The 71,477-nt window shown below is 45.6% G+C and overlaps 1 protein-coding gene across 3 annotated transcripts; it reads left to right on the forward strand.

Moving 5' to 3' along the window:
- The first annotated feature begins 8,770 nt into the window (after positions 1-8,770).
- Positions 8,771-35,840, forward strand: Sv2b (synaptic vesicle glycoprotein 2B). Of its 3 annotated transcripts, XM_048369427.1 has the most exons (12): positions 8,771-9,388; positions 20,518-20,698; positions 21,237-21,388; positions 24,966-25,099; positions 26,328-26,417; positions 26,673-26,783; positions 27,538-27,626; positions 29,411-29,575; positions 31,791-31,924; positions 32,738-32,938; positions 33,105-33,264; positions 35,657-35,840. In XM_048369427.1, the coding sequence occupies exons 1-12, from the start codon at positions 8,845-8,847 to the stop codon at positions 35,838-35,840; spliced, it is 2,145 nt and encodes a 714-aa protein (XP_048225384.1). In that variant the 5' UTR covers positions 8,771-8,844. The 3 variants fall into 3 exon arrangements, with proteins under 3 accessions (XP_048225384.1, XP_048225385.1, XP_048225386.1); XM_048369428.1 differs by lacking the exon at positions 32,738-32,938 and having other exon boundaries at positions 8,935-9,388; XM_048369429.1 differs by lacking the exons at positions 20,518-20,698; positions 21,237-21,388 and having other exon boundaries at positions 8,935-9,388.
- The last annotated feature ends 35,637 nt before the right edge of the window (positions 35,841-71,477 follow it).

Here is a 71,477-nt window from a genome sequence, read left to right on the forward strand (position 1 = left end):
AGGAAGGGACCCAAAGTACAGCTGTACAAATGAAGAGTTGTCTTCTTGTCCCCCAGCTTGGTGACTCTATCAGCCTCTGCCTTCTCCCTCTCTGTCCCCTGAGGAATTGCCACTGGCAGTTGTTTTTATATCTGGGTGTCTGGCTTATAGGATGTTGTGATGACCTGAGTAGGTTTCTGCTATTCTGGGCTTAGTTTGGGATGTCTTCTTTTTCCTTTTCTTTGGTTGAAAACATTTTTTATGGCTGGTGCCGGTGGCTCATGCCTGCAATCCTAGCTACTCAGGAGGCTGAGATCTGAAGATCACAGTTCAAAGGCAGACTGAGCAAGAAAGTCTGTGAGACTCTTATCGCCAATGAATCACCAGAAAACTGGAAGTGGCGCTGTGGCTCAAGTGGTAGAGCGCTAACCTTGAGCTGAGGAGGTGAGGGACAGCACCCAGGCCCAGAGTTCAAGCCCTACCACCACCGACAAAACAAAACATGTTTGTGCTGTGCTGGTTTGTGCCAACAACCTGCCACGTGGGTGACAAAGATGAGTTGGATAGACTCTGTTCTCATAGTGGTTATAGTCTTACAATCACCCCAAGAACCACCACCCATCATTGAAAACCTTTTTCTTGCCCTGTGGGTCAGAGTTACTTGAATAGGAAAACCAAGCAGTGCAACTGGCACACAGATAACCGCCCTCCCCGCCCCCACCCCCTGGTTTCGGGTAGCCCAGCCACACTGAGATCCTCTGTGGTCATGGGGCGAGGAGGACCCTAAGAAACCCAACTACTGACCCCTGTCAGTGAGCGCAGAGGCAGCAATACAGAGAGCCGCGCTTGAATGTGCTCTGTCTCTCTCAGTTTCGTGACCTTGCTCGCATCACTCAGCTCTCTGAGCTCCTATTACCTTACCACCTTCCTCTCTACCCCTAGACTCCAGGAGGATTAAATGAGATGGCGTATTAGAAAGCCCTCAGTATACAGACTACAGTCTCATCAAAGGCTTTCTTCCCCCCTCCTCCCCCCCCCCATCTTTCCCCAGTCCTCTCCTATTTGGAATGAAGCCCAGAATGGCACCGAATGCTAGGCTCTAGCACTAAATACGTCTGAGTTCCTGGCAACATTGGAGCCCCTTCTAATTACAAAGTTTATGCATTGCCAAGTCTGAATTAGGGGTGAAGACTTGGAGGAGGCAGGCCTAATTACCGGCGGGATTGCACGGGGGCAGAGCCTGTGTCAGGACGGAGGGAACCCATAGGCCAGTGGTACTGGAGGAGAATCAGGTGATAGAGACAAGGATGGGGATACACTAGAGGGACTTAAAAAAAAAAAAGATTCTTCCATGGAAATTCATGGGCCTTCAGGATAAGCTTATGAATACTCTTATAGTTTTCCCCATTGAGATAGATGGAGGAGATTTCTAGAAACTGGGAGAGCTGTAGGCTGAGGGTGTGTGGTCTGCGCTGGGCAGGGCAGAGGGTAGTAGCCCACCCAGGTAGGAGGTTGGTAAGTCTGGGGGCCTGCACCACAGTGGGCCAAACATGAAGATGGTGGTTTCCACAGCTCAACAATGGCAGAACCAGGCTGTGGCTAAGAGCAGGTGAGTTTCCACAACAAAAAAAGCATGTGAAGGTTAGGACTCTGTGTGTGTGTGTGTGTGTGTGTGTGTGTGTGTGTGTGGCAAATGAAGATAGGGATGGTCCTCGTGGCCTCCTGCTGTTCCTTGACTTGTCTGGGTGTCAGCAATCCCATTTGACACCTCGAAGTGTCTCCCAGGCTCCCCTTCTCCTCAAAAATGCATACATCTGTAACCACAGAGTAGTTCTCATGTCTCTAAAGAGATGACAAGCCTGGCATGGTAGAACCCTACTATAATCCCAGCACCAAGGCAAGAGGGTTTCAGGTTTGAAGACAGTCTGGGTTATACAAACAAATAGCCCTTCCCCTAATTTTCTGTGGGTGCCTCCTATTGGAACCACAAAGATTCCAAGGTTAATGCCAGCTCTATATTTCTATTTTCTGACTATATATATGCTCTAAAGGTTTCAACAATTGAGATGGTAGAGAACATGCAATTTGCAAAGAGCGCTGTCTCCTTACAGAAAAAGCTACTGGGTTTAGTTAGGTTCAGTAAAATTTCTATCCACTGTGCCACAAAGAGACTTGACACCAAGCTCTCATTGTATTCTCCTGGGTATCCCTAGCACCTGACACAATGCCTGCAGCTCCCCCCCCCCCCCCCCCGCAAAAAAAAAATAAAAGTACTGATAGAATAGTTAGATCCGTGTAATGAGGGAAATTGAACGAGCTACTGCCAGACAGGAGAAAATGCAGCTAAGAGCTAGAGTGAGAATTGTTCAGACAGGGCCTTCAGAGATACGATTTTTCTTTTTATTTATTTTTGTTGCAAAGGTGATGTACAGGGGGTAACAGTTACATACGTTAGGTAGTGAACAGAGTCGTCTCTTCCCTTGTTTTCTCCCAGATTCTTTTCCTCTCCTTACCCTCCCTCCCAGATAAGTTGTACAGCTCATTTTCAACATAGCATCTAGTAAGTATCACTGGTGTATTGGTTCACCCTTTGTCCCACCGTTTCTGTGTTTCCCTTTCCCCTCCCCAAAAGAGATAAACTTACATACAAGACAAAAAGTACAGAAGTTAAAAACAGCAACAAAGTGGGGGACAAACCCACAAAAAAGTAAAATAACAATAAACTTCTTGTTTCCATTTCTTGGAGTTTATTTTGATCAACATCATTTTATATGATCCTATGCACGTAGCTATTGAGCTTTTGTGATCCTCTCCTAAGATTTTCCTCCTTTGGTCTCATTGCATGGATGTTTAGAGTCCTGTTTAACTTATCATGTCCAAGTGTAATTTTTTTTGTCTTTTACTATCCATTGTGTTTATTTGTAGATTTATAGGCACATTGTAATTACTACAAATGAAGGAAACCTGTGTTTCTTTGGGTCTGGCTTACTTGGCTTAATAAATCTTTCCATTTTAATATTGTTTTTCTGATGGAAGCATACAATTCCATTGTGTATATATACCACATTTTCTTGGTCTGTTCATCCACTTAGACATCTTGGTTGATTCCATAAAAGATACAATTTTCAAAGATTTAATTTTATATCTGATATTACTATGTCAAGATTTATTTACTGAGCTCCTCTTGTTAAACAGATGTTTCTTCTCATAATGAATCTATGATTAACATACTTCTCCACAAATTGTTGTCCTAGTTTATTTATTTTTAAAATTCAAAAGTCCCCCAAAGTCTAACTAGGACATATTATTTTAAAGGATTTGGTGTTATTTTAAAGGAGTTGTTCTTTTCTTCAGAAACAAAAGTGTCATGCAGTTTAGTTCTTAAGAAACAATAGTTTCCTACACCTCAGAAGTTATCTTTCGGTTTTAAGATGGTAGATTTTGGGTGCCGGTAGCTCACGCCTGTAATACTAGCTACTCAGGAGGCTGAGATCTGGGGATTGAAGTTCAAGGTCAGCCTGGGCAAAAAGTCCATGGGATTCTTCTTTCCAATTAATCACCAAAAACACATTCACATACAAAAATAGACCGTGATTCAGGTTAGCTGGGATTCATGTGCCAATGATACTGCTGATGAAGCTCTGTGGTGAGTGGGGCAGGTCTAGATGGATAGCAGAAGCTCAGAGAATCCCATCTCCCATTGCCAGTCAGTTTTCAGCCCAGGGCTGATGTAAGTGACCTTCGAAACATCAAGCAGTGTATTTCAGGAAGCCTCGCAGGTGGCTGGAACATATTTTATGTTCAGAGAGTTGGTAACAAACAACTAAAACCATCTTAGAACACTTCGCCCCCAGCATCTCAGCTGGGAACTTGCTGGCATCAGAAGGCAGAGAGTGAATGTTCTCTCTGTGGTATGTGTGTGCGTGTGTGTGTGTGTGTGTGTGTGATTTCTTTTGGAGGTTAGCTGATGTGACCTTCTTATTTTATATTTATTTATTTACTTCCTTCTCTCCTTACATACTCAGTTGCCAGTCCTGGGGCTTGAACTCTGGGTCTGGGCACTGTCCCTGAGCCCTTTTGTGCTCAAGGCTAGTAGTGCTCTACCACTTGAGACATTTGGCTTTTTCTGAGTAGTTTATTGGAGATAGGACTCTTAGGGACTTTGCTGTCCTGGCTGGCTTCGAACCACACTCCTGAGATCTCATTCTCCTGAGTGGCTAGGATGATAGGTGTTGAGCCACCAGTGCCCGACTTTTATTTATTTATTTTTAAACAAAATAAAGCACCATATTAAATGCATTTGTCTGTGCATAGCAAGCTTGAGTTGCTCTGGCTCCTGAGTTAGGTTTTTTTTTTTTTTTTTGGCCAGTCCTGGGCCTTGGACTCAGGGCCCCAGCACCGTCCCTGGCTTCTTCCCGCTCAAGGCTAGCACTCTGCCACTTGAGCCACAGCGCCGCTTCTGGCCGTTTTCTGTATATGTGGTGCTGGGGAATCGAACCTAGGGCCTCGTGTATCCGAGGCAGGCACTCTTGCCACTAGGCTATATCCCCAGCCCTCCTGAGTTAGTTTTGATAGAAGAGTTATTAACCTCCTTTGTTGGGCAAATGTTTTCAAGTGTCTTCTATGTCTGAGACTGCATTTGGTTCAGGGGACCAAAGGATAAGTAAAAATCAGTGCTTATCTATGTTAAGCTTGCTTACATATCTCCTTGTAAGCAGAGAGGGGGAGGAGGGAAGGAGAGACATAAACAAAGAGACATCAACGCTTACCACATAATATAATACAGAAACACAGCACCAGGGGACCTTTGAGAATAACCCTACATGTTTTAAGAATGAAGAGCTATCAGATTGCCTAAGATGGGTTACTTCATTTGTAAATGGTGCTCCGAATCCCAAAGAGACACAATTGTAGACATGAAAACAAGAATACTTGTGTTCTTATTATATACAAGTGTTATCCTGTACTTCTCAGAGGGCTCAAAACATTTTCACAGACACACAGGAAGATGTTGAGTCATATGACCGGCTTCGGACCTTGTCCAGTCCTTCTTTGGGAGGTTGGCACCATGGATAGCGAGTGGCTGACCCAAGTCCCATTGTGACTCACTGGCGGGGTTTGACTACAGGTGTGGTTCTCTTATCTAGGGGTGCAGTAACCTTTTTCCTGGCCCCAAGCTCAGTATTTCTGAACACTCATTCCTGGCCTGAGTTCTCCATTAGTCGTAACTGAGGTGTATGGAGAGGTTTGTACACCCATTGCTGGGTGCATGGATGCCACCCTTCTATAACAAAAGATAGATTCCACAACAAAACCACGCAACTGCACACCATGGATGCCTTCACAGACGGAGACCCAAAGAATCATCAGTCTGTAGTAAGAATGGAGGACAAGGTGGGGCTAGCTAATGACCATGAATTGAGGGGAGCATTTGTGCCCTCATGTCTCTCCTCCGGGCATAGTGTGGGCTCCATGGAGAGAAGACTTTATGACCTACTCTAGAGGTTGGTCAGAGAATTCTCTTATGGCTTGTTTCAGGGGAGGCAGAACAGAGAGAAGATCAACGAGAACTTGACTCTGTTGTTGTTATTGTTTTCAACCATTGAGGTGCTGTATTTGGGGGACAGTGTGTCCTAAATGCTCTTAGTGACTCCCACCCTGGCTGGCCTACATGGGTATCTCTTTAGTACCCATCTGCATTTGTTCATTCACTGCCTCTTTCTTGCTCATGGAAATTGGATTGCCATAAGATTCTCAAAGATCACTTTCTCCCACTTCACCCCTGTAAGCCTCAACCCCTACCAGTTCCGGCCACACAGGTTCAGGACTGCTGAGGGTATCCAGTACTAAGCAGAGGGAATGTAGGAATGTTCTTCTAGCCTGACTGGCATCATGCCAATTGCTTCTGATGGCAGGGAAGCGATTGGCTCCTGTGGAGAGGTCACTCGGTGCTTTGCTCTTCAGAGAAGTGTCAGACGCTGGCTGTCTTTGCTCAGGGGACCATCTGACTAGACCAGGCAAGTGGGATTCAAGTTTTGACAATGATCTGCTTTCAGAGAAAATCCCAGACTCTTTGCTCAGAGTGGTATTTCCCATGTGTGCTTTTTGGAATTGCAAATCTATTGTTTCTGGCTCATGACATTTTTGCAGGGCCCCCGAGTGGATACAGCCCAGCAGATCTCAAGCAGTTGGCATTCTGTTTCCATTTTCACAGCCCTGTGCAAACTCTCATGCTTTTTTTTTTTTTTTTTTTGGCCTGTCATTTATATTCCTCCGGTAGTTCCTAAACGCACATAATAAAAACAGATTTAGAATATTAAGCTGACGTGGTCCAGGCCAGCAAGGTCTAATATGAATTTATTTATTGGGGATGGTGAAAATTATAAGAGGATAAGGTGAGATTTACTCTTGGTAAATAGTTCTTGCTGGCTCGTACAGCAGGTTCTCAAAGTGTAGACACCTGGATTCTCTGTGGTATTGTTAGAAAAAATGCAGATTCCCAGGCCCTATTCACATTGTAGGTTCAGTGTCTTGGGGGAGGGTCCAATGACTGCATTATAAAATTCTTTTTTGTGTGTACAGGTATTGGGACTTGAACTCAGGGCCTTGAGTTTTTGTTGTTGTTGTTCGAGGTCTGCTTCTCTACCACTTAAGCCATAGCTCTACTGATAGCTCTTTGCTAGTTAAGTGGAGATAAAAGTCTCTTGGATTTGTCTTTGCAGGCTGGCTTTGAACTGAGATCCTCAGGTCTCAGCCTCCTGAGTAGCTAGGCGTGAGCCACTGGTTCCTGGCAGGGATTTGTATGTATAATGAATCTCTCTCTCCATACCTACCTCAGTGGTTCTGACCCACTCTGGCATCCTTCCAGAAGGAAATGGATTTTGCTCTTGAGATCAGGTGACTCGCAGAGCTGGATTTTATCCAAGCTTGAAGTCAAGGAGCACCAGATGCAGGCACGGGGCAGAGGGCCCAGGGATGGGCTGTGGAGGGGAATCTTGCCGCCATGATGGTGATTCAACTGCCCAGGCCACTTTGAGTGTGGGGGAGGAACAGCAATTGGGGTGTGACAGAGGACTTCTAAAGTTGATGGCTTCTGAACTTGTTGGCAAATGGTGGGTAGATTTCTGGCAGCCCCAAATTGTCATCCCTCTTGGTCACTGCTCTGGCATCTGGGCATAGTTGGAGAGGAATAGCAGGTAAGAGAGGGTCCTGGCCTCTACACTCGAAGGGCTTTAGGGCCAGATAAGAAGCTGTGTGAAAACTCAGATTTCTGAGCTCCAAACAGCCCTTCTGGGTACCTGTAATTTTAGAGCCCTCAGGGGTGATCTAAGGTGACAGCCCCTCTGGAGAGCATTTAGGAAGTGTGGGCCATGTGTTCAGAAAGTGGAGCTTGTAGCGAATCCTAACTGTGATCATGTTGATCACGTCATCCACACATCCAGAGCCATGTTAAAGGAGAGCCCCAAATGTTGTGAGACTCACAATGCTTGGGGGGAAGTTGAGTGTTGGACTCAAGAGTTAGTACCCAGCTGGGTGCTGGTGGTGGCTCATACCTGTCATCGTAGCTACTCAGGAGGCTGAGATTGTGGTTTGAAGCCAGCCCAGGCAGGAAAGTCCATGAAACTCTTATCTCCAATAAACTACTCAGAAAAAGCCAGAAGTGGCTCTGTGGCTCAAGTGGTAGAGCACTAGCCTTCAGCACAAAGAGATTCCAGGACAGCGCTCAGGCCCTGAGTTCAAGTCCCAGGACTGGCAAAACAAACAAATTAGAGTTGGGACCCAAATATAGGAGCTGGGATATAGGGCAAGACTTTGACTCTAGACAGTATTGGCTCTTGCTTTCCAGAGTTAGAACTACAGAGAACAGAGAAAGCAACAATCACGTCACGGTTTAAGTGATGTTTTCAGGCGGCTTGGCCTATGTGTAACCACATTGAGTTAAGCACTATTGTTATCCCCACCTGACAGACAGAAAACTGGAGCTCAGAAAGACAGGTGCATGTCCCCCATGCATGACGCTGTAGAACCATGTTTCAAATTGGAGTGACTGGGCTCTGTTCCTCCTCACTGAAGTCCAGAACAAGGTCAAATGTTTCTTGAACCACAATGCTGAGTCTCAAAACAACCTGGGCCCTAGGGAAAGCCATCCTGTCTGTGCTCCATGTTTCAAAATGCAAAGCATGGCATTTATATAATAGAAGTCAAACTGTAATAAACCTTCCTGGTTGCTAAAGGTTTGATCAATTCTAAAAGTATATCCGTAGTGCAAAGATTGGCTTTGTGTACTGAAAATTCCTTGACTGCTTCACACTTCATCTGTGCATCTACCCTGAACTCTTTTGTGGTCTAAACAGAGCTTAAAGGGCTCTTTGGCCACAGGTTTGAGGCTTTCAATGGATATGAATTCTAATGTCTAATTGAGATCATCTCCATCATGTACATGAAACATGGGCATCACTGAATATACCAGTGTAATTCAGAGAATATCTTGTCAGAATTTCAGCCTTTTGTAACACTCTACTCCTCCCCGCCCCCTTTCTCTCTGTTTCTCCTCTCAGGACATAACCTTCAGTAGCAGAACAGATCTGTCCAGCAAGCAAGCTGCCAAGTGCTGCTTGTACCTTGTCAAAGAACGCAGCTGGACCCATTTTTAATCAGCACTTCTCCCCAAACAACACTTCTGGGTCACTGAAGGAGACCTAGGCCAGAGTCTGAAACTTTCCAAAGACATCTAGAAGACAGTCAGTGCAAAAGGACACAATCTTGGCACAAATCTGGTTGATTTTTGAGAAACAAAGGGAGAAGACAGGTGTGGCTTTCTTCACTGGAGAAGTTACATGACCCGTTCCTCACTTCAACCATAGAATGGATGATGGTTACCGGAACAGCCCAAACCTCTACCACGGGGCAAGAGATATAGCTCGAGAGGCAGCCCGGCAACCGTGGAACCAAGGAATGGATGACTACAAGTATCAGGATAACTATGAGGGCTATGCCCCTAGTGATGGCTATTATCGGGGAGGCAATGAGTCCAACCAGGAAGAGGATGCACAGAGTGATGCTACAGAAGGCCACGACGAGGAGGATGAAATCTACGAGGGCGAGTACCAGGGCATCCCCCACCCAGATGATGTCAAGGGCAAGCAGGCCAAGATGGCGCCCTCCGGAGCAGATGGTTTCCGGGGCCAGACAGACCTGATGGCTGAGCGGATGGAAGATGAAGAGCAGTTGGCCCACCAGTATGAGACGATCATTGAGGAGTGTGGTCACGGGCGTTTCCAGTGGGCTCTCTTTTTTGTCTTGGGGTTAGCCCTGATGGCCGATGGGGTGGAGATATTTGTGGTGAGTTTTGCCCTGCCCAGTGCCGAGAAGGACATGTGTCTTTCTAGTTCCAAGAAAGGAATGCTTGGTAAGTGGAAATTTCCAAAGATCATTCTCCTTGTGGTGTTAAAAATGTGAAATGATATATATATGTATACATATATATACACACAATATGTATATATAGTATATATGAAGTATATATGATATAAAGTATATATATTTATGATATATAAGTATATATAGAATATATATACTTTATATATAATATTTAATGATATATATGTGAAGTATATATAAAGCATATATAATGATATATAAAGTATACATATATTCTCTCATATATATAAAGTATACATACTTATATAACATGTACTTATGTACATATACAATTTTATATATAAAATTTATTATGATATATAATGTATATATGTAAAGTATATTATTTCTAGATACTCTATACCACAGTGTTCATGCAAAAGTTACCATTTTATACTCATTTTATCACGAGGAATCTTTGTGTCAGAGCCACCAGTGACTTAGCTCACATGCACACAGCTAACAGGTATGAGAGCATGGTTTCCTACCAAAGTCCACGTGCCTCTTGACTGCTTAGTTTGTCTCCTAAGTCTCATGGCTTCCTCGAGAGGCTGATTCCTCTCCATACATCAAACCATCTTCCGTGTCCAAATGACAAGTGCATTTGGAGAGCAGCGGATCAGAGGTCTCTGCCATTCAATCTGAGTTTCTGTGTCCTTCCAGAATCCAGTGGCAGCTGCTCCTGGTTTCTCCTGTGGCTCAGTGCTGGTGGCGGAGTGCCTGTGAGCCTTAAGGATGAGTGCTGGGCTCGAGTCCACCAGCAGGGCCCCCTGTGGGCTGCTGGGAGACGTGGCTGTGAAGCACAGATGGGTTCCACAGGAGCGAGGGCCAGCTTGGCAAGCCAATTAGGAGATCAGCACGGTGTGAGCCAAGCTTAGGACAATCAGGGCTTGAGGGAGAGAGGGTTTTGTGACATCAGAGAGAAGGATGGGCACGTGTGGTGTGGTAGAGAAGAGATTCATCATCACGTAGCCACATGTGCTCTAAAACAGACTCTGCAAGCATGGGGTTATTGAGATTTTGGTATATTATTAGGTTTTCATTCAAGACCAAAGATACTTGAGGCCCTCAGAGCTCCAAATCTATGCAGCAACTTAGCTTACTTATTCAGCAAATTATATTTCTGGTCTATACTGTGCTAGTCTCTGCCCATGCACATATCACAGGCCAAGAAGGCCTTGGGTACCATGAATTATTTAATTCTCGTAGGGAAAGTGCTATGAAATGCCTTGTGTGAGTCTGGTTCTTAAGACTTGCTTGAGAGCAGGAGTTGGCAAACATTTCTGTAAAGTCTCGAGTAGTAAATATTTTAGGTTTTGCATGCCCAGATGGCCTCTGTCAGAACCACTCCAGTCTGCTGCTGTAGCATAAAAGCATCCTTAGACACTGTGGATGGGATTGTTTTCCAATAAAACTTTATTTACAAAAGTAGGCAGTGGGCCAGATACAACAAGCCCCTAACTAAAGCTACTATAATGTAAGACTGGAATATAAAAGAATCAAGAAAGCATTTGCATAGAGGATTGTCACTGGGAATTTTCCAGTTGTTTCATGCATAACTACCATGCCATTTAAGATGATTAGAAAGAACCATGCTAGACCTGACTGTTAGAAAACTAGACTGATGAGATATACAAACAGAAGCAATGATTTGAGAAACAAGAATATCACTCAGTTTTTTAATTTATTTATTTATTTTTTTGGCCAGTCCTAGGCCATGAACTCCAGGGCCTGAGCACTGTCCCTGGCTTCTTTTTTGCTCAAGGCTAGCACTCTGCCACTTGAGCCACAGCGCCACTTCTGGCCATTTTCTGTATATGTGGTGCTGAAGAATTGAACCCAGGGCCTCATGTATACGAGGCAAGCACTCTTGCCACTAGGCCATATTCCTAGCCCTTGTTGTTTTTTTTAATCAGTGGAGTGTGTGTGTGTGTGTGCGTGCGTGTGTGTGTGTGTTCTGTTAGCTGTGTTTGAAGTTGATTAGCAGATTTTGTTTTTTTACAAAAGGCAAACAAAACAAAAAAATCCCAAAAGCAAACCAACCCATCCCTGGCTGATCTAATTTGCTTTGTGGTACAACTGAAATCTGATGGCCGTTAGCCCACATTGGCAATGTCAGTAATGATTTCATGCTCTGCCGATCTCTCTGGCACCATGGTGCCTGGCCACCTCATTAAGAGAACCTCAGTATGGAGCTAGCTTCTGCCAGCTTCCAGGGCACATGGGGTGTGTGTGTGTGTGTGTGTGTGTGTGTGTGTGTGTGTGTGTCTGTGTGTGTGTGTCTGTGTGTCTGTGTGTCTGTGTGTCTGTGTGTCTGTGTGTTGAAATAGGGTCTTGAAGAGCTCACCTTTGGGCACTTTTGCCCTCTGCTTACTGAGCTCCTGCGCTGAGATGAGCATGCTGGGCCCTGGGCCCTTCATGGCTGGGCCATGTGCCATTGCACATAACCTTCAGTGTCACCTTGGAGGTTTGACATGCCAGGCTCTTCAGAGACACAGATCTAAGGCTGCCAGGCTAGGGTGCCAAGTCTGTGGGAGTCTGTGCCCATTCTGCTCTGCACGAATGCATTTCTTTATGCCCACTCTTTGGAAAAGAGGTGATGCAAACAAACTTCTCTCCACATCCAAGTGCCTCATAGATAGAGCTGCCTGAGCACAGATGGTTTGCAGTGAAAAGGGAATGTAGTTCTGCAATGAGTAATTGGGGCAGTGGAGTTTCACCACCAGAGTTTGGCAATGGATGATGCCATTCATTAGCCCGTGACAGTAGGGGTGATAATACATTACTCGTAAAGACGAATTGATTCAGGTAAAGCAGTCAGTACCCAATGCTTTCTACATTATAGTTGCAATGAGGTAACGGGGTAACGTGGATTAGGGACCAGCTGTGGAAGTTTGAAGCTTTCCTTGCTTTTTTTTTTTGGCCAGTCCTTGGGCTTGGACTCAGGGCCTGAGCACTGTCCCTGGCTTCTTTTTGCTCAAGGCTAGCACCCTGCCACTTGGGCCACAGCGCCACTTCTGACCATTTTCTGTATATGTGGTGCTGGGGAATTGAACCCAGGGCCCCATGTATATGAGGCAAGCACTCTTGCCACTAGGCCATATCCCCAGCCCTTTCCTTGCTTTTTTTGTTTTTGGCAGTACGATGGTTTGAACTCAGAATCTCATGCTTGCTAGGTTGTGTACTACTGTTAGAGCCATACCCCCAGCACTGCTTTTTGCTGGTTACTTTGGAGATGGAGTCTAGTAAACGTGACTATCTGGACTGGCCTCAAACTGCAATCCTCTGGCACTCAGCCTCCTGAGTAGCTAGGATTTCAGGTGTGGTCCATTGGTGCCCGCGTGACTCTTGCTCTGCCAATGTGTAGTAGGGCGAGTTCAGGAAAGTTATCCATTTCTGGGCCTTGGTTTCCTTATCCGCAACGTAGGGGTGATGGTAATGTCCCCTTCCTAGGGTTTTGTGTGTGTGTGTGTGTGTGTGTGTGTGTGTGTGTGTGTGTGTGTGTGTGTGAGAACAAAGAGGGATGCCGTTTATCTTGGCTAAATTATTGCCTGTATCTTAACAATTGTTCCAGATCTCTTTGCCATTATTAATTGTTGATTGAAGATGTTACTAATACTTCAGAGGGATACTTGCTAGATAACGAGGAGCTGTTCACCATCCAAGTTCAGAACCAGATTTCCTGGGATGACATTGTACATTTCTTTCAGCCAAAATTAGGTATTATAGACTTCTAAGGTCAGGCTGTTGGACCTTAGTTCGAGGAAAGGCTCTTTGTGCTCTAGCAGTCATCCAGGGCTTTATCTCTTCTCCCTTCCTTTCTCTTTGCTTGAAAAGCCACCCTCTGAGCCTGTGGGCTTGACACCCCATGAATGGGCCAGAAAAAGAACACAGCAAGTGAACTCCTCACCCCAACATTCTGGCCTCAAATCATAGGATATTTTGTTTTCTTCCTGCACAGGAAAATGAATCTGTTCAGGAAATAAATGTCCCCTGGCCCATCACAAAGATACTGGGGTGTCACTGCACCTCTTTTCTAAGCTCTGAGGAAGAAGAACATGTGTATCTCTTGAATATCTTGTTTTAGTGGGTCTTTCATCTCGAAGCATCGCAGGTGGAAAGGAAGAAGGTCCAGGAGCACACTGCTGGAGTCAAGGTTGTTTGCAGAGATGGAAACTTGAGGGTCACGGATATTAGCGGGCGGTTGGGGGGGGGAGTGGAGAGATAGATGGCCCTGGAGATGCCATATCACCTGTGCCATACCCCTTGGGGTCCAGGGAAGAGACTGTATGTGATTCCTCCCCCCCCCCTCACATGGGGGAGCCTCCACTGCTCCAAAGTGCCAAGTAAGCATTTCCTTCTCATTTCCCTGCTGGAGATTTTGCTGAGCAAGAGGCAGGTAAATAATAATCTTTGCTGGATATGAACAAAGGAAAAAAATCTAGCCCTACGATGTTCTTTGGCCTCTCTCCCTCCCATGTCCTTGGGTCACAGAAAGGGAATTCTGACACTCGAGAGGAGATGTGCTAACGGAATCTAAGGCATAAGGCCTGAATGACAACGTTATGGAAGCAAGCTTTGCAGGGCAAAGAAAGGGATGGAAACTTTCAAGGATACCCTTCCTTTGCAGGGTGAGGAAATCTGAGGTCTTCATATGGAATCAGTTCGAGTCATCCTGCCTTTTTTCTCTTCAGAGACAAAAACGATGATGCATCCCCTAGTGTGGAGTGGATGGGGTGGCGGGGGGACATTTCTCTGAACACATTTTAATTCTTGAATAGAAAAGAAGGCTCTGGTGATCAGGAATGGGGAGTCCATCTTCATCAGTTTTCATGGGGTACGTTTAGTTTCGTGGCTTGGCTATACTAGCCCTTCAGCTCCTGGAACCCTGGTTTCTTCATCTATAATACTGCAGGGTATCCCTTTAATCTATAGAAGTATACTAGGTGATCTAATCTGTAAAATTATAGATTTTTTTAAATCTATACAACGATAGTTTTGTTTTGTTTTTGTTTTGGTGTTGGGCCTAGAACTTGAACTCAGGGCCTCAACACTGTCCCAGAGCTTCTTTTGCTCAAGGCTAGCATTCTACCATTTGACTCACTGCTCGACTTGCAGCCTTTTGGTGGTTAATTGGAGATGAGAGTCTCATAGACTTTCCTGCCTGTGCTGGCTTCTTAACAGCGATCCTCGGAGTTCAGCCTCCAGAATAGCTAGGATGATCACTGGCATCTGACAAAATTGCAGAGTTCTTAATCTATACAATTATGGATTATTGTCTATCTGTGTCTCAGCCTCAAGTTCTTAGCTGTATTACATGAGTGGTCCTGTTGGATCTGCCCTCCTGCAGCTGATTTAATTTCATGGGTGTCATGGGGTGTGCAGATAGACACTCTGATTTCTCCCATGATGTAATTGCAAAGTGAGATTTCTCTAGAAAATTCTCATACACACACACATTTACCACTTTGCCTGTCTGTATATCCCGGACTATAATAGTCCAGGAGACTATTATCCTTCAAGGAACTCCAGCTTAGAGTTCAGGGCATGGCTCCAAAGGCAGAGTGCTTGCTTACCATGTCCAAGACCCTGGTTCAATTCTTAGTACCATAAAGGAGATAGTTTGTTATTTAAGAAAGAATGGAGAGGAGTTGTCAGGAATCACCTGTTGGAAGTGGTAGGTGGAATGGAGGTGATTTAGCTAGGAGATGATGACATTTTCCCTGCAGAAAGTCAAATAAATACTTGAGGGGTTGCAAGAGAGGAAAGTGAGACATGCCTTCTTTGTCTTTGGTTAATTGCTAAATAATGGTGATCATCCATACAGGGGCTTCCGTTGACATCTCTGCTATAAATAAGCACTTTTGTTTGTTGCTGTTGGTCATGGGGTTTGAACTCAAGGCCAGGGCTCTACCCCTGAGCTTTCTCATCCCAATGCTTCTGGTGATGGGAAAAAAATACTTCCAAGATTTGTGAAGCCTGCCAGCTCCTGAGAAGGAACATTTCCCACCCAGGTTTGGAACCACAAATTCCTTGATCCCCTTTGCCTTTATGATTCCATATCTTGGAGTCTATGCAATACACATGCGCACAAGAACACAGCCACAAAGATGCTCTTTCCCTAGTGGGAAAAGCAGACCGTGAAACTTCCAACGAAGAGACTGCCCTCTCTGGAGTACCTCCACCGGGCAGCTGGCCATACACAAACACAAAACTAAAACACATCAAGAGTCTTTGTGTAGTGAGTTGATCGGTGGTTGTTTTTCTTTTTCTTTTTGCTTTACCCTTCATACATTTTGCTTTCAGGTTGTTCTAGAGTGAATGTGCATTGTTTTCGTTCTGTCCTATTTATTTATTGGACACACACTAATAGGGCAGCTACTATGTATGTATCTATGCTGAGTGCAAGACATGGTGGGGAACTGGATGAAACAGAGCCAGTACTGTCCTTTCTCCTCCTCTCCTGTTCCTTCTTCCTCCTCCCCTCCCACCTCCTCCTCCTCCTCCTCACCTACCTCCTCCCCTTCTTCCTCCTCCCCTTCCTCCTCTTCCTCTGCCTTTGGGAGTTGACAGTGAAAGGAATTTGGTAAGCACTGGACAACCAGATCTCCTACAGCAAATAGAGGCCCATGGTATGGAGGAGAGCAGCGCCATGGAGTGGAAAGATGAACAGGAGGCTCAGCGTTGGCTTGGAAAAGGGGATCCGTACACCGTGGCCCACAGATGTGGAGCCTGCTTTTTCTTTTATCTTCTTAAAAGGCTGTATGTTTTTTCCTTTAAACTTTTTTTTTTTTTTTTTTTTGGCCAGTCCTGGGGCTTGGACTCAGGGCCTGAGCACTGTCCCTGGCTTCTTTTTGCTCAAGGCTAGCACTCTGCCACTTGAGCCACAGCGCCACTTCTGGCCATTTTTTGTATATGTGGTGCTGGGGAATCGAACCCAGGGCCTCATGTATATGAGGCAGGCACTCTTGCCACTAGGCCATATCCCCAGCCCCTCCTTTAAACATTTTTAATCGACACAATTATTCCTACAGTATGATTAGTTACAGGTCTATGATTCATAATGATCAAATCAGGATAATTAGTCTTTTCCTCTCCTGAATCACCTCTGCTCTGCAAGTAGCAACCATTGTTCTTTTTTTTTTTTTTTTGGCCAGTCCTGGGGCTTGAACTCAGGGCCTGGGTGCTGTCCCTGAGCTTTGCTCAAGGCTAGCACTCTGCCACTGTAGCACCACCTCTGGCTTTTTCTGTTTATGTGGTACTGAGGAATTGAACCGAGGGCTTCATGCATGCTAGGCAAGCACTCTACCACTGAGCCACCTTCCCAGCTCCGCAACCATTGTTCTTAATTTTCCTAAATAGTTCAGGGCATAGGGGGTGGGGTCCTAATATGGCCCACTCAGCCTGTAGAGCAGAAATGAAGGATTAGATAGAATTTCTGGCTTTATAATGAGCCCCTCATCTGCTTCATGCTAAAGTCATTTTTGTTGTATTTTTTTTTTTTTTTTTTTTTTGGCCAGTCCTGGGCCTTGGACTCAGGGCCTGAGCACTGTCCCTGGCTTCTTCCCGCTCAAGGCTAGCACTCTGCCACTTGAGCCACAGCGCCGCTTCTGGCCGTTTTCTGTATATGTGGTGCTGGGGAATCGAACCTAGGGCCTCGTGTATCCGAGGCAGGCACTCTTGCCACTAGGCTATATCCCCAGCCCCTAAAGTCATTTTTGATCATACTCTCATTTTCCAAATTTATTGTCTTAATTTCTTCTGCTAAAGACAGATTTCAAATGAGTTTAATAGTTCAGCCGAGGCATTGTTAATTTCATAGTTCTCTTCACTGGTGGAGAGGCTCATTTTTCTTTCACTACGCCTTTCTCAGACTCCCAAACCAGCTCTTCTTGTTTCTCTAGTCCCTCCATGGCCCTGGTCAGGGAGGTTGACTTGCAACGGCTGGGAGCCACGTGACTAACAATGCAGTAACAGCAGGTCCTCCTGGTTGGGGTTCAGAGGCGCAGGGTCACTGATCATTTTGGGGACCACCCTCTTCATTGGTAAAGCTGACAGGTTGGATTCAGTACCTAATTTCTAAGATTTCTCTATGTACATATGCGTCTAGATCAGTGGGAATCGTCAGGAGACAGAAATGCTACCAGTTATTGTAGAGACACTTTGGTATAAAATTAACTGGTTAAATGAGGTGGTTTTTTTTTTTTTTTTTTTTTTTAGTTTTTTTTTTTAAGTATCCTTTTGGCTGGAAGTATGGCTGAAATAGGAGAGCACTTGCCTAGTAAGCATGAGATCCTGAGTTCAAAACCCCAGTGACACCATAAACATAAACAGCATTACTGAAATAGTGACAGCAGGGTGACAACCTTAGGGTGACAGAAACAGAGGAGTTGGAACTGTTCCAAGTAGCAGGTAGAGCTGTAATGCCAGTCTCAGAAGAGGGCATCATGGTTGGCACCGTTGCTGCTGAGGCAGGATGAGGCCAGTGCCGTGGCATCTGCTGTTTGCATTCAGCTGATACCCTGGCTGAGAACTGCTGGTGCCCCAGGGAAGAGGTAAGCCCAGGAGACAGCAGGAAAGCCACGCCAGGCCTACTTCCCCTTCCACCCTTGGGACTTGCCTCTAGCACCCCCTTTCAGCAGAGCCTGACAGGAAGCAGCTGGCAAAGCTTGGCTCTGGAAGTAGAGAGACAAGCTCTTCGCGCCTGGTACAGAACTCATTTGTTGGAAGCCTCGAAGCCATTGTAGTTTGGTTCAAAAAAATATCTTCCTCAACCATCAGTAGTCTCATTAGACATTTGTATCTGGGAGTATGTTTTCTGTCTGAAGACTGAGCTGGACAGTCCATGCAAAAGTCAGTAGTGTTTCTATATCTTAGGCACACACACTCTCTGGGGGGAAAAAAAATCAAGAAAATAATGCCATTTACAATAGCATAAAAAATACTTAGGGATAAATGATATCCAAGGAAATGAATGAGCTATACATGCAGAGCTTTAAAACATGGATGAAAGAAACTGAAGGAGACACAATGAAGTGAGTCTGTATTTGTGGACCGGAAGAATTAGTATTTTGAGATCTTCATACTACCCAAGTTCATCTAATGTGTAATACAATCCCGATCATAATTCCAATTGAATTTTAAAGAACAGAAATAGAAAAAAAATCATAAAATCTGTAGGGAACACAAAAGACAACAAATAGCCAGCGCAATCTTGAGCTCAAAGAACAAGGCTGATGTCCTTGAATTATACCTGATTTCCAAATGCAGTTCAAAGCTGGAGCGGGTGAAAGTAGAGGTCGCTAAGGATGTCAGCATGGTTGAAGTTCACTGTATGCACGCATGAAACAAGAGTAACAAAACCCACTAAAAATTCAAAAACAAAAATAAGAAAGGGAAAAGGAGAATAAGAGAATAGAGGGGCACATATGATCTAGGTATTATGTATGAATATATATATATATGCATGGAAGTACATCAGTGAAATCCCTTTGCATAATTAAAATATAATACTGTTATTCATGAACTGCTGTGTTAAATGGCAACTCCTTTGTACAACTATTTAAAGATAATAAAAAATATTTTCAATGAAAAAAATGTAAAACAAAAACAATACCCTCCCCCCCCTGACAAAACCAAATTGAAAGATAAGCATATCACACCAAAGCACTTTGATGGTACCGGTGTAATAATATATAGACAGTGGAGTTCATTTTGATAAATATTTATTTTATGTGCTCAGATGTGCATAGCTTTTGTGCCTATGTGGTCCTGTCCTAAGAATATCCTCTTTTGGTCTTACTGCATGAATGTTTAGAGTCCTGTATAACTTATCACATTCAAGTGGAATTTTTTTCTTTTACTGTCCAGTGTGTTTACTTGTAGATTTATAGGCACATTCTAATTACCACAAATGAGGGAAACCACACAATCTATGTTTCTTTGGGTCTGGCTTATATTGCTTAATATAAGTTTTCCAAGTCTTTCCCTATTCTTATGAATGGTATAGGATGATTCTTTTTTTTGGTCCATCCATCCACATCTGGGTTGATTCCATATCTTGGCTATGGTAAACAATACTGCAATGAACATAGTTGTGCTGGTAGCTTTAGTGTGACCTTGTTTGTATTCAGAAATGGAGACTAGGTGTTGGGTTGGGTGATTTTTTGTTGTTGTTGTTTTGTTTTGCCCTTTTCTGCTGCTTCTGTTTTCATTTCCTTTTGTCTTGTTTGTTCATTTATCTGTCTTCAGGAGGACAAGGAGAGGCGCACAGAAATGGAGGGACAAAGGGCGAACAAATACAGCAGTGGTACTCACTAGATACTGTGTTAAAAATATATACAACTTGTGGGAGAAGACAGGATGGAAAAACGGAGAGTGTGAGGGAAGGGGTGACATTATTCAAAAGACATGTACTCTGTATCTGAGTTATGTGACTGTAACCCCTCTGTACAACACAACACCTTTACAATAACAATAAATACATTTAAAGAAGAAAAAATATACAGGCAATGGAACAGAATAACAAATCTGAATTCGATCTCAGATTTATAGTAAATTAATCCTTGATACAGATGCCAAGAAAACATAACTGAAATGGGCAGACCTCCTACCCCCAGTAAATGGTGTTGGGAACACTGAATATCCCTACGGCATTTGCTTTTTTTTTTTTTTTTTTTTCAATTACATCATTTTCTCCCTTTCCCAGTCCCTATATGTATGTTGCTGCAGTTTACCCCAGAAATCTTCTCTTTAACATTACCCTCCCAGGAAAGGACTTTTTGTAGTTCAAATACTGTCTGCGAGTTACTCATCTAAAAGAATAGTCTTTAAGAATGGTAAGTTGGTCCTAATGTCAGTTGATCTGTGTTGGCATTTATATCTATAGGTAAAACTAATGTGGCTCTTTTTTTTTTTTTTGAAGAACATTTATAAAAGCTACCTTCGTGTTGCTTCTCATTGGCCATGGCTATCTTAGCACATTTCATTTTCTATCTCTATGACATGAACTTTCTAGGATGAGTGTAAATGTTGAGTAATAGATCTTCTAAAGATCAGATGTTGCTAATACTGGCTCATCTCTCTCTGTCCTGTCCCTCTCTTTCCCCCTCCTCACAGGGATGATAGTCTACTTAGGAATGATGGCAGGGGCCTTCATCCTGGGGGGCCTGGCTGATAAGCTGGGGAGGAAGAGAGTCCTCAGCATTTCTCTGGCCATCAATGCCTCCTTCGCCTCCCTCTCCTCCTTCGTGCAGGGATACGGAGCCTTCCTCTTCTGCAGACTCATCTCAGGCATAGGGTATGACCCAGTGACCTTGTACTGGCCCTTCATAGTGTCCTGAACTTGAGTACTCCCTGGCCCATCTGTCCTGGCCCTAGTCCCTCTGTCCTGGCCCTCTTACTATGTGTATTCCTTCCTGAAATCTTAGACTGAATATTTTGACTTTCAAGATTCTCTATTAGGCTGGGTGCTGATGGCTCATGCCTGAGATCCTAGCTACTCAGGAGGCTGAGATCTGAGGATTGCCATTTGGGCAGGAAAGCCCTTGAGACTCTTACTTCCAACGAAGCACCAGAAAACTAGAAGTGGAGCTTTGGCTTAAAGTGGTAGAGTGCTAGCCTTGAGCAGAAGTGCTCAGGGACAGAGCCCAGGCCCTGAGTTTAAGCCCTATGACTGCCCACAAAAGAGGCTTCTCTATTATAGCTCAACCCTACACATGGGCAAACAGCTCTATTTGGCTGTACAATCTGTGCATGATTTTTTTTCCCTTGCTGTAAGCATTTTTAGTTGTTAACTTGATTCTTTCTGGAATATATTTTTCTCTCTCTCTCTGTAGGATTGGAGGCGCTCTGCCCATTGTTTTTGCTTATTTTTCTGAATTCTTGTCTCGGGAGAAACGAGGAGAACACCTCAGCTGGCTGGGCATCTTCTGGATGACGGGGGGTCTTTATGCATCGGTCATGGCCTGGAGCATTATTCCACACTATGGTGAGCATTCCTGTGCAGCTCCCGAGAGTCTTCTTCATCACCTTACAAGAACCAGCTGATGCTACAGACACGTTCGCGATTCCCATGCTCAAGTGCTAGAGCACCTACTAAAAATAAATTTAAAAAAATAAATAAAAGCAAGGCCCTGAGTTCAAACCCCAGCACCACCAAAACCAAACCAAACCAAACCAGTGGCAACAGCTTTTCAGTGTTAACACATTTGGGCTTAGATAACATAGGAAATAGTCTACCAAGAATTGTGAGTGCAAGAGAAATGATTTTCCAGGTCTTACAACCAGCAGCATGTTCCTGGGACATGAAAGCATGGGTTGGATGAAGGAAACAACACAAAATCTAATATTAGGAGCTTATAATTTTGTATTAAATATTATAGAGAACTGCCTAGTGACAGAATAGTTGGAAAACAGCTCAACATTTTTTATCTCACGATTCTTAGTGATGTCTTCTCTCTGGTGGACACAATATCCAGTAGGTTTTCCAATACTAGATGTAGTGAATTGTTTTGTTGGTGATGGTCATGAGGCTTGAACTAAGGGCCTGAGAGCTGTCTCCATTTTTTTTTCTCAAAGCTAGTGCTCTACCACCTGAGCTATAGCTCCACTTCCACTTTTCAGGTGGTTCATTGGGGATAATAGTCTCATGGACTTTCCTGCCTGGGCTGGCCTTGAACTGCTATCCTCAGATCTTGCCTCCTCCTCCTTGTTAATTACCAGCAGGCACCACCACAGCTGGCCAGAGGCATAATAAATATTCTATCCCAAGTGGACAAAATGTTTTTTAATTTTTTTATTAGTGTATATTAATTGCACAAGGGCTTTTATTGGTATACTTTCAAACATCCATCTATCTGTCTATCTATCATCTGTCTATCATATATCCTTGTCTGTTTGTCTATCTATCTGATACAATTTCATACATTTTCCTATATGAAAGCTGTGACTTTCATACTCTGTGTTCAAATAGAGCATTAATCAAAACAGGCGTCAGTTTGGTGGAAACACATTCTAGAAATACAGTAGCCTAGAATATATTATAATGAGGGCAATGATTTAAGTCTTATTTTTTACCAGCACCAAGATGTTTTATCCATGGCAAACCAGTCAGTGGATGGTATTTCTAACACAGCTAAGGCACCGATCCTCTAACACTCATGAGGGCAGTACACGTGCGCATGTGCATGGATGGCCCGTGTCACCTCTTTAGTTGCTTTTGTTGGAATAAGCGATGGGAGATCTTGGCATCAGACATTTAGATGAGTAATTCGTTGACAGGGAAAGTCCCAAAGCTCAGAATGTTTCCAAGGCACTCCTGGTCACAACCCAGGGAAAAAAACAAACCCAAAGATGGCTATATTGTGGAAGATTAATTCTTATTGTAGCTAATACCACCAGATGTATGCAACATTCAGACAGAAAAGTAAGGCAAGCTAATTGTCACAGAACACTTCCTGCCTCCGAATTAGTATTGTTCCAAATATTTGGGAGCAGTTTACCATTTAATGTTATTCAGTTTAAGGCCCCAAAGATGTGTTTACTGAACACAATAAATGCGGTTACTGAAATTACCATAAAAACCACAGAAGCATGAGGGAATAGTGGTTTTTGGATAATATATGCGTAGTATTATAAAGAATAAAAACATCTTCCCAAGACAGAATGCTTCATATCTCTGTTCAGTCTTCCCTGGTTATGCTGTTTGACTGTTGTGTGGTTTTGATGATTTACTTCTAATGAGGCCAGAACCTATTTTGGACATGAGCTGAGAATGTGTAAATAATGCTATTGTTTTCAACTCTCTCTTCCTAGTTGTCCCCTGAAAGCAGGCAAAGCTTTTTAATTAAAATCAAAAGCAACAAGCAACCCCCAGTGAGATGACATGACACCAAGCTGTGCCAAAAGCAATTGACTGTGGATGACTGTGTGCTGCCGTGGTGGCTAAATATGCCTGAGTGGCCACATCCCCATCTTGCTCCTGGCTCCTTCCACCTTGCCTTTTTCCTGTGGAAAAATAGACTAGGAAATATCTGCAGGTACCCTGGATATTGGGTAGGGGGCCACCTGATGGTAGGGTAAGTTGTGTCACATAGGTAGTTATAGAAAAGGAGCTGCCAACCATCGAGTCAACCATATCTGTCTGTTTATCCATTCATCCACCACTTAGTATCTACTATCTATCTACCTACCTACCTACCTGTCTATATGTACCTATGTATATATCTATCCATCAATTATCTATTGATTGATATATATGCCTTTTATCTATCTATCCATCTATTATCTATCTGTACATCTATCTATCTAGTTTGTGTGTGTGTGTGTGTGTGTGTGTGTGTGTGTGTGTGTGTGTGTGTGTGCTAGAACTTGGGCTGAAACTCAGGGACTTTCACTCTTGGGCGTTTTTTTCTGCTCAAGATTGGCACTCCACTGCTTGAGTCATTCCTCCACTTTTGGCTTTTTGCTAGTAAGTTGGAGATAAGAGTCTCATGGACTTTTGCTGCCCTGGCTGGCTTTGAACTTTTATCCTCAGATCTCAACCTTGTGAGTAGCTACGATTACAGGTGTGAGCCATCAGTGCTAAGGAAAGGAATTAGAAATGTTATAGCCAAATCTTTACTGCCCTCTAAAATTAGGAATTATATATGTACTTAAATGGTTTTGCGTGCATGCGCATGTACGTGTGTGTGTGTGTGTGTGTGTGTGTGTGTGTGTGTGTGTGTGTGTGTGTGCTGGTCCCAGGGCTTGAACTCAGGGCCTGGGCACTGTCCCCGAGCTCTTTTGCTGAAAGCAAGCATTTTACCACTTGAATCACAGCTCTACTTCTGGCTTTTTGGTGGTTAACTGCAGATAAGCATCCTATTGACTTCCCTTCCCAAGCTGGTTTCAAACCGTGACCCTCAGTTCTCAGCCTCCTGAATAGCTAGGATTATAGGCATGTGCCATGGTACCCAGCAATAGTTTTATCTTTTAAAAATTCTGTTTGAATTTATCTTCAGAGAGGCATTGAGTGTCATTAGTCTATTTTATATTCTTGGTCTTTAAAAAAACACTTCTTTTTCTGATCTTTTTAATACAGCATTCTTAGCACTAAATGTCATGTAGCTATTTCTAAAGAAAAAAAAGGAAAATCTACCTCAGAAGCTGCTGAATTATTATGGGTTATCAGGAGCTTTCACAGGTAACAAATCTATGGCGGCATTATTATTTGCATCCAGACTCACTATTGTGATAACAAAGAGGTAAAGCCTGGGTTTGAACTTTGATCTATGTGATTGCACAAGCCCAGGCTCTTCCCATTGTGTGTATGAGTACCACGTTTTTGGATCCACTCACCTATTGTAGGGCATCTGGGTTGTTTCTACCACTTGGCTCTTGTGGACAGTGCAGCAGTGCATATGGGTGTGCAGGCGTCTTTATTCTATCCTGCCTTGTGAAGCTTGGGCTGGAGGCCAAGTGTGGCTGGGTTGTAGGGAAGATCTACATTTGTCCTGGGTGCTTTTCGTGTTACTCCTCCGCATATGGGAAAGACCATTTCCTAAAAACTATCCGCGTCTCCACAGGCTGGGGCTTCAGCATGGGGACCAACTACCACTTCCACAGCTGGAGGGTGTTCGTCATTGTCTGTGCACTGCCCTGTGCCGTGTCCTCCATAGCCTTGAAGTTTATGCCGGAGAGCCCCCGCTTTCTGCTCGAGGTGAGTCTGGGCTGTGCCACCAGCCACCACGGAGAGCTGGCTCCCTTCCAGGTTAGGGAAGGTCTCTCAGGTCAGAGTTTCATGGCTTGCCAGTCCTGGGAGTCTAAGAGTGCAGGGAGCACAGGGCAGGAGCCCTCTGTGAGGCAGGGTGGTGGGGAAGGGGCTGCCTCTGAATTATTTTGCAGTGCCCCATTTCCCAAGAGCCTGGCAAGGAGGCTGCTCACACCTGCACACTGCGTTGCTGTGCTGGACACTGAGACCATTCTGGACTCTCAGCTGCTCAGGGAATCTACCCACCTGACTCCTGAGCAAAGACCCTGCTGGCCCTCCCAGTTCTGGAGGACATGCGCACGCAGGGGTCAGACAGCACAGGAACTGACAAGAGGGGTCACAGGACTCCTGTGTCGTATCTACAAACCGGGGTCTGCAGAATCCACTGAGTTGCTCCTTCTGGAACTTTCTGCAGAAGGATCCTTCCTGCCCACTCATAGATCAACACACACACACACACACACACACGAAAGCTCCCCAAATCAGGGACCATCTCAAAATTCCCCCCACACCATATATTCATTTGTTAGGGATGTGGTATCCAAGCACCACAAGCTGTGTGTCTTACAACCATGCTACCTTCAGTAACCCGCAGGGGAAAATCCTTTCCCACACCCCCTAGAGCCTGTGGGGCTGCAGGCAGTGACTTGCTGTTTCTCCACTGCCAGCTTTATCACTGACACTCTAGCCTAGCCGTCATCACAAGTGGCAATCTCTCATGTGCCCCGTGTGTACGTGTGGGAGACCCTCTTCCAATGTGGATAACACCCCCATTGGATTAGAGGCCCTCCTCCACCATACCAAGCTGACCTCACCCTAGCTAGTTACACCAGCAGCTACCCTCTTCCTAGGAAACCACTGCCAGGGGCAGGACCCTCACCCCACCCTTCATCCCGCCTTCCAACTTCAAGTAGTTACAGCTGCTAGTGGTAGCAGTGCCTGGCATTCATTCATGCTTTGAAGGCACAACTTTACTATCCACTCAACATGGGCGGAGAGGTGGAGACCCGTCCTAGTCTTTCACAAGCTCTCCCACAGTCACGGGCCCATGCCCAGTCTTTCCAGACCCAGGGCCTCCGCACCCTGTCTGGGTCGGTTGGGTTTTGCATTCCCGGATGAACAAAAGGAAAATTCAACACTGAGCTCTCATGAGTCATTCTTGCTTTTTTTTGTCCAGATGGGCAAGCATGACGAAGCCTGGATGATCCTCAAACAAGTCCACGACACCAACATGAGGGCCAAGGGGACCCCTGAGAAGGTGTTCACGGTGAGTGCATGCCAGCCAGCACCAGCCACACCTTCCTCACCGCGTGGCTTCATGTGGCAGTGGCTTCGTCCAAGGGGAATCATTCTTGGAATACTTCCAGCAGGTTCACGTCTGATACTCAGGGATCATGTGGTCATCATTGCAGCTTGATGGATGATGCCTTTCTAGATTTTCCCCTTAGGTAGTGTTTGTTAGAAAATGATGATAGAAAAAATATTCCCCCTCCCCCACCGACATCTATCATTTGCTTTCCAGGTTTCCCATATCAAAACACCCAAGCAAATGGATGAATTCATCGAGATCCAAAGTTCAACAGGGACTTGGTATCAGCGCTGGCTGGTCCGATTCACCACCACATTCAAGCAGGTACAGTTTGGGGGGGGGGTGTCCAATGGAAGGTGGCTCTTTTGGAGTTGGTAAGCCTTGTAGGGTGAGAATAGAGACCTCAGCCTCTAAGGCAGCACGATGGAGAAGGAGAGCAAACAGTCCCTGTCCAGGATATTTGGTTCCAGCCCCTGTATGTCTCCAACTTGCCATGGTTTTCTGGAGGTGCAAACTCAATAACCTTTCTATCTTTTCTGTGCTCTGCTTTCTCAAGGCCAAGAGTCTGGCTGGTCAGAATCAATATCTTTCTCTTTAGAAATTTCTATTTAATCCATAGAAAGAAAAGAGAAAGTTAAATCAATGGCTCTTGAAGGGTGATTCTTTACTGGAGGTAATGCCATTTCTCCAGGGAGCTGGGCCCTGGAGGCAAGGAATAAGTCAGTTGGTGGGCATTGAGGTAGCTGGCCAGCTACCAGTCTAGGGCGACCACGTGGGGCTCGGTAAACATCTAGAATATCACCCCTGCCCTCAGGCCAGGAGTAGAACTCATGACTCTGGAGAAGGCAATGCCGTAACATCCTCAGAGTGCTCTCGGTCACCGCCATAGAATCTCATTCTCAGGGCAGCCAGCGAGGAGAGATGAATTTCCGTTGCCATTGGTCAGAGCTGCCCACCGGGAGACAATGGAGGGGGAGGTGTCCTCTCCCTGCAGTGTTGTTGGGGAAAATCTGAATGTCGAGCTCTTCCAAGCCACAGGGTCCTCCCTTAAAGTGCTCTTCTCTGATCTGCCCCACAGGTCTGGGACAACGCCCTGTACTGTGTGATGGGCCCCTACCGAATGAACACCCTCATTCTGGCCGTGGTCTGGTTCACCATGGCATTAAGGTATGTTCTGCCCAACCTGGGTGCCTTCATTTCCCTGTGCCTCAGTGGTCTCCTTGACTCCCCAAGGAACCTCACCTGATGTCAAGCCAGAGTGCTGACCTTCTAGACCCCAATGGAAAAATGACTGAGGAAGCCTGCCCCTGCCTAGCCCACATGGTTCCGTCCCAACTTGGAGAGAATATTTTGTAAAGCCAACGATGCTAGACACTGACAGGCTTTGTTTGTTGTTGTTTCTTTTAAAGAGAAACATCTTATTTATATTTATTTATGTGCAACTTCATTTCATTGACTAGGTGATGGATTTCAAATGTTGAAACAACAGATCAATCTTGTACCCTTCCCCCCTCCCTCCACCCACTCCCTTCTGCCTCCTGTATGTAATCATTGTTGATTTTTTAATGCACCATTCCAGCAAGTCTTTTTGCAAATGCAAGCAAATAATTATATGTATATTTATTTATTTATTCTCTCTTTCCTTATTCAGAGGAACATACTTTGCATTTTCTTCTTGTATTCTGTGACATATACTGGAGTGATGTGCAGACTAATACCTCAGGGTTTCCTTCCTTCCTTCCTTCCTTCCTTCCTTCCTTCCTTCCTTCCTTCCTTCCTTCCTTCCTTCCTTCCTTCCTTCCTTTCCTTGTTGGCATGGGGCTTGAACTCAGAGCCTAGATGCTGTCCCTAAGCTTTTTTGCTCAGGGTTAACACTGTACCACTTTGAGCCCCAGCACCACTTCTGGTTTTTAGTGGTTCATTGGAGATAAGAGTCTCATGGACTTTCCTGCCTGGGCTGGCTTTGAACTGTTATCCTCAGATCTCAGCCTCCTGAGTAGCTAGGATTATAGGTATGAGCCACCAGTGCCCAGCTACCTCAAGATTTTCTTCATTCTTCTTTATGACGACCGCATAGCACCCTATAGTAAAATATCACATTTTATATCCATCACAGCCTCCTTATCAGAATGTGGGAAGTTTCCAGATTTTTTTTTTCTATTGTAAATGTACCACAATGAGGAGCCATGTTTGCAGGCCAGTTTGTCTTTGGGCAGGTTAATCAATGGATCCTTTCTCGGAAGTAAGAGTAAAGGTCCAGAAGAAGAAATCCATCAGTAATGTTCTCTGTATGGTAGTGTACAATTATGTTCCTTTCCCAGAAATTTAAGAAAAGTACCTGTCAACCTACAGTAATCTCACCAACAGAGCAAACGTGGAGGTTTTGACAATCTCATAGCTGAGAAGGAAACAATGTGGTTTTAATTTGTATTTTTCTTATTATCAGTAGAATCAAACATCTTTTTTTTCCAGGCATAAAATAATATCATTTGCCAACAGAAATGGTTTTACCTTTTATTTTGTGATTTTTTACCATTCCCGTGTGTGTGTGTGTGTGTGTGTGTGTGTGTGTGTGTGTGTGTATTTCCTTCTTATTTAACCCATTTGCCGTCAAAAAGCCATAGTTTTAGGAGGGCCTCTGGGCCTCTTGTTTTGTCCCTGATGTAATGTTTCCTTGTTCATTAAGATTCTGGCTTTTTTCCTCCTATGTGTTAAGAAAGCATTTGTGAATCCATTATCAGTGGTTGTTTTTTTTTTTCATAACAATCAGAAAGGAATCTATTTTAAAAAATGCTTTTCTAGCATCTATGGATTTTGTTCTGGCCGCCGTGTCTATGGTGAGTGTTTATTAGATCTCCTGACGCCCAAGTCGAGGCGGCACATTGAAAGCGGGTCTGGCTCGCGCCGCGCGAGCCTGTGGCAGCTCAGACGCGCCCGTCCTCTCGCTGCAGTTACTACGGGCTGACCGTCTGGTTTCCTGACATGATCCGCTACTATCAAGACGAAGAATACAAGTCGAAGATGAAGGTGTTTTTGGGGGAGCACGTGTATGGCGCCACGATCAACTTCACGATGGAAAATCAGATCCACCAACACGGGAAGCTTGTGAATGACAAGTAAGCGTGCGAGCACACAGCGTGGCCCCCTCTCACCCCCGTCACGGAGGCCCGGGGCGTGCGATTGAGTGTGGATGAGCCTGACCCCCAGCGCCCTTCTGCCCCTCACTACCATGGCTTCATCCAAGGAGGGTGGTCACCCTGGCCGCTTTTCCTGAGAACGTGGTCATTTCACAGGCAGGCTCACTGAGCCATGTTCTGCCCACGTAGCCACCGTGTTAAAAAGCTGCCACTCCCTGCTGGAAATGAACTTAGCAAGCTCGCCAGCTTGTGAGGGGTGTGTGTGTGTGTGTGTGTGTGTGTGTGTGTGTGTTAGCACAGGCTACTCAGCAGAACCAGAAACTAGAAACCAGCAGCTCTTACTGCTGAAAGAAATAACTCTGGCCTGGTTGTTGAGCTACTGCTCTGATTCTGGAAGGTTCTCCATGCTGGGGATGTCACGGCATTTGCCTTTCACATGGTATGATTTCCCAGGGTTCATCAGTCTGTTCAGTGGCCATCGGGGGTTGTGGGGGAATACTAGACAGTCCCTCTTCATGTCCCCCTCCTCATGTCCCTGAGGTGCTGCCATTAGAGCCATCACACATTGGATAAGTTACTCTGAGATGCATCATTCACTAAAGCGGAGCTGCTTGTCTTCTGGAATGTACTGCGCAAGCTCACTGGGCTGGGAATGAGGAGCGGATGAGTGGTCACGGGTCACGAGCTGGTGGCAGAAACACTGTGGCCTGGGTGGCTCCATGTCAGAGACACAAGCCACCCCATAGTTACCACTGCAAATATGAAATCGAAGCAATGACTTTGCGTGGCCAGAGAGCACTCTCCCCCCCCCCCCCCCCGCCCAGCTGCACCCACCCGTGTGTCAAGTCTGAGAAGGCCCCATCTCCAGTCTAGTCCAGTAGCTTGCATGATCTTAGCAGATGTGAGGGGTCACTGTGGTGTGAGCCGAGACTATGTGAACTCAAAGGGAAAATGTTATTTCTATAAAGATGTAGCCCTTAGAGAGGAAGTATTGATAAATATGGCATTCAACGTTTTCGGATTTTGTTTTGTTTTGTTTTGTTTTGTCAGTCATGGGCTTGAACTCAGGGCCTGCGCACTGTCTCCGAGCTCTTTTTGCTCAAGGCTAGTGCTCTACCACTTTGAGCCATAGCGCCACTTCTGGTTTTTCTGATGGTTCATGGGAGTCTCCTCATGGACATTCCTGCCCGGGGCTGGCTTTGAACCGAGATCCTCAGATCTCAGCCTCCCGAGTAGCTAGAATGACAGATGTGAGCCACCAGCCCCTGACGTCACATAGCTTTTTAAGATGCTGAAGTTCAATGTCAAACTTCTGTACACCTAGACCCACGAGCCCCCCCCCCATGTCAAGATATCCACATACCCTCCACATAGACTATTGAGTTCCTGTAATTTACCTGGAGTGTCCGCTGTAGAGACAGAAACCCAGGGCCAGAGGGAGTAGAAGGCAGCTTACCCTAGGCACCTCTTTCTTTCTTTTTTTTTTTTTTTAATTTTCAAATTATACAGTTGATGCACAGAGGGTTACAGTTACATAAGTCAGGTAAGGAGTACATTTGGACAATGCTCTGAGCACTCTCATGTAAGTCAGAAACATGGCTCTGAGCATGCCAAGGGGAAGATGCCGCTCTTGCTCTAAGAATACACTTTGGAGACGGGGAAGGGTGGTGGGGGGGTGGAGGGGGGGCACAAGTTCTCTGCAGAGAGAGGCCTCCTCAACCAGGCTCTGTTGTGATGGGGGAGGGGGGGCAGGGATAATGATGGCACTTGACTGTGACAATAATTCCAATGAGAAATTGCAAAGAAAGCCACCATCACCGAGCAGGGCGATGTGCCAACCCACCACTTTAGCTGCCACAGAGGAACTAGTGACACTGATTTCAGAAAACAACAACACGAAACAACAACAAAACTCCATCAAACACAGACCGCTCCTCTGCTTCTTTTCTTGGGCTGTGCTGCCATCTGCTGGCCTGGAGGGAGATTGCGCCTCATCTTGGCAACCCCCCCCCCCCCCCCCGCCCAAAACTGGCTGGAAACCTGGTTTCATTTGAAAGTTCCCCTCTGACATCTGTGTCTTAAGGTTCTTGGTCCTGCTGTTCTGCATTTTTTTAGGGAGAGGGTCCATTTTGGGTTCAAATCTCCTTTTTTATTGTATCCGATGACACCCAGGGCTATGCTGTCCATCCCACAGGTTCACGAAGATGTACTTTAAACATGTCCTTTTTGAGGACACGTATTTTGACAAGTGCTATTTTGAAGATGTCACATCGACGGATACCTATTTCAAAAACTGCACCATCGAATCCACCTTCTTTTATAATACAGGTGAGAACGTGGACAGCTCAAGGAGACCGCGACCAGGGTGGGTGGTGACCAGGGTGTAGCCAGGAACTCTAGGAGGAGGTGTTGGTAGACGCTAGTTCCGAGCCTTAGGCAGGGGAAACGGATTTTAGGCTCAGAGGGTGGCATAAGTTAGAACTCACCAAGGAATTTAAGTTTACCTGCCTCTTTTTTTCCGCCCTTTTCTTTAATCAGTTGTGGGGCTTGAACTCAGAGCTTGGGCTCTGCCCCTGAGCTTTTTTTTTTTGCTCAAGGCTAGCACTCTATCACTTTGAGACACAGCGCCACTTCTGGTTTTCTGGTGGTTCATTGGAGATAAGAGTCTCCCAGACTTTCCTGCCCAGGCTGGCTTCAAATGGTGATCCTCAGATCTCAGCCTCCTGCATAGCTAGGATTACCCATGTGAGCCACTGGTTCCCAACTGCCTCTCAGTTTTGATCATATATAAAACAGGAGCCAAAGTTGAGGCTAAATATCTTCACCTGAATTTGGACTCCATGTCTGTTTTGTGCTTTCCAAAGCCAAGGAGCCTCGGGACGAGTGACCGGGCCACTGCGGTCCTTCATGTCACCTGGTTAGTTCACATAGGATGCTTGTACTACAACGATGATGTACTCCACCATGTCCTTCAAGTTAATGTTACATTTGCTTTTCCCTACTGTGGGAGCTTGCACAGGGCGTGCCTCTACTCATCCACTCTTGGCCCTGTGTCATTTTGATCTGCCACACCCACCCACCTTGGCCTTCTTCTCCCCATCAGCTCGCATGAGCCAAAGCTTTCCTTCCTGCTCTCCCCAGACCTCTACAAGCACAAGTTCATCGACTGCCGGTTCATCAACACCACCTTCCTGGAGCAGAAGGAAGGCTGCCACATGGACTTTGAGGAAGACAACGATTTCCTGATTTACCTCGTCAGCTTCCTGGGCAGTCTGTCGGTGTTGCCCGGGAACATCATCTCTGCCCTGCTCATGGATAGAGTTGGGAGGCTGAAGATGATGGGTGAGCCGTTGGTAGAGATGTCACATGGGTTCCCCTCCCCCTAACCCCCCTCCCCCCACTTCAGGCTTCCCTGTGAGGATGGGAGATGGGCAAGTCCCTGCGGGTGACACACTTGCTCACAACTCCTGCTTCACCCTTCTTTCTTGCTCTGTCCCTTCCTCTGCAGGCGGCTCCATGCTGATCTCAGCCGTCTGCTGCTTCTTCCTGTTTTTTGGCAACAGCGAGTCTGCGATGATCGGCTGGCAATGCCTGTTCTGTGGGACTAGCATTGGGGCCTGGAATGCGCTGGATGTGATCACAGTGGAGCTGTACCCCACCAACCAGAGGTCTGTTTCTCTCTCCCCCCCACCCCCCCGCCCCTCAACCCCAGGGCTCCCCTCCAGGACTTGTGTGGGTGGGAGTCTATCTACCACTCAGTCCCACACCATGGGCAGCCATCTTGCTTCCAGGTGTTCCAGGCGCCAAACAGCTCTGGGGTTGTTGGGCTTCTTTGCATGAGGACTGGTGTGGGCCTGGAGGTGGAGAGCGTAGGGCAGGTGGTCAGGAACAACATCCAAGAGAGAGGCATAATCAAGGATGGGGACAAGGGGGTGGGCTGAGCTGGAATGATGCAGGGAGCAAAGAGAAGGTGGGAAGGAGGAATGAAAATCGAAAATCCAGGGTGCTTATAGGGAAGATGGCAGGAAGGCCGCACGTTTACTGCTGTTATACGCAAGCCATGTGGGAAAGGGTCTCATTGATAGGCCTAGGGTCAACACCGGTACTTAGTAGCTGTTTCTTCTCATCTAGAGACATTGTGAAATTTAAGGATGACCTATGGTGGTCCTGTGGTCAAAAAGGAGGTGAAATAGTGAGGAAGAGGGACAAAGGGTATTCTGAAAAATACACTAATGATAGACCCCAAATGAGTGGCAGAGGTAGCAGGTCTGGTAGAGCCGTGGAAAATGATGACATCCATATTTGGAGCCCCTCTCCCCTGAAGCAAAGAATAAACTTTCCAGAAAAAAATAAGAGGAGGGGAGAAGATCAATAATCATTATTTGGATAGAATTACACCTAGGAAACTTATGAGAGTGAACTAAAGAGACAAACAGAAGGTTGTTAGCAAGGGACCAAATAAACTGACATATAGATTTGTATATATGTAAAAGAAAAACAGTTAAAAACACAAGTAAAGTCCATTTGATTATAGCAGAGGTCACAAAATACTTTGGAATCCATGTGAAAGACCCATGTGACAAAAACCAGGAATCTATGAAGATATGAAAGATTTCAATGAATGTCATGACACCATCTGCTTTGACAAACTGATTCAGTTGTCCCAAATGCCAAATTTCGTTTGATTTTTCTCAAACATGCAGGAGTATATCTTCCCTCTAAGAATTCGGAAAAAAGAAATTATTCTGAAGTCTGTTTGGGAAAGCATGCGTGTGAAGAAATATGCAAGAAAATGTTACAAACAAGAAGACTAGGTTTGGGGTTACAAAGCTATGGAGTGGCACAGCTATAAATAGCAAAGTAAAGAGTGCAGAAGTATTGCACTTGGTCTATTGCTATGACAAAAGACACATTCTGTGTTAGTTGAGAAGGGAAATATTGTCTCCGATATTATAGATGATATCATGGTGGCAAGTTATGGGTTAATAATGATACCCTGAGAAGTATGATTGACCAATAGTAACCTGGAGAGAAACCCCACACAATACCCCCTGTAATAGGTATGCATTTCATTATTTTCCTCTAGAAGGCTATAGAGACTTCTGTAGTTGAGACTCTGGCTTTTCTCTCCCTTGCTTGGACTCAGTCACAATCCAGGATGAGAACCATCTTTGTTCCAGAGAGTAAGATAGAACCAAAACAAATAATAACTAAATAAGGAGGAGATCAAAGAAGGGAGAGCCCAAGGCCCACACCGGATGTCTCTTTGATGCCTCTTCCTCAGTAGCGGCCCCTTAACTTTCCATCTCATTGGCCAAGAGGAAGTCACTTGGCTGGTGGCAGCAAGGGAGTCTGGGAAATGTAGTCTTTTCACATTTGGAGGCGTGGCCTACAGGGATAGTTTGCACATCTCTGCCACTAGAGGGGGCTATAGAGCGGGAACATCCACAGTTTTCTACTTTGTGTACAGCTTTATTCTTTTCATCCTGCACAAGAAGCATGCACTATCTTAAACTGTTTTAAGAAGATATGTATCAGAAAAAATATATTTTTAAGAAAAAAGCATGAGGGCAATTCTCCAAAATGTTGATAGCAGTGACTGCTCCAGCTATCCTTCCATCTTTACATTATTCTGTATTTCTAATTTTGACTAAAGCAAGAATGTGTTGCTTTTATATTTAGGGAAATATTCCCTTCCACATCTATGGATCTTGCAACAAGGAAAGCCTATTGTCGTCGTCGTCATCTTCTTCATTTTCTTCTTCTTCTTCTTCTCCTTCTCCTTCTTCTTTTTGTCAACTGTGGGGCTTGATTTCAGGGCCTGGGTGCTGTCCCTGAGCCCTTCAGCTTAAGGCTAGTGCTCCACCACTTGAGCCACAGTGCGACTTCAGGTTTTCTGGTGGATAATTTTGCCTGGGCTGGCTTTGAACCGAGATCCTCGGATCTCAGCCTCCTGAGTAGCTAGGATTACAGGTGCGAGCCACTGGCGTCCGACTCCTGTCTTCTTCATCTAATGAGGTGTGGAGTTTCAGGGCTAATTCCTCTCCTCTTCTTTCACAGGGCAACAGCCTTTGGCATCCTCAATGGATTGTGCAAATTTGGCGCCATCCTGGGAAACACAATCTTTGCTTCTTTCGTGGGAATAACCAAAGTGGTTCCCATCCTCCTGGCTGCAGCTTCTCTGGTTGGGGGTGGCCTGATTGCCCTGCGGCTGCCAGAGACTCGAGAACAAGTCCTGATGTGAACCAGCCACTAGAAAGAAGTTATGGAGAGAAACTTGGTCCCGGACATTTCAACTCAGCCATACTTCCTGCCTGTCACTGTCCCCAGGGACACCTCGGAGAGCACAGGAAGCGAAGTTGACTTTGTGATCCCTTCTTTAGGACCCACTCTAGCTGTCAATAATGTTTGTAACTCAGGTGACAGATGTGGGGGTGGCCCTGAGTCGCCCTTAGAATCCCAGCTCGTTGGGCTTCGCCTCACTTCTCCCTTGCCCAAGGCGGGAAGAGAACTCTCAAGCGAGCATACACACCAAACCAGGAGCATGCGTGTCCTTAAGTGAGGGGCAAGGACTTGTTTGCATTGGAGGATGGATTTGGGGGTGACAAACACCCATACCCTCTCATAAAGTCCAGGGGGGAGCCAAATCACGTGGCTGCTGGGTTTGAACAACAGGACCCATCCTTTTTTCTTTTTTACATTTCAAACATCATTGCCCTCTTTCCCATTTGAGATTTGGCATAATAGCATTGAAGATATTCTGATAGAGAAAACAAAATAAGCAATATCTTTAGAGACCAACTTCTCCCTACCCTTTCCCACCCCCAATGTCTTCAGCAGTCCCTGATACCATGGTACATTTAAGAACAATATTTATGGGGTTGGGAATATGGCCTAGTGGTAGAGTGCTTGCCTCGCATACATGAAGTCCTGGGTTCGATTTCTCAGCACCACATACATAGAAAAAGCCAGAAGTGGCACTGTGGCTCAAGTGGTAGAGTGCTAGCCTTGAGCAAAAAGAAGCCAGGGACAGTGCTCAGGCCCTGAGTCCATGCCCCAGGACTGGCAAAAAAAAAAAAAAAAGATATTTATCCCCATTTTTCTCTATGCTAAGAAACTCAATGGGGTAGGTATCCTGTAAAACAAGTTTGTATATAATGATCTTCAGTTTTCTTTGCACAAATGGTAGCTGCAAATATCTGCCAGCATTTTAGCCATATTTTGGGAGAAGTCGGTATTCAAAGTTCCAAGCTATTGGATCCATGAAAAGCAAGCAACATTTCCTACAGCCATTGGAGTCACTATGGACAGGATTCACTTTATTCTCCTTTAATCCAGGTACTTTTCTCCCAGTGGGAAGAGGGGTCTAGCACCTGGATCATTAGCGAAGTTCAAGTGTATGGTACTACTTATGGCAGGTGACTTCCCTTGTTACCTAGAACACTTGCAAGAAGCACTTGATGTCTCTGGCCTTCTCTTTGTACATAGGAAGAAAACAAGAAGGGGAATTGGGGTGTGGGATGGGGCCACGTTGGCCACAATTTTTCCAAGTGTGGCTCCTAGCAGTGAAACATGGTGCATATTCGTCCTGCCGCTCAAGTCCCAGAAGGCATTGAGGTGACTTACGTGTTTTGGCTCAGGGCCTTGGAACACAAGCCATTGGTGCCGGATGGACAGAATAGAATGGATGGTCTAATAGATTTATTTTTTCAGTGCTCATGAAGTTATTTCCCCATATCTACTGTGGAGCAGGAACAGAGCCATGGACAGTGAGGTTAGAGAGCAGTGCAGGCTAAACTTCTTTGCAAGGGTCTGCAAGAGACTGAAGTCTCAAACCCGTGGAAAAGGAGCAATTGTTTATCCATCAGAGGTGTCTAGCCATGGAGGGGCTGGGGCTCAGAGTTTCTGTCACGGCAGGTGAACTTGCCCCAAACAGGACTGTGAGCACTCGCTCAGAGATGCCATGTGTGGCACACCCTAGAATGGCAAAGCGCTACATTTCCCTGCCAGAAACCTCCAGAAGCTGAAAGCAGAGTCAGACTGGCTACCTCGAGTGTTTTTGTTAGTTCTGGAAAAATGTTGAGGTCCGGTGATAGCTCAGGTTATCTTTCTGCAATTCTTTGCGCGAATACACAGGTCAGCAGGGAGAAAGGATAAATCCGAGGAGGCCTTCGCCGCCCTCCCTCACTCTGAGATCAGCTTTCGTGGTTAAAATGGGAGCTCAGTTTTGCTAGTTAGGCACGTTTACTCTGCTTCTCTTGTGCCCATTGCTTTATCCGGACCTCTTTTTTTTTCTTCAAATGTGCAGGAAAGAAATATGCATAAACTCTGATTGATACCCTGACTCCCACAAATATAAATATTATATATATGTAAATATACCAGTGTATACCAGTGTATTACATTTCTCTCAGTGTTTTATAGCCATGAACTGACCTAATGCTACATCAGCAGTGGCAGCCAGTGTAACATAGCTGTAATATACTTTGTCCATAGTCTTGTGACATGAAACACAGAGTCTAGGATTGTTAGAGAGAGCTGAGTCAACGCCTCGTCCCACTACACTATTCTCCAGCGGGCTAATACAACTCAACAGGAATTAGCAAGATGGCACCTGCACGTGTAGCCAGAAAGATCTTGCAAACTTAAAGTCTGTTTTTTGTGTTGTTGTTTTTGTGAGCACAGGAGTGGCTGTAATACTCCGTGGGTTAACTCCACTTGGTTCCGAGGCTCTGACTTCTGCATTGCCTTCCTGGTTTGTTTAAGCCAACTACCTAATGGACCAGTGACCATCCATTCCTGTCCATCCTATGAGGGCTAATGTACAGCGTGCAGCCATGTTTTTCTCAGGACCTGAGACTTGACCGCCAGAACCCAGCCCCTTCTTCAATGCTGTCACTCCTGCTGAGCTAACTGTGGCTTAATCATCGTCTCTGTGGCAGATCATTGGGGGCCTGCTCTACAGCATCCCTGGCCGTCCATTTCCTTTTCTTTCCCATTTTCTCTTGAGAAATTCCCAGTGGCATCCATGGAGGGACACAGGGGTGCGGCGCCCCGCCATGGAGCAGGTCTGGCCGCCCTTGGCGATGTGTTTTAGGATGGAGCTGGAGAGGAGATCCTCTTAGCACTCTCCACTCGGCTGTGTCGTCTGTGCTGATTTCTCATCTTTCGTTTTATTAAAAATCGTTAGTGAAAAGAGGCATGCCCGTTTGTGAAGTTTGTCACCTGTCAGCTTGAAGACCATGGACGTCTGGGGGGTCGTATGTGACTTGATAAAAAAGGAAAATAATAATAAAAAGAAAACTGTCCACGCACACCCAATGATTTCTCAGGCACCCAGGTCTCTCGCTCACTTCGAAGTCATTTCTTTCCACCTTCCTATTTTGCATATGGCAGCCTTGAGGCAGGCCCAGAGAGGGGAGCAAGATCTGAGGGGCTGCTGCTTCCTTTGTTTCCTGGAGTGAGCCTCTGGTTCCATCCACAGCAGGCCACAGAAGCCTCTGGAAAGTCTGTGCTTTGAGAAAAACTCACCAGCATGCCTCCTCCCTTCCCTGAGCATGTGCATTAAGCAGTGAACTAGGAGGTTCAGACATTCACCTAAGCCCCTGTAGCTGTGTGAAGCTCTGGGCTGGGGCCTCAGGAGTCCCCCCCCCCCCCCCAGGTGGTGAAGAGAACCAGGGAACCAGGAGAACCAGGGGGAGATCCGGAGGACAGGCCTTATTTCTGGAGGTCTAGCATTGGTGCTCAAGGAGGAGCGGAAGGTAGATGGTTTTTGCTCACTCTTGGGGAAGGTTTTTCTGTCTCCCAGCAAGTCTGCAAGTCCCAGTGTGAATTGGCTGAAAAGAAGCCTTGGGGATCCACAACAAGTCAACCCCAGGATTTCTTCTAGTGGTGTTTTCTCAATCACCCACTAAGCGCTGCCGAGGTATGTATGCAACCCACTTGGGGAACTGAAGAGAGCTCCGGATTCCAGCAGGCGTGGGTACTGCTTTATTCCAGCATCAACACTAGGGGGCAGTAGCTGCCTGGACGGTGCAAAACAGGTCCCTGCTCCACCTCTCCTTATCCCGTGAAGTAAGACTGCGGTTCAGAAAGTGTCTTACTTGTGTTGTGCTTTGTTTTAGAATGTGATTCTGAATGCTCAGATGATTCTAGATAATTCTGGAGGGCCTAAGGTTTCCTTCAGGTCTGCAGTGAGAGGTCTTTTTTGTTTGTTTGTTGGTTGGTTTGTTTTGGTGTCAGTCCTGGGGTTTGAACTCCAAACCTGGGCGTTCTCCCTGACATTTTTCCGCTCAAGGCTGAGCCATATTTGAGTGGTTAATTAGAGATAAGAAGCTCGTGGGGTGTCTTGCCCGGGCTGGCTTCAAAGCTCTGTCCTCAGACCTCAGCCTCCTGAGTAGTTAGGAGAGAACCTAACCAGTCTTTTGTTTATGACTTTGGGGGTAGTGGTGGTGGTGGTTGTAGATTCAGCAACCATGTATTAAATGCCTGTGTGCAAATGTTCTGCACAGTCCCAGCAGATACCTGGCTTTTAGCTCAGGCTTATTTAACGCTCACTTCACCATTAAAGGTTGCCAGTTAACTTCCTACGGACAAAACTTCTGAGTGTGCCTGGGGAATCGAGTGATTAAAGCGTCATAAAACGAGAATGCCGAAGCGAAGCACGTGGGCTGCAGACTCTGAAGGCAGTGCTCCTAGTCACGGTGAGAGACAGACTCGGGTGGGGGGGATGAAGTAACATACCCGAGGGGAGTCAAACAGGCAGAAGAGCGCGGGGGCAGACAGACAGCCCTGTTGCACGACTTGTAGGCTTCTAGAAAATGCCAGGAAAACTCCTAATGGGATTAGAAGCTCTGTGCGGATGTTTCCTGACCGAACAATGGTTCCGATTATGATAGATTTCCTGAGTATCTCTCTGTCATCCGTGAGTGATGAAGCTGGGTATATTAGATGCATTGTCTTTCTCTCTTCTTAAAAAAAATATTTTGTTATCTTTAAGTAGTTGTACAAAGGAGTTGTCATTCAACAAAGCAGCCTCAAAGAAAAGCGATTTCTATTACAATATTTTCAGTCGACAATGTGTTTGGTTTTTGTTTTGAGGCAACCTCATTGTAAAGCCAAGTAGCAATTGTATGAACAGCCTGGAGAAAATTCTAAGAAATATGTAATTTGTCAACCAAATTATAGATGATTTAAAAAATTCCCATTCAATGTTCATTCGTCACTACATGTCAGAGAAAAATGTGTGGTGGATAAGGAAGTTTCCTACATGAAAAAGAAATTTAGGGAGACTGGGCGAAATTTAGCAGAAATTACATTGTCTCCATATGGTTGGTGTTAAGGCTGTGTTGAGTCTGAATATAACCCTGGGAATACCAACGGGAGAGTTTTAAAGAAAAAAATCACATGTGCAAACTGAGTACCATTGGCTTGCAGTTGTAATCCTAGCTACTCAGAAGGCTGAGATCTGAGGATTTAGTTCAAAGCCAGCCCAGACAGGAAGGTTCATGACATTCTTTTCTCCAAGTAACCAGTAAAAAGCTGGAAATGGAGTTGTGGCTAAAGTGATAGAAGCTAGCCTTGAGCAAGGGACAGAGTCCAGGCCCTGAGTTCAAGCCCCAGGACCAGTACACACACACACACACACACACACACACACCATGTGCCATACTTTGGTCCTTACAAATTCACCTTTTTCAGTTTTCCTCCTGTTAAAGAACTTCTACTTCATAATTCTGTTGAAGGAATTTTCAGCAAGGAAGATAACAGACTATCAGCCATTTACGTAATCTTGCTCATAAAATCAATAATATATCTGTATCAAGTTCTCAGATCTAATTTACACTGAATATGGGATTTCCCCCAGGGAAGCTGAGCTGGAAAGAGAGATGGCTAAGAGGACAGAAAAATGACTTAGATCACAGAGCTGGAAGAACACAGAAGGTAAGACAGCCAGGACTTGGAACAGGGCTGGGTCAGAAGGAGACAGCAGGTGGCATACACAGAAACAAGAAAGAGGTCACCACGAGAATTCTAAGTTTCAAGAGCGTGCGATTGGAGACCCTCCAACATCAGAAATGGAAGAGGAGATCGCTTCTCGACCTTTTGGCTAAGATCAAGTGAAATGGAAGAGGAGGGCTGGGAATATGGCCTAGTGGCAAGAGTGCTTGCCTCCTACACATGAAGCTCTTGGTTCGATTCCCCAGCACCACATATATGGAAAACGTCCAGCAGGGGCGCTGTGGCTCAGGTGGCAGAGTGCTAGCCTTGAGTGGGAAGAAGCCAGGGACAGTGCTCAGGCCCTGAGTCCAAGGCCCAGACTGGCCAAAAAAAAATGGAAGAGGAAAATGTGCAGAATGGTAGGTGATGGGCCTGGGCAGATCCCACACATCCCGGCCAGGCCAGAGGAGTAGAATGAGACAAAGGCATCAGATTTACGTGGATGTAAAACACACCATGCAGTGGTTGAAGCGGAAGATTATATCCTTGGGTCAGCCATGGACAGTCAAGTCTTTACAGCTGCCAAGGAATGATGGCCAGTTCCTGCATTCATACCATATCCATACCTTTCTGGGGTGTCTCCAGGGCCTCTTCTTTGTTGTGCCAAGTCGCGAAACGACCACCAAGAAGGCCACCGAGACTCAGACGTTCCGAAATGCAAAAGCAAGGCAAGGCTTTATTCAAGCGAGCTGCAACTCGGGCCTCGTCCTACCCACTGACACAGCGGAGGTTAGGAGGGAGCCTCAAGCTGCGATTACACAGAGCTTATAAAGGCAAAAAACAAAGTTACAACACTCAGGTGTTCAAGCAAGCAAGATTAGGACACAGGTACAAATCTGATTGGCTCAGGGCTCGAGGCATTCTGGGGGCAGTTAGAGTTAAGTATTCCCAGTGGTTAGCGTTCTTGACCGACTGGGCCCTAATAAGCTTGTCCTGGGTTTGCTCACAGGGCCTGCTTATCTCAGGTTCACGTGGTAAAGTGGGGTTCACGTAGTAAAGTGGGGCCTGACTTCAAAGTCTGGCACTTCATTTCCTCCTTTTCTCTTTGGTACCTTGGGAGCCAATCATGGCTCCATTCTGTCCATTTCAATGGCTTGCATGTCTAGGGGATGATAGAGAGATAAGGCATGGGCCAGTAGGGCCCAAAGTAGTAACCTAAAACAACTCTGGTCCCTTGGTTTTAAAGGGGGGCTGATGGGTGAAGATCATCCATCTTCTGTAGCTTCTTCAGGCTGACTGAGGGATGTTGACCTTACCTAGCCAGGAACCTATACTTTACCAAGGGACTGCAGGATCAGATGTCCATTAGGAGCTTTACTCCAAACTGGAAATTATACCCGTATTCCTGAGCAAGCCCCAAACTACCAATGCCTTCTTGCTTCCATGGGACTTAACAGAACTCCTGCTAGTTGCTAAAATAAGGGGGTCACCCCACTTTGGAGTGAGCTGCCAAAATAACATCAACATTAGCCAGGGTAGCAAGGAAAGAAGACAAAAAGAAAATTATAACAATATTCAGTCTAACTTTCTTTTCTTGAGGCGAAGGCGAAGCGGCTGAGTCGGGTGCTTGGAGACCTTCCATGTTCCACCACGGTAGTCGTCGTCCAGGGCAAAGGGGTCAGCTAGCCTGGCGTGGGAGCAATGTACCCAAGTGGCGATGCCGTCTACCTTGAGGGCAGTGGGAGTAGTCAGTAGCACTACGTAGGGTCCCTTCCACCGTGGTTCTAAGGATTTGGGGTTATGCCTCCGGACGAACACCCAGTCCCCTGGTCTGAATAAATGGGGGGTAGGGACAGAAGCAGAATCATATAATGCCTTAAGTTGGGGCCACATATTCTTGTGCACGAGCTGCAAATAATCAAGTTTACACAAAAATTCAGCATCATCCAAATCAGCAAGCAATTCAGTCTGAAGGGTAGGGATAATGGGCGGGGGGTACCCGTACATTATTTCAAAAGGAGTAAAGCCAAGCTGATAGGGAGAATTTCTTACTCTAAGAGCAAAAGGAAGAAGTGACACCCAGTCTGCGCCAGTCTCTAAGGCCAATTTAGTTAAGGTCTCTTTTAGAGTCCGATTCATTCTCTCTACCTGTCCTGAACTCTGGGGTCTATAAGCACAATGCAATTTCCAATCCATCCCCAGTGCAGCGGCTATTCCCTGACTTACTTTTGAGACAAAGGCCGGTCTGTTGTCCGACCCAATTGTGGATGGGAAGCCATATCTGGGTAGGATTTCTTCCAGAATCTTCTTAGCCACTACATTCGCAGTCTCATGCTTTGTTGGATAGGCTTCAACCCATCCTGAAAAGGTGTCTACAAAAACTAGCAAATATTAGTATCCAAACTTTTCCAGGTTTAATTTCTGTGAAGTCTACTTCCTAATACATGCCTGGCCTATCCCCACAGAGGCGAGCTCCTTTAGTAACTGGTTGATTGGGGGCGTTGGTGAGCTGACAGGCCTTACAATTTTTAACAATATTTTCAATAAGTTGATCTCCTTTCTAATTTTCACTTTGGAGTGTCGGAGCAAGTCCTGCATTCTTCAGGTTCCCATGTGAGAAGCTTGGTGGATTCTCTTAAGGATCCCCTTACCCAGCCCTTGTGGCAGGATAAGTTTCCCTTCACAAGTTTTCCACCAGTCATTGTTTCCTTCTCTGTCCAGGGGTTTGTGGGCCATGGGAATTCTCTTTATCCACTCCAAGTCTTCTTGGGAATACTGGGGCACAGGAGGCAAAGCTCGTGGCTCTGGGTCTACTAGAGTCAATACTTCCCTGGGCTGAAGGGCTGCTTCCTTAGCTGCCTGGTCGGCCAGATTATTCCCTCTAGTCACCGAATCAACTCCCTTTTGATGACCCGGACAGTGCATAATGGCAATCTTTGCTGGTTCCCATAGGGCCCCGGATGAGGCTTAAAATCTCCTGCTTGTTTCTAATGGCCTTTCCTTTGGCTGTCAGTAGCCCCCTCTCTTGGTATTCATGTCAAGTAGGCCTAAGGCAGGGGCTTCCAGAAGGCTTTTCTAGATTGCCTCAAAGGCTTTTTGCATTTGCTCAGTCCAATGAAATTCTGGGAGGTTTTTGGTGGCTTCATATAGAAGTTTGGCCATCTCAGCGAACCCAGGTATCCACAGCCGGCAAAAGCCTGCTGTTCCCAGGAACTCTGACTTGTCTGGCTGACTTAGGCACAGGGATTTTCAGCACAGTCTCTTTACGTGCATCCAACAGCCAACACTTGCCCTCTTTTAATATGAAGCCCAGATAGGTGACTTCAGGTTTACAAATTTGTGCCTTTTTTTTTTTTTTGGCCAGTCCTGGGCCTTGGACTCAGGGCCTGAGCACCGTCCCTGGCTTCTTCCCTCTCAAGGCTAGCACTCTGCCACCTGAGCCACAGCGCCCCTTCTGGCCGTTTTCCATATATGTGGTGCTGGGGAATCGAACCGAGAGCTTCATGTGTAGGAGGCAAGCACTCTTGCCACTAGGCCATATTCCCAGCCCAAATTTGTGCCTTTTAACATTTTAGTTTGTAAGAGCTTTTTCCTGACTGGCTGGGGAACTGATCTCTGATGACCTAAAAAAATTACCTTTGCAGGCCTTTAACAGATCTCAATAAAGACACAATCTCAGGTCTACAAGCTTTCTTTCCTGAACAGATGTATCAGCTTAAAATTCTCACTGCCAGTGATTTTAAACTATCCTCTCACTTGACAAACTTACCCTTACTACACACTATCACAGATGACTGGCAAGTTCCTGCCCAGTAGACAGACATGGGCATTGGAAAGGCATGCTTATGAACTATTCTTCTAGGACTTCACGGCTTTGATTAACTTTTGAAAGGCCAAACAGGAGTGACTCTAGGATCTGACACCATCTCTGCCATCCAAGCAGTGGCTTACTGCCTCTGGATGCTCCATCACTTTTGTCCCAGGAGGAGTGACTTTCCACTGGACTTGGACTCAGGGCCTGAGTGCTGTCCCCCAGCTCTCCGGCTCAAGACTAGCACCCTACCACTTTGAGCTCCACACAACTTCGTTCCCAGCACACTGCTGGCTGATTAGAGACAAGTCTCTCACAGGGACCTTTCTCTGCCCGGGCTGGCTTCGAACTGCAGATTTCAGATCAGTGAGTCTTACAAGAGGCCATTTTACTCCAATTAAAGGCCAAACAGGGTGGTCCACACAGAAGTAGTTTCTAAGCATGCTCTTACCTGGAACTTATTAAGGGCCAGTATTAGATCTTGACAAACTTGTAGGAATCACCTGTGCTTCTCTGTGGGCCTGCTGGAAACTGTTACAAAAAACCTACAAAGAAGCTGGAATGGCAATTAAACATTTTGGTATCCATAATTCTCCTTTTCTCACTTTGCAATAATTATTTAGGACAATTTTACTTCCAAATTTCTTATCTAGAAATGTATTCTTGATTTCCAAAGCCTTTTTACTAACCCAACACTTTAGCTTTTATCTGCATTGGAAAAACTGAAGCTCACAGGCATTCTGAAACCAGGTGCCGCCCTTTGCCTACGGGCTGCTTGTTTCAAAAGAGCCTCTTTTTTTTTTTTCTTCAGTCCCAGTTACTGCATGGCATGAAGACTTTTTAACTCAAATGACAATTTTTCCTTAATGCAAGAATTACAATTAGAAATACTCGGGCTGGGGATATAGCCTAGTGGCAAGAGTGCCTGCCTCGGATACACGAGGCCCTAGGTTCGATTCCCCAGCACCACATATACAGAAAACGGCCAGAAGCGGCGCTGTGGCTCAAGTGGCAGAGTGCTAGCCTTGAGCAGGAAGAAGCCAGGGACAGTGCTCAGGCCCTGAGTCCAAGGCCCAGGACTGGCCAAAAAAAAAAAAAAAAAGAAGAAAAAAAAAAGAAATACTTATCCATTCAGCTTTCCAATATATTAGTAAGAAACATTGGCCCATTTTGCCATTTCTTCCTCCGTACAAAGAGTTAATGAGAGTTTATTCTATCCCCATTAGTTTAATATATATATCCTTTTAAATCCAAATTTCTGACACTTAGCTCCGATTAAGCATTTTTTAACTATAGTTCCTCTTTAAAACAATGCAATAATCCTTTAAAGCATTTGGTAATGCCCAAACTTGATAACCGTTTGAATTTAAACTTAAACTCACTCAATTTTACATCATACTAACAGTCTTGAACATGTTCACACTCACACATGCACACACACACATACATATTCAAAAGATCTTAAAGCGTGCAGAATAAGCATCGGCCATACATTTTCCAGTGGCAAGAGGTATCTTACTCCTGCAACACCCAAATTTTAAGACAAAAACCTTTAGCAAATGATTTTAGCATTCTTCAGCCTCATTTTCCAGGGCTTGATAGTCCCAGTAAAACATTTTTAGTAAAACATCTTAGCACACCAAATAATTTTCTGCTCAAGAAGGCTGGGTGGGGGTCCCCCTAGAGTTCTTTTTGCGGACACTCACACTGATTGTGAGCTGTCGCCTGTACGTCTCATGCAGGTTTGACACAAAAGAGACTGTTAGACTTACAAACACAGACAACAGCGCTGCGCGGTGGGGTCACTCCCCACCGCCTGCGGGTGGCTTGGGCTGGCCCCGTGTCTGCCCCTGTCAGCAGCGGCTGCGGGTCAGGACTCGGGGCCGACGCCTCCATGCCCTGGGCTGCCGGTGCCCAGGACTGGTCGGGACCCTCCAGAGCGGAGGGCACAGCTGAAACATTTTAAGAAGGGCCAAACCCAAGCTGGAGTGTCCCTGTCAACTAGTTCCCTCCAGGTGTCTACATAAGGAATCTGGTCTAGATAGCCTAAATGAGGGGTGTCGATTCAAAGCTCCCCTCAGGTGGCCAATTAGCCTCAAGGATGGGCCATTCTGACTTGCACAGGGTGATTTTCCTCCTTATGGGCCACACCTCAGTTCTGAGCTATCTCCTTGACCTCCCTCCAGTGAGCTAGGGTCAAATCTAGGGGGCTAGATGGAGGTCCCCAAGATAGAACGTTACCCGTAGCTCTGATCAGATGTTTAGTTCAAAAGGCTACAAAAAAAACAAACAAACAATACAACACACAGGCCTGAGAATAAGAAAAGCTATGAGTTGGAGATCTCCTAGGTTGGCCCACAAGCTCCTCCTGCAAGCTAGAAGCAGCAGGAGCAGACCTAAGTTGGCCCACAACCTCCCGCAAGGGTGCAGGAGTGGACCCAAGTGGACCCAAGTATCAAGGGTGGAGAGTCTGGGGCGCCCCCCAGTCTCCCCAGGATTGCCGAGTAAGCGTGTCCGCTTCAACAACCCCTTCAAGAAAGCGAAAGCAAAAGCAAAACAGACAGACAAATTACAGGACAAGACAAATGAACAGTGCTGTTTCCTTACCTTCGGAGTCTGGGGTCTCTGGGGTCTCTGGGGCTATCCCGGACGAAACCCCAAATGTTGTGCCAAGTCGTGAAACGACCACCAAGAAGGCCACCGAGACTCAGACATTCCTAAATGCAAAAGCAAAGCAAGGCTTTATTCAAGCGAGCTGCAACTTGGGCCTCGTCCTACCCACCGACACAGCGGAGGTTAGGAGGCAGCCTCGAGCTGCGATTACATAGGGCTTATAAAGGCAAAAAACAAAGTTATGACAATCAGGTGTTCAAGCAAGCAAGATTAGGACACAGGTACAAATCTGATTGGCTCAGGGCTCGAGGCATTCTGGGGGCAGTTAGAGTTAAGCATTCCCAGTGGTTAGAGTTCTTGACCGACTGGGCCCTAATAAGCTTGTCCTGGGCTTGCTCACAGGGCCTGCTTATCTCAGGTTCACGTGGTAAAGTGGGGTTCGCGTGGTAAAGTGGGGCCTGACTTCAAAGTCTGGTACTTCACTCTTGGCCCACCCCTCTCCCCAGGGGCAGGAAATCCACGGGGAGGAGGGTAGGCTTTGATGAGCTTCCTGTGTGGATCTCTGACTTTCTGCCTTGGCATTCCTGCTGGCATAGGGCAACACCCTTGAAAAACTGCTCCCTTCTCATTTGCAACGTGGGATGGTGGAGAGTTTGTAGCTTGTAGGGGACCGTGGACCAACAAGGAACAAAAAGCAATGTGTGGGTGACTTCCTCTTTCTTTTTGCCCCAGGCATGTAAGGACTGTGGCTGGCTTCTCAGGTGAGTCTAAGAGATCACCTGGGCTTAGAGGGAGGGTCACTGAAGCGGAGCGACATGCCTTCCGGCATTGACTTTCCTTCCTCTCTATTTCCTGATCCCCAGATCAACCGCCCCAAAGACATTCTATATCTCATATAAACCCTTCAGCTCAGGCTCCGCTCTGAGAAACACAGGCCAGGAAAATCCATGGGAGAATGAGGAGAGGAGGGTCTGGAGTCCCAGGAGAGCATCTACAAACTTACCAAGTCCCTGTGGCGGAACAAATGGGACAAGTAATCAGCACAATGCTTCCCTGCTGCCTTTTTGGAGGGTGACAAAGGCCTGGAAGCACTGGAAGTTCTTCTTTTTGCGAACTTCTATTCTTCAGAGATCATTTGAGACACAACACAGCCTTTGGGATTTAAAAACCCCTCATGCTTCTGCAGAGGGAAGGCTCCATCTTTCTGTAGAGCAGCTGTTTGGTCCCCTGGGAGCAGCCCACCTCCATCCAGGTGTGGGTTAACAAGCCCCACCCCCACCTCCACCACCCAGGAATTCTTTCCACTTCTTACTAAGATTTAATTCTTGGTCAAATAACAGAGACCCCAGGGATTTCAGAATGCAAGTCTTTGCTTTCAGGAAATTCAATTACAATGTTGAAGGTACTAATTATGTGCCTTCTCACAAGCGAGCGCACGCACACACACACACACCAACATTAAAGCGAACACAGGAAGAAGTAGATCTTGAAAGCCACCTTCGTCTTCAACTTTCTTCCAAGCAGAGAGGGGTGCAAGTGGGCTCCTCATTAAAGAGGAAGTCCAGCAATCTGCCACTGAACCCCACTTAGCGTTTTAGACACCCTGACAAGCGTGCCACCTGAGGCAGGAGGGGACCCAGCTCATGTTGGGGTTTGGTATTTTAAGCTCCCTTGCCGGATATAAATGATGAGGGGGTTGTGTGAGTTGTAGCTGGTGGGTGAAGTGTGTGTGTGTATGTGTGTGGTGTGTGTGTGTGTGTATACACACAGCCTCCAGGGTTTCCATGACAATACCACCCAACTCTTCCGTTTCTTGAGCAGCCTGCAAAGGCCAAAGCAAAAGGAAGGAGGGGGAAATGGGGAAAACTCATACAAATGAAATCAGAGGCGATTACAAATTCTGTCAAAGTGGAAAACTGTATTTCCTTAAATACCGCCGCCATCTGGGTACATTCTTGTCGAAGATTCTGGAACTCCAGATGCTTTTCTTTTCTTGCTTTTTTTTTTTTCCCCAACAGAGCCGAGTTATCTTTAGTGGAAGAAGAAAGTATTCAGGAGTTAATGAAACAGCTCTAAAGAAACCCAAGGCCTGTCTCTGTTTGCTTTTAGCTGGTGTGTACCACAGACATAAAAATAACAGGACACCAAGAGAGAATTCTCTACCCTCCTCCCTTAATCTGCCCACAAGAGGCAGCTGCCACATCTCTGTCCAGCCACCCCCCTTCCCCCGCCTCCCCAAGCCCACCAGGTTGGCAGAGATAACCAAAGAAAGATGAGGAGGATGAAGGCGACTTTGGACATTTCGGTTTTGCTCATGCCACTGTCCTCCCCCAGGGGAGATCTGACTGAGGAGAGGAGGGAAAAGTGAAATGTCTTCTTGCTCTCATGCCACTAAAGTCCAAATAATTTCTTACACTCTCCCCCTTTTCGATTCATTCAATACTTTTTCCTCTCCCTCTATTTATGGTCCATCTTCCCGCCCCTCCCCCCAACTCAACGGAGCCCCTTTCCTCTGTTTTTTTTTTTTTTTTTTAATGGAGCTATAAAACACAGGCAGGAAAGTGTGCAAGTCATGAGTGTGCAGTTCAATGACAGCCCACAGGTGGCGCTGCTGAGTCCCCAGAGCTCAGATGGCTCATGGACTATTAGCAGCAATAATGCTCCTTCCACGCCACTCACTGATGGGTCCTGTGTAGGAATCCTCCCCCGCGTTCCCTTTCTATCTCCGTGCGTGCTCATGGCTGTGAGGTTTGCTTGGATTCTCCTTACAGTGCTGCGTTTTCTCGGCACCCTTGCCTGGGTTGGTTTAATCACACTGCACTCTCTGTCCTGTTGTTTTGCCCTACCCAGATGCCTTCTTTGGGAACAATTTCTCTTGCCCTGTTGACTGAAGATCACGGCCTTTGTGGGAGCTGGTGTGGCCAATACAGATGGACAGGTGGAGGCCAACATGGCCTGGCCAGGCTGCTGGGAAACTCGGGGGTGGGGGGTGGGGCGGAATAGAACCACCTTACTCAGGGCTTTCAACTCAAGATGGCTGTGATTAGGTCCACTGGTTGTGAATGCATTCTTCTATCCTTTTCTCTGTGCACAAAACAATCACATTATATATATATATATATATATATAATATGCACATTAAATTTTTATATAGGAGTAGAGGCACAATAGACTATCCTCTAGAGGTAACACATTTATTTAGTGAGCTCCCCATTCTATTATCTCCCCATTAAGATCTTTAAGTACCGTGATTGCGTTTCTCTAATAGCAGATGTTATATGTAAAATGAGTTCCCAAACATATTGAACTGGGGGCCAAAGCATCCATTGGACTAGGTCTCACATACACTTCGTCCTTTGTAAGTCACAAAGGGTGTCCCTGTGTGTGTATGTCGGGGGGGGCAATCCTAGAGGATGGCAAAGATTACCTTGTGTACCTTTTCTATTTAGTTTATCCCTAATTCCCATATTCAAGTATGAATTTGAAATTAGACTCTGTGGTAGTATGACACTGAAACAAAAAATAAAGACTGTGGGTTTGTGGGGGGGAGGGGCAGAGGGCTCAGAGTTCAAATGCTGACTCGCCCACTGGTGTCCATTACCTTGGCCTGAACAATGCTGAATACCAAGCAATCACAAGATTTCAGTGGCAAACAATCAGACGTGCCATTTAAATAAGCTGATCTCACCACAGGAGGGAATAGGAAAGTGGTTACTAGAGACAGGAAGAGGGGAATAAAGGGAGAGGCGGGCCACAGGTGGGAGTCACAGGTCGGAGGAATAAGTTCCTGTGGTCCAGTGTGCAGTAGGTTAACTGTGGTCAACAATTATGCATTGTACATTTCACAATAACCAGAAGAGAAGATCTGGAATCAGTGGATCTTACCACAGTAGAATGGCCAGCGATGGAAAGGTAGATACACTGATTACCATTATTTGATCATGACACTTGGACACACGCATCAAAACATCATACTGTACCTACATATATGTAGGTATTGGGTGTCAATTATACACACTCACTGGCTAGGTACTGCTGGCTCATGCCTGTCATCCAAGATATTCAGGAGGCTGAGATCTGAGGATCCAAGTTCAAAGCTAGCCTGGGCAGGAATGTCCGAGAGAGCCTTATCTCCAACAAACCACCAGGAAACTGGAAGTGGCACTGTGGCTCTAAGTGGTAGAGCACTAGCCTTGAGCAAAAATTGCTCAGGGAGAGCACCTGGGTCCTGAGTTCAAGCCCCATGGCTGACAAAAACAAAAACCAAAAAAAAAAACCAAACAAGCAAAAACCCCAACAATACTCCCAGGACATGAGAATATAGCTCATATACCAGTGGGGAAACATGAGATTCAGTAGGATCAACTGGTCTACCCCCAAGTCAGCGGGGGCATCTCTGCTTCATGTGTCTTTCTGGTACCAAAGACTAGATTGGTGATGCCAGAGAAGGAAGAGTGGGAGCCCAGCTGTAACAGCACATCTGAAACCCATGCCCGTATCCTATCTGCCGATATCCTGGGATTCCAGACATGTCACCTGGCTAAACCCAGAGTTGTAAGCTCTTATCACCAGGAAGGCCAACAGAAAAGTCAACCATAACTTTGTTTATTGTAGTCATCTGCTGAGCAGGCTGTTTCATGTTATCTGGGAGGAGGAAGTGCTTCCCTTTCTATAATTTGGTTTGAGGGTTAATTATAATATCCTATGTTCACCTTTCAACATGGCCTACATCACCATTGGTTATTCATTTCATTCCTTTACAAACGCTTTCCTAGATAATGTGATTCTTCGATATTCCAAGTCTTAACATTGTCACAAGTATGTGATGGTGATAAAATTTTCCTTCTTCAACATGTTAGTCCACAATGGCTGTGTGCCTGTTGCATTCTCCTTTGGTTCCTGTGTGCATCCTTTTGTGTGGTTGCATTCAGAGTTTTACGTAGCAGCCATTATAGTTTTTCTGTTACACTTTATTTCGACCTGCTTTTCCGTCAATCCATCTCATCGTGTGTGTGTGTGTGTGTGTGTGTGTGTGTGTGTGTGTGTGTGTGTGTCTGTGTGTCTGTGCTTGACATTTCACCGGATCTTCAAGGGAGTTTCATCATTTCCTGGAGAGGCTTGGAGGAGGCCTCAGGGCTGAGCATCTGTGACTTGAGCTGGTGTCTGGTTGGTTGCAGGGCCTTGACTCCCGCTGAGTGATGGCCAGGCAGATGCTGAGACCCAGCAGGGGTGGGGGTGGGGTGGGCCTAAACTCCCATAAATCCTCTCTTCTCTGAGCAGACAAGCAAGTGTCCTGGGGAAGTAATAAAGTCCTTTGTGTTGTATTTACTGCCACCTGTGGGAGGGACAACAAAGCCTTCTGTAGGTGTGCCAGTGTCACAAACACTGTACCAGGCGCTGTCACCTGACTGTGGGCTAAAATACTTTCAACAGACCCAGAACTACACATGTGGCTTTGTAAAGCTGATAGAGAAACTAAGTTCTCTGTTAAATTTAGAGATAGGGAGTGATGTGGACTTAGAACTGGTTTCATAAAGACTTGACTAAGTCAGGGCAAGGAGCACCAGGAAGGCCCTACTACCTGGGCTGGTTCAGTCCAGTTAGGGAATACTTGGGTCTCAAGCTGTTGATCTATGAAGAACATTGTGTGGTAAGGAGCTATTTGTTGAGACTAGATCCTCTATTGCCAGACCCAGGAGGACCACGTCACACTTGGAGTTTAGTTTAGGCAGTAAGAGGAAATTCTTGCACGCAGGGGTGTCAAATAAAATTTTCTTTGTGACTTACTCAGGGCCTTCTGCAAACTGAGAAGGACTCACGGTGGATCCTGCTTTCTTTTACCACATCAAATAACTTATACCCTTAGGGAATTGTCAGGGGAGTGGGGGGGAATAAACAGACTATTAGAATCAATTTCTTTTTTTCTCCAGAAAGAATTTTATCTTGTTTTAGATGTGCCTAGGAAGTTTTTGGTAGGATGAATTTCAGAAGATGTTTGGGATATTCATATATCGTGTGTATTTTGGGGGAGGGGGAAACATTTTTCTATCACTCGTGGAATGTCACTTGATTCTATCTTCATGCCAAGAAAGCAGTCCTGAGGGATGGACGGATAATGCCATAGTGAAAAGCCGGGGCTCTGAAAGCCCCTAGCTGGAGCTGGACATCTGGCTAAGTTACTCAAGTGTGGCCACCTTTGGAAAAGCACTCACCCGGTGTGTGAATCCCATTCCTCACTGTGTACATGGGGATAATAAAGATATCTACCTCCTAGGATTGTCTCAAGAATCAAAGGATTATGTAAAGAGCGTGGAGCCATCCCCAGCACAGCCTCTTATATAAGTCTGGCTCTTAACCTATGGTGAGGCTGTCATGAGCATGGAGTAAATGAGATACTGGGTGTAACATCATACCCCTGAAGGCACGGAATTGGAGGCATTATTATAGATAATATAGGATCCATGTTATGGTTTGTGCCACTAAGGTTATTATCTCCTCCCAGTTAAAATGCCTCAGAGGTTAAGAGTGGTGGCTGGAAGATAAAGCTTTAACTTGCCTTTCCCCTATTGAGTGGATTCCCATGGAAGAAAGGAGTCTGTGGTTAAATGGGTTCAGAAAATGCTGTGTAGCAGGTGCTATTTGTATATATGCCTCTGTGTGTGTGTGTGTGTGTGTGTGTGTGTATTTCTAGTACACATTCAGACTCTAGAACTATATTTTGCCTAACATTTTTCCCTAATTCTGCCTAAACTATTTTGCTCTGGAATTTTTCCTGCACAAACCACGGGATAGCTGCGGGATACCATTTAGGATGAGGTGGACCATTGGAGGATGTAGAATTCGGAACCCTTCGCAAAGACTGTGAATCAACAGGCTACTTCTTTGATTTGCAGAGGATGGGGGTTTGTTTACATCTCTTCTGTGCCAGGGACTGACCTTGTGATTGATCTCAGATGCATGATCTCTAACACACACACACACACACACACACACACACACACACACGTATTAATAGCTACCTTTTATTGACCTGGATGGGGGACGGGCACTTTGTGAACCTTTTCTGTGACTTCCATCGGGTTTTGGCAGTGCAGGTGTGGACTAGCAAAACCACTCCTCTTTTCAAGATGGCGGAAGTGGAGGCTCTGCCTCAGGTCAGGTGTGCAGGGCCCATTCTGCAGGGTCCACAAGGTCCACCCTGTGGATCCGTGCTGGGAGAAGGGTGGCATTCTCAGCTGCGCTTAAAGAGCTCGGGGAGAACAAGAGGGAAAGGAGGTGTTCACAGCAGGTGCTCACATTTCTGCGGCAACGTAGACAGGGCTTCCCAATGCAGGGTCCCATTGGGTTCCAGCTTCTCTGAGCCGGGTCTCTACTGTGGTAACTCCCCAATCCTGAGGACCAAGGAACTTGCCTGGCTTGTCTGACTCCCAGCCTTTTCTCATGCTCATCCCTTTGCGTGGTGCAAGTTTACCTTCCCCAGCACCCCTCTCTAACCCTCTGCAGACAGCGTCAATGGCTGCTCCTTCACACCATAGGGTTTTATTCAGAATCATTCCCTGAAGTCATGTGGGGCTGTGATTGCTTCTGGAAAGATTGATCGGATGAGCACGGAACAAACAGTGCTGTCTTTCAGGTGAGCATTCATTTCTCTGTCTCCTTTTCTCTCTCAAATTTAAGTGGAGAAGTAAAGTATAAAGGGATTCCAAGGCCTGCTCAAGGTGAGATAATTTAGTCATTGGTAGATCTAAGGCTTCATCCTTAATTTTAGGAACTAAGAACCCCAAAAATGCTAACTGGGAATTATAATGATAAGGTTAGTATTAATAGACTCTTCTTAGTCTCCTCTCTGAAGGATTTATCAACTAGATAAAGGATTCCTTATTTTATTTTTTTCTCTCATATAATCCATGCTGGCCTTGACCTCAGAATCTTCCTCCCTCAGCCTCTTGAGTGCTAGGATTACAGGTGTTCCCTGTCAGGCCTGGTTTAAATAAGAGAACTCTCAGAGGACAAATGACTGAAGAGAGCAGTTGCGACCCCTTCGTGTGTTCTAGTTTACAAAGCACCGCCCCATTGTACCAGCTTCAACAGTCATGCAATGAGGGTCACATGGGTGGGATTTTGTTTTTAGCTGGCCGAGATGAGAAAGGATCACTGGGGTGTCTTTACATGAAAGGAAAAGATTCTTCTACAAACACTTCAATCTCTCCTCTATCCCTCTTCATTCGGATCCTAGCTCCAGGCAAACCATCTCTCTCTCTCTCCTCCCCCATTTTCTCTCTCACTTCTCTGTTTCTCTCTGTGTCTGCCTTTCTTTTCTCTTCCTCCACCTTTATCTTTTCTGTCTGTCTGCCTCTCTCTCTCTCCTTTTATCTTCTCTTTCTCTGCAGGGAATTTTGCACTTTCACACCCTGTAGAGGCCAATTAAAAGAAGTCAATTTAAATCAGACTTGTGAAAGCAGAGATCTAACACAGGGGGGGAATACGTGAGCAGTGGGTGTTTTATCATCAAGGAGGCTGAAAGGCTAATCATGCCTAAATGCCCATCCACAGGCTGTGCCCTGACCACCTAAGAAGCTTGATGAGGCCCAAGTGCTGCTACTCTGGCAAAGCTCTTTGGGAGTTTGCCATAGGGTGGGGTCTCCAATCAGGTGGCTCAGACTGAGCCCAGCAGCAGAGTAGACTGGCTGGGCCTGAGCCTGCTCCCGGGCCCTGGCCTAGGTTGTCCTGCATTTCCTTTGAAAGCTGGAGTTCCAAGCCACAATGTGAACTGCAACCACGACCTGCAAGGCTAGATTTTTTTTTTTTGGTAAGTTTTATATGTAGATATGAAAACTAGACTGGGATTTCCCAGTTCTAGGAAGTGTTTATTTTTTTATTTTTTATTTTTTCAAATTTTTATTATCAAACTGATGTACAGAGAGGTTACAGTTTCATACATTAGGCATTGGATACATTACTTGTACTGTTTGTTTCCTCATCCCTCATACCCCCCTCCCCCTACCCCCTTTCCCTTTCCCCCCATGAGGTGTTCCATTCACTTAGACCAAACAGTTTTGCAAGTATTGCTTTTGTAGTTGCTTTTCTTTTTTTACCCTGAGTCTCTCAATTTTGGTATTCCCTTTCAATTTCCTAGTTCTAATACCAGTATATATGGTTTCCAATATACTCAGATAATATTACAGAGAAAGTGTAGGTACAACCACAGGAAGGTGACACAAGAACATCATCTATAATAGATGCTACAGATACACATGGTATGTTGAAAGTAATTACAACTGTGATATAACAATCGTTTCCATAACATGGAGTTCATTTCACTTAGCATCATCTTATGGGATCATAAGGGTATAGCTAATGGGCTCTTGTGATCCTCTGCTGTAACTTGCCTAAACCTGTACTAATTACTCCTAATAAGGGAGACCATAAAGTCCATGTTTCTTTGGGTCTGGCTCACTTCACTTAGTATAATTTTTTCCAAGTTCTTCCATTTCCTTACAAATGGGGCAATGTCATTCTTTCTGATAGAGGCATAAAATTCCATTGTAGGAAGTGTTTATTTGAACTCAGGGCCTGGGCACCACCATCCCTGAGCTTTTTTTTTTTTTTTTCTTAAGGCTGGTGCTTGACCCCTTGAGTCATACCTCTATTTCTGGCTTTTTGGTGATTAATTGACGATAAGAGTCCCATGGATTTTCCTGCCCCCAGCTGGCTTTGCATGATGATCCTTAGGTCTCAGTTCTTGAGTAACTGGGATTACCTGGCTGAAAAGCATTAAAATGTTTTAGGACATTCAGTGCTATTATCTTTACCATTAACCTGTCCCCTTGTATATTAGACTTGGCATCAGGCATAGGATTTCAGTGCTGGGGGACTTTTGGATCATTGCTTTCCAATCCCCTTCCTCCTCCCCCTTTTACAGAGTGCGGACGCAGAGGCCCAGGGAGGCCTACATGAAGGTCTCCATTGGACATCTGACCAGGTCAGCATCTCAAAGCCTTGGCTCCCTTAGGATGTCTGCAAGAAACCAGACTTGAGGCTGTTGTTGAATGTACATGTGATTTCCCCTCTGGTAATTAACATCACAAATGGAAACACAAGGCCAGATGTTTAATTGCTTCTAAATGGAGGCTGGGAAGTGATCAGCAACTTTTCCCCATCTTTATGTTATTTATTTATTTTTTTGTGGGTCATTGTGTCTTCTCCGATGTCATCGTATTTTTGTTGTGCGTTAGCTTATTTCCAAACTAGGGGTTATGAAAATGATTTTTTTATAGCATTGGGATGACTTATGGAATACTTGAATCCAGCCTTTAGATTATTTTTCAGGTATTATGCTGTTCCTTCCATTTTGACTTAGTAGGCAATTAAATGTCCATAGCTGGTATACTTCTAGGTGCTTTTAACATGTGAAACTAAATGGAAAGTAAGAAATTATTCTTGGGTAAATAGTCTTTATAAGTTACCTTCACTTTCCTTCTTTAGTAAGTAGAATGTATTCTTCTCAGGGCATAAAAAATGCTTTTGTTCATCATAAAAAAATTAGAGAATAGTTTACAAGGTAGGAAAAATAAGAAGATTCACAATACCACCATCCTGAGAGACTCAGTTTTGTTATTTTGGTGGATTTTGCTCCATGGGTTTTTCCTCTTAAATTGCTGTCGTGACAACAACAATGTATAAAACATTGAATGAATGTTTCTAAGCCTTTGAATGTTTCTTAGCCTTTTTGTTGTTGTTCATTGGTTGTGGGGCTTGGACGCTTTACAGACTGGGCACTACTCCTAAGCTCTTTTGCTCAAGGCTAGTACTTTACCACTTTGAGCCACAGCTCCACTTTCAGTTCTCTGGGGGTTAATTGGAGATAAGAGTCTCACAGACCTTCTTGCTCAGTCTGGTGTTGAACTGCGATGCTCCGGTCTCGGCTTCCTGAGTAGCTAGAATTACAGGTGTGAGACACTGGCGCCTGGCATTATGAAATCATTTTTTATTGGGACAATTATTTGTTTGGATTCTCTGAAGTCAAAAGGAAGGTGTCTATGGCTTTCCTCCAGAACACTTCAGCAGGTTGAGTTTCCTGGTCTATTTCAGGCCGTGCTTGGCTGAGCACAGGAAGATAATGTGTGATGCTTACATTGGTTTATCACTGTCCTTAGGGGTCGTGCTGAGAAAGGACTCCTGTAAAAGAAGCCTTTGGGCCTGAATGTTTGCCCCCTTACTCTGCAAAGCCTTAGGACCAAAGTCTAAGCAATAAACATCGGCAGCAAACACTCTCAGAACAAATGACCCGGCTATGATAGCTGCGATTTAGGCATTGTATAACCTCTATCCTGATACCTTTCTCATAACATACACTTAAATGGTTCTCAATCTTACAAAGAAAAACCCATTTCTCTCTTTTTAAATAGAATTTTATTGTTACTATTAAGATGTTGCATAGAGGGGTTCATATTTCGTAAGTCAGGTATAGGGCACATTTATTTTTTGGCAATGTCACCCCTTCCTTCACTTTCCCCAGCAAACATTTTCTTATCTCCATATATATTCAACCACATGGTACATATTATTGTACAGATTCTTTTCAAAACAATACTCTGAGCTGGGTGCCCAGTGGCGTCTGTAATCCTGGCTACTCAGGGCCAAAAATCTGAAGATTTGAAGCCATCCTGGACAAGAAAGTCCATGAGACAATTAACTCCAATTAACCAGCAAAGAGTTGAAAGTGGAGCTGTGGCTCAAGTGATAGAGAGCAGGCCTTGAGCAAAATAGCCAAGGGACAGTGCCCTGGTTCTGAGTTCAAGCCCTAGTACCAGCACAAAAACAAAAACCTACCACCAACAGTACAGTACCGCTACTAAGTTATTTTAGATATTTTGTGATGGGGAGACAAGAATATTGAAAAATGCACTTCCACTTAGAAATGGAAAAGAGAGGGTTGGGAATATGGCCTAGTGGCAAGAGCGCTTGCCTCATATACATGAAGCGTGGGTTCGATTCCTCAGCACCACATATACAGAAAATGACCAGAAGTGGCTGTGTGGCTCAAGTGGTAGAGTGCTAGCCTTGAGCAAAAAGAAGCCAGGGACAGGGCTCAGGCCTTGAATTCAAAGCCCAGGACTGGCAAAAAAAAAATAGAAAAGAGAAAACTGAATGTAATAAATAGAGCACATGGGAATTAAAGGGTCAGCACATCAACTCCCAGGTAAGGTAGTAAAGATGCAAAGAGGTAAAGATGCCAAGAGGGGCCTGAGTTTCTATGGTAGGTCACTCTAGCTACGGAACTCTCTAGGCCTCAGTGTCTCCCCTACAGCAGTCATTAGGAAATGATTCTTCCTCTAATAAGAGACATACAAAATCCCTGGACAGACATCCCCCCCCACCCCTGACTCTAGAGGAAATGTAAATTGTTACATCAATTCTGAAGACCAATCCAACAACATGTAGTGTAATTCAGTGTGTGGATGACCTGTAACCTGATCATTTCACGTCTCCAAAGCGTTTCCACAGAAACGTCCACACGGGCAGATGAACAGGCAGATGAAGATGGGCACGTGAGAATATTTGTAGAGAGAAAACCAAACCAAACAAAAAACCCTGGAAATATCCCAATGTTTCATCCTTGGAAGAGCAGAGGAGTAAACTGTGACAGAGAACAAATTAGTAACACTGCAAAGACATAATGTGAGGTGTTAATAAAAAAGTAGGAAACGAATGTGATCAATTGTTTCACCATATCTATTGTTGTTAAGAAACCACCTCAAGTCGGGCACCAGTGGCTCACGCCTGTAATCCTAGCTACTAGAGGCTGAGGTCTGAGGATCATGGCTGGAAGCCAGCCCAGGCAGGCAAGACTGTGACACTCTTTATCTCCAATAAACTACTGAGAAAAAGCCGAAAGTGGCACTGGGGCTCAAGTGGTAGAGCATTAGCCTTGAGTGAAGAAAGCTCAAGGACAGTGCCCAGGCCCCGAGTTCAAGCCTCAGGACCAGAAAAAAAGAAAAAAAAAAAAACAGAAAAGAAACCATCTCCAACTTAATTGTTGACAACAACTGTTGGTATTAGCCCAATATATGGAGACAATGACCCAGAGCTAAGTGAGGTTGGTTCTGTTGGTCTCTCTTGGCCTCATGTGTGCTCCTGAAGTTGATTGACATGTGCCACCTCTTATGGGTTGTCTAAAATTGCTCCACTCACTCACCTAGCCGCTGGCATTTTCTCCTCATGTTCAGAGGCTTCCAGTTCCAGATGGCAGGATAGCTTGGATTGTTTCACATAGTCGTAGACAAATTACAAGTGGAAAGAGAGGAGAAGCTCTAGTATATAATATATTCTCAAGTTTTTTGCTTAGATCACAATTGCCAACGTCCCTATTGTAAACCAGAACAATGTCTACAAATGCTCACCACATGCAGGGTGCTTCATTTCTTCTGCTTTGGTCTCTCACAATAACCTTTTGAGCCACACATTGTTCTTTCTTGTCATTTTAAAGGTGATTCAATTCAAGGGGCTGTTGTTTTTCAGAGCCAGCCCTCTCTCAGCTGTCACAAGCTGTCTATAAAGAGTGAAACATGGCAAGTGATGGAATGCAGGCAGCGAACGTGATCATGTGGGGTAATGTGTGTGTGTGTGTGTGTGTGTGTGTGTGTCTGTGTGTGTGCATTATTCAATTAGGTGTGAGGTCATCTGGAAAACAAATCCTTGTATCAATTAACGTGGAATCACAGCTTGGTTGACATCCTCAGGGACTGCCTGACATCTGTTCTGGGAGGTGCAGCATAAATTGTGGGCTGTGTTTGACACAGTGTGGTCATTCTCTTCAGTCCTGCCATCATTCAGGTCTTCCTGGAAGAGCTCCTTAATGGTCTTCAGATCAACCAAGTTGAAGCTTAATTCTCATGGCAAGGTCCTATTAACAGTCTTTTGAGTTGGCAGCCAGAACTGCCCTTCACCCAAACCCAGTCCCGGCTAGTGATGAATACAAAGCAAAGGTACACATCTTACCCAGCTTAAGTGCTTCATCAATTATGCAAATCTGGACCATTAGAGAGTCCCAAGTCTCCCCATCTACCCACAAATAAGAAGAAATATGTTTTCCTTCTTCTTTTCCATTTGTTGTCCTGTGGAGCAGAAACAACAGAAGACATTTCTTCTCCGTGTTTTGTGAAAAAGCCACCCAGAATATGGACCGCATTTCTCCAGCAGCTATGTTTATTTTTGTTAGAAGAAAGATATTTGTACCCTTTCCCTTCTACTTTTCTCTTCCCTTTCCTTCCTCTCCTCTCCATCCCTCCCTCCCTCTGCCCTCTCTCATGAAATGATTTACATACATAAATGGTCCTGTTAAGGTAGAATCTGACAAGCAGGTTTCACCCATTGCCTTTGCAGGAAGTTAACCACAGTAGTATTCTGTCTATCTTAGGAAGGAAATGGGTGACTGTCGGCTTTGATTGTAGAATTGACTAGGCTTTGAGAGGAAACCTGAAGTCCCAATTTGGAAGTTCAACCTCAAAACAGTCCATCTTATGTTCTAATGACTGAATAATGTATCAGTCATCAGGTCACCCCTCATCCATATAACCCAGGTGATGGAAGTCTTCCTTGTGTTTATGAATACATGTGAATTATGCAGAGTTAATAGTTCCTGTTGTGACCATGTTGCATCTGTTTGTAACCTATTGTGATCACATCCACTCTGCATTGCCCATTCTTATCCTCCTTTCCCTTCTTCGGATCTTTTTTCTCTAACAGTGTTTCGAGTTCCATTCTCTCTCCTTCACCCCCCCCCCCCGCTTCCTTCTTCTCTTCCTCTTCCTTAGATTACCTATAAGAGAAAACAGCAAGGATTGTCTTTCTGAGTCTGGCTTATTTCCCTTATCAGGATAGTCTCCCAATTCCATCCCTTCTATAAGAAACATCAATTGTAGAAGAAAGGGAAAATTAGTCCAATGACTGTGGAAGTCAGCATGGAGAACTTCTCTTGGGTTGTGTGTGTGTGTGTGTGTGTGTGTGTGTGTGTGTGTGTGTGTGTGTGTGTGTGTTGCTTACTACACTCTTGGAAGGCTGAGGACTGGCTCAGGAGGAACCTGAAAAAGAGAAGCAGTCGATTTAGAAGGTACTTCCGGGAAGCAGAGTCAGGGGAGTGAGGGAGCAAGTAGGGGGTGGAGAAAAGCCAAGGAAGCCTGCATTATTGAACTGGGTGTTGCTGTAGGCAGGATGTACGACGTCCTTTCCATTTTTGCTTTGAAGTACCAGAGACGGGGGCATGTCTATTGACCAACTCCTTGGCCAGAGGAGTCCTGTCTCCAGGGACTACTGACTGGCACTTCTGGCTCTTCAGGAAGGCAGAGCAAGCAGCCTTGACTTTCCAATCAAGGAGAGGCAGGCTGTCGGAAAATGTGTGTGGGAGGTGGGAGGGTTCCGTGGGAGCTGTCCAGCAGAGTTTGGACTGAAATCACCCCCAAGGCAATCCCGTAAAATGTGGGGAGTGGGGGGGGTGGGCTTGGCCATGTCTCTATTGGAGTTTCTTAAAACACATAAATAAAGAACTGTAATTCACAGGCTGTAACTCACAGGTAGACTGCTAGGATTCTAGTCATGTTAAGACCTATGAAAAGCACATTAGAACTTCCCTCAGGTTCCACAAATTATCAGGGCTCAGTTTATGTTCTTTCTGTAATTACCCCCAAACTGTAATTGAGACATAAACATTGGTTAAAAAAATAAATAAAGTGCACTATCATCATGGAGGGCATGTTTGCTTTAACAATTTTCAGAATAAATTGGAGTTTAATTTTTTTTTTTTAAAGATAGAACCGAAGAAGCAGCTGATATTGCTTCCTGAAAAAAAAAGTTGCCATTCTTTTCTTAGCAGGAAGACAAGGAGTAGAAAGAGAAGAATCTAATGCATAGCAATTTGGCAAAGCATGTACAATATTTGAACAGTAATGGGATGGTCACAGTTTCCTCCTGGAATTGTAGTAGACAGAGAGTATGCTCTGAAGATATGTAATGGGTACATTTCTGGAAATATTGGGAATAATCACTAGCTCCACAAATAAGTGTCTTAGAAAGAAGGGCGGTACTATTTACTAGTGTGTGTGTGTGTGTGTGTTCATTCATGTGTCCCATACCAGGCCTTGAACTCAGTGTCTTGTGCATTTGCTTAGCTTTCATGCTCCTGGCTGTGCTCTACCACTTGAATCATGCCTCCAGACCAGCATTTTGCTGGTTAATTGGAGTAGAGAGGACTAGTAAATTTTTTCTGCTCTCCAACAGAGAGAATGCAGGGGTTCAGTGGGGAAGTTTGGATCTGTCTGGACAGAGCTGTTCTAGGTTTCAAGCACCTTTTTCTTTCCCTTGGCCCAATTTTGTTGGAATATTAAAGCTCCAAAGAAAGCTACCAGGAAGAGGAAAAAACCCTGCTGAGGATGATTTATCATTTGCTTGCCAAAGCGACAGGGCTGCTAGTTTAACCGAGTGCAATCTGGTTCTTCTTGTGCAGGACTCTGGCATTCTAATTCAATGAAGCAATTAAATATTAGATTATAATGGAGCTGGGAGTAGGAAGAGAGCCCAGCTCTCCTAACAACTGCAAAATCAGCCTAACAAATGCATAATCCTTTCAGTGTGTTCTTCAGCAAAGTATTCTTATGTTCTTTGCTCCAGAATGTGTATCAGAGGGCTCAAAGGCAAGATGTTTCAACTTTCAGCCTGAACTTCTTAAAAAAGACACCAAATCAGCACCTATGGAAAAGTCTCAGTCTTTCCATCTGCCACATGGCTGTCCATTCATGACCGACATCATGTTATTGATGCCTCCTTAGGGCCCTGCCCAGTGTTTCATAGCTGCTTTCTCTTCTGCATATGGTGCTAGGGTTTGCATATGAACTATCTCCTGTTGGCTAGCATGTAGGAATACTTGGTCCCCAATAGGTGGCACTGTTTTGGAAGGAAGGAGACACTACTGAGAACAGGGCCTTGCAAGAAGGAATCCAGGCAGAAGGAAATCTATAGATCATAAGGGAGAGGAGAGTGTGCCTTTATTTATTTATTTTCAATCCAACACATCCGTTCATGAATACAAGGCATCTTGGTCCATGTTGCTCCTTTCACCATTGTCCTCACATCTGTTTCCATTGGGGCGGGCTTTTGAGGATGACGCCTGGTCCACAGTTCCACCTTCGCTCCTTGCTTCTTGTCTGCCATGAGATGGGTAATCTCTGCCGCATGGCACCTGCCGCCATGATGTCCCCTGTGTGGGTCCAGCTGAGGACTGAAAGCTTGAAGTCAACACGAATTCTTCTTCTCTTCAGTTGTCACTGCCCAATTATTTGGACACATCAACGTGAAGTCTGACTGACACACTGATGTCAACTTCTACTTCCTCATTCCGTGGAGGTAGCCCTAATGGTTGGCTTCCTATTGGTTAGCAATGTTTATGTATTTGTTTTTCTTCTAGTGGCCGGCATTATGACGAATGGCCTTAGTGAATACCATCATATAGATGTCACATTTCATGCACATGAAGCAATATTTGTTGGACAAAACCTCCAGAATGTGAGCTTCTCGGTCAAGTGCATTTTTAAGGTTGAAAGCTATCTCTGAATGGCTCTCTGCAGGGAGGGGGTGGGAGGAACGTAGCAGGGTGATGCTATGCGTCTATGTGGAACTTTTTTCATTGCTTGTCACACTCTGGATTTCAGCTGTGGTGGTTTATGTCAGCTTGCGTAGCCCACCTCCTGGCACTCTTTGCCTCTTTCTACTTTGTGCTGCTGAATTGTCTTCCGGGCTAGAGCAAGCTCAGCCTGAGCATGGTCGCAGTCTCAAAGTTAGGAACAACCAGAGCTTTTCAGGGCAGCTCTGTCTTCGAGAGAGCTGAAAGAAAGCAGTGACTAAGTGACCCAGGCAGTTAGAGGACTCTGTACATTCCTCGGAGCAGCCCACAGAGCCCAGAACCTGGCTGGATTAGGGCATGCCACCCGTTCATTTATGCAAATCATTGTCGTCACCATCCAGTTAGTCAGCTTTCCATCACTGTAACAAAGTATGAGAGGCAATCAACTTATAAGGCAAAAGGCTTCCATTTGGATTACAGTTTGGGAGGTATAGATCCATGATTGATTGTCTGTCTTCCTTTTGGACTCCTGGTAAGGCTGTACTTCATGTGAGGGGATTGTGGTATAGCACAAAACTGGTCACCTATGGTCAGGAAGCTGAAAAGAGAGAGAGAGAGAGAGAGAGAAGGAATCAGAGCCTCATGATTCTCTTCAAAGGCACTGCCCAATGACCTAAAGGCCTCCCACCAGGTTCTACCCAAAGGTTCTTCTTCCTTCCAAGAGACTAGGCCTTCAACATGTGAGCTTTTGTGGGAACTCCAGGGAATGTACTTGAAGTAGGAAAATGTCTCCACTTGTAATAATTCAGAAGAACAAACAAGTCTTGTTCCTTGGTCTCCTCATTTCCTTTTCCTCTCAGAAACATCTTCTTATCTCTATACACTCTAAGCTCTGGGCATGCTCCTTACTTACCACATGCTCATGAGCTAAACAGACAGGACAACAGGGGCTTTTGCAAAGCAGTGACAAAATGTAGGATTTTCCAAGTTGCAGATTTCCTTCTGGAGGTTGTGCTATGAACAAAGCTGGAGGCTGCTCCCTGCAGGGCAGAAAATGCCTGTACTATGCAGGATTAACATATTCAATACACTCTTGGAGTTCCTGGCAAGGAAAGTCAAGGAAATGGATGCTAGGTTGAAAAATGAAATAACTCCAGATTAAAATTTATCGCAGAAGGGGAGCATGAGAGGTCTGGCATGCTTTCAAAGAAGATCTTGCGGAATTTAGGATTCAAAAATTCTTTGCCTCTGGTTTTTTTTTTTTTTTTAATCAAGACAGTAGACTTTTCCCCCCCCTGAAATGATTAGTACCAATTTGTTCCTCCTCCGCCCTCAAAAGAATGAGAACTAAATAGCGTTCAAGGGGGGAAAGTTGAGAAGGAGGAGAGGAAGCAGGAATCAGATAAGAGAGAAAATAATGATCAACAAGGAAGAAAGCAAAACCACACAGAGAAGCATGTTTTCGGCTTTCCTGATTGTGTTTTCTTTTTTGAGAAATCAGACAAATGTTGAAAGTTCTAGAGAATTTGTTCAGACATGCGATTCTTTTATCTTCTCTGGAAATGGTTTTGTCAAGTTGCGGCGGGCGGCAACCCCGTCCAGCGAGGAAAGGCGACCACCACACGAGAATCCTTCCCAATCACATTTTATTGAGGAGCTGCTTGGTTGAGGGAGAGCTGAAGCGAGGGGCGCCAAAAGGCCAAAAACGCCTGCTTATATACCGTTGGGTGAGCATGGGTCGTTCCCTGATTGGTCTGTGACCGGTTGCTACTAGCAGCCGCCACGGGATTGGCTGGGACTAGAACTCACTTGCGCATGCGCGGGGTTCAGGCCAGTAAGTCCGTTAGGCTTTGCCGTTATTTACCAGTAAGGCTGCAAGGAAGTAGGCGCCATCTTGTAATGGCGTTGTTGCCGGCTTCCTGCAGTTCCCCCTTTTTGTTTTTGTACAGGTAAGAGTAGAGGTCTGATCTCTGTGTGCTATTTTGGAACATTGTACTGGCTTTCCCATGAGTGTTATCCATTCATCGGACGCCAGACCCGTCCGATACCTTTTTTCCAGAGGTGGGGTCTAGGGTATCTACCCACGTGCAATCAGACTTGCTCTTCTTGGGGCCTGTTACCCCAGGACTCCCAAGTGCGGTGCTATTGCCCGGCATCCTGCTCTGCTCAAATGCACGCCTATCCCTAGTGCAAGTGAAGCTACCAGCTTCCTGGGGTGCAAAGGCCGTGCAATTGAGGGCTTAGTCCCTTTTTAGGGCTGAAAGCCAAATCTGGGGGGAAGCTCCATACTCCAAGGCGGCTAATGCCTGTGAAATTACAACCTTGTCCCTTCGTGTTTGGGTTCACAGGTGACAGACCAACCAGAGGCAGACCACACTGCCCCCTAGGCATAGTAGTAAAAATACGAGTAATACATGGGACTTCCATGTTGCAGTCTGCAGAAAACAAGGTGGGGAGGAAGGGAGAATCTGCATGCAAGGGCATAGGTACTGGCCATGCCTTAGTCACAGCCCATAGTGTCATTTCTTTTGCTGCCATCGGGGCTGCAGTCAGCACTGTTGCAAGTAGCAGGGGGATCAGTTGTACCACAGGGCAAGTGGATGGCGTCTTCATCTTGCGGGTCTTTATTTTCGCAATGGGTTTCTTCTGTCGTTTCCACAGGCCTGGTCAATCTCGTTGGCACCCAGTGAGGCACTTCTTAGCCCTGAGGAAAAACACAAACAGCTCCCCTGGATCTCGTTATCACCAGATCCGGTCCATACCATTTGTTATTCAAAACCTCTTTCCACATGACCATATCCTTTCTGACGGTGACCTTAGTGGCTGCATGCCTATCAGCAGCTGACTCACCGGCATCATTTAAATTTAAAAAATTTAAGGTAAAGAGTACAAGTGAAAGCCTTTCCCTGGGGGTCGCTGTCTCAGCTATTCCCCCTTTTTGTTTTTCCAGTAATTAATCAGAAAATGGTTCATTGGGCGCCTGAATCACTTTTGTAAGGTTGCCAGCCACCTCTCCTTTGTTTGGCAAGGCCCACCAAGCCTTGTAAAATATCTCATTTACCTGGCGGTAGACTTCAAAGGGGTAGGTGGTCTGTTCCACTGCATAAGCTCCCTGTCCTAGAAGCATGTCCACCGACCATTTGGCTCTCCCTTCTTGGAGATTCTTTCTGAATTGAATTTGTGCCTTGTCCTGAACAATGGACCTAAAGTCAAGGAACTGCCCGTGACTGAGACATGTGCGCACAATCTCAAACCAATCCGTGGGCGTCATGGCATTAACCGTGAGTTGCCGCAATAAGGCAGTGGTATAACTGGCTGTAACTCCATATGTGCGCACTGACTCCATTAGATCCCTTAGTTGTTTATAAGAGACTGGCTCATAGGTCCTTTCATCTGTTATTGGGTTCTCAAAGACTGGAAAAGCCGCGGCCAACCTAGACCACATACTTCTCTTTATGAAGTTGCTCCGCCCGGACACCGCATAAGGTGGGGGGGGGGGGCAGAGGGTGTTTTTTGCCTGGGGGCCTTGGCCCCAAGGGGGTAACCAGGTCCGTATCTGTCCTCTTTGTACCTAGCAGCGGCTTCCTCCAAGCCCTCTTCATCTTCTGGGCTCAGCTCGCTGCCCGAGGTATGGCCACTCTCGGCCTCGCTCTCTGATTCACTGCCCTCTATACTAAGAGCTGAGAAGGAGTTATCAATCTTAAATTCCTCCAAAGAAGGATACAACGGGGCAACTGGTTCTTGTCCTTGTCCCTTTTGAGTTTGTCCCCGCCGCCTGCGCAGTCGAGGATTTTCCGGAGGGCTGCAGTCCCTCCTCCAGACCCTTATGGGGTCTCCCTTTTCTTTCTTATTTTTATTTTTATTTTCCTTAGGCCTAACCACTTCCCCCTTTACTGATGAGGATTCCAAAAGACTATCCTGGTGCTTACTAAGGGCCCTTTGACCTTCCTTTATAAGATCTGTGGAGTGTCCATCTTCCAGGCATGAGCGTACCATGCGCCATAAGGGCATCACAGCGCAAACAGAGCAAGCACACACCAGACACCAGCACTCACAGCGGAAGGATAATAAGAAGCACCAGACAGGAACGGCAGTCCACATACCTGAGGGAAGTTACCTCCTCATGTGTTGGGTTCTGGATCCTCTTCGGCCCCTCGCGTGGTTCCCGGGTTTCGGCACCAGTTGCGGCGGGCGGCAACCCCGTCCAGCGAGGAAAGGCGACCACCACACGAGGATCCTTCCCAATCACATTTTATTGAGGAGCTGCTTGGTTGAGGGAGAGCTGAAGCGAGGGGCGCCAAAAGGCCAAAAACGCCTGCTTATATACCGTTGGGTGAGCATGGGTCATTCCCTGATTGGTCTGTGACCGGTTGCTACTAGCAGCCGCCACGGGATTGGCTGGGACTAGAACTCACTTGCGCATGCGCGGGGTTCAGGCCAGTAAGTCCGTTAGGCTTTGCCGTTATTTACCAGTAAGGCTGCAAGGAAGTAGGCGCCATCTTGTAATGGCGTTGTTGCCGGCTTCCTGCATCAAGTAACTTCATAGCCTTAGCTCTTGAATATGCTCAAAGGTACTGAGTTCAGCACTCCTCAAAATCAGGGCTACCTTAGTACAGGGCCAAAGTCACACAACCCCGGAAGTCCTGGTCTTAGAGCCAAGAGTTCAGCTCACTGTTAGTTCTGTTTTGTTGTAAGAAACAGAGAAGCCACATTTTGAGAGGTTGAATTGGGAGTCTTTATTGGAAAGCTGGTGAATGCAGATGGGCTCTTGTCACAAAGACTTACAGTCCCTTGGCACTTACCCTTAACACTGTTAGAAAACTGAGCCATGAGAGCAGGAGAGGACAGAAAGAGCAGAAAAATAATACCAATGAACCAGATCAACCCCAATGGAGTGCTGAAGTGGGATGCCATGGTGACCAGAGATGAGCCCAGAGACATGGGAGACAGGAGGTATGGTGGAATGGCATCTGAGCTGATCTGGGCCTAAATAGTGTCAGGGTCAGGGGTCAGGGTCACAGGAAACTCCAGAATCTCCCAAGTTCAACGCACAGGACTGACAGGTTCAGTAACCTATCATCTAAGTCCTCTAGGAATTCAGGCACACCCATCACCTGGGAGGAGGAACTTCACTTCCCGCCACCATGAGGACAAGATGGCACCTGGGAGGAAGGACTTTACCTTCCTCCACCATGAAGGCAAGATGGTACCAGTTACCCAATTCCACCACATAGCCAAGATGGCTCCAGTTAGTCCCAGTCTCCCCACTTCAGTTTCTGCTCTAAGAGGACCATTGGTAGAATGGCTCACTTTCCCTTCTGCTCCCAGCTTTTGTTCTTCAGCTGTTAGTGAAAATGGTAGGCACTACTTTGATGGGAGGCAGGAGGTGGATTGTTCTGCAAATATGTAAAAGCAGGTATGTTTATTCCTGAGATTTGCAAGAGAAGTTCTCTGATCTGCCAGCCAGGCATGGATGTGTGGAGTAGATCTCCTGTGATTGTAGGATAACCAGTATCCTCAATGGGTGCTAGAAAAACACATGCTTTACTACTTCCTAAAGAGATCCTCTGGCAGGGCAGGAAGGAGCGAGCCAATCGATCAGGGCACTGCCAGTCTTCAGAAGGCTGTGTCAGAAAAAAGGAAGATGACCCTGAAGAACTCACAGGCTGTGCTTTGATGATTGAGTATTGCTAACAAATCCTCTCTGAGGGACAACTGGGAACTGAAGATGGATGAAGCTGAGCATTTCTCTGGGGGGAGGGTGGGTTCAGAGCAATTCCCCTCTACAGGTTACATTTAAGTAGTCCTGTAAGCATTATTTTGTTTGTTCAATGTGATGGTCCTGTACATAGCATGAACCTTACTTTACAGATGAAGATGAATGATCACAAACGTTAGGTTTG

The sequence above is a fragment of the Perognathus longimembris genome, chromosome 20, assembly GCF_023159225.1.
Source record: "Perognathus longimembris pacificus isolate PPM17 chromosome 20, ASM2315922v1, whole genome shotgun sequence".
In the NCBI taxonomy this organism is placed as follows: Eukaryota; Metazoa; Chordata; class Mammalia; order Rodentia; family Heteromyidae; genus Perognathus; species Perognathus longimembris.

Bases quoted from the DNA above. Each gene is read 5' to 3' on its own strand.
- Sv2b (XM_048369427.1), top strand. From the start codon at position 8,845: ATGGATGATGGTTACCGGAACAGCCCAAACCTCTACCACGGGGCAAGA. The intron at 21,389-24,965 runs GTGAGCATTCCT...GCGTCTCCACAG, and splicing joins GAGCATTATTCCACACTATG to GCTGGGGCTTCAGCATGGGG. The intron at 32,939-33,104 runs GTGAGCCGTTGG...CTTCCTCTGCAG, and splicing joins TGGGAGGCTGAAGATGATGG to GCGGCTCCATGCTGATCTCA.